Here is a 70,429-nt window from a genome sequence, read left to right on the forward strand (position 1 = left end):
AGCGAGTAGTCTAAGAGCAAGTGTCTGAGGCGCTACGAACAGCTCACGCACCACCTGTGGCTTCTCCATTGACCTATGCCGAAGCACTGAACGGAACCCGACGTCCGCCTGTCGCGAACGGCCACGTTTCTTTGTCGCGAACGCCTACGTCTACGCGCCCCTTTCTCGCACCGACTGAGTCATACCCCCTGCCTTTCTGAATAGCACTCATCTTCTTCACTACAATATATATATATATATATATATATATATATATATATATATATATATATATATATATATATATATATATATATATATATATATATATTGTTACGTTACAACGTAACTGTAATCTTTAGATAATGGCACACAAGGACGTCAAACTGATTCGAACAACGGCAATACGACTTTATCTTTTTTCTCTGCACACGCATCTTCATCCTCTTCTGAACGGCGGCACATACAAGCATGCCAGCATCTACGGAAATCATACTTTCAGAACTTTACTAGTGGCATTACCCCCTTCCCAAAGAATTCGTCCCGATGTCACAACATAATTGCCAGATGAAAAGAAAAGATACGATAAGCAGTACACAAGGGGTGTTCACAATCACTGTAAGTCTACTCAAGGAAGTTTGACCAATAGTCAGGAGGAGGAGGAATAAATGAGGAAGGACATGGAGGTTAGCCAGTTCTCAGACCGGCTGGCTACCCTGTACTGGGGAGTGGGGTAAGGGGGATAAGGGACGAGAGAAAAGAGACGTTGTAAGAAAAGGAGAGAGAAGGTCAGCAGACAATACACGACCCTGGTTACAGTCTGTCTCTAAGACCACTTGCCCGCAGAAAGCGCAACAACGCTCTCAATGCCTTGCGTGCAGAGGACAGTCTCGGCCAGTGTCCTAATACCCTTTCTTCCGACAATTGGTGATTGTCTAGTCTATCTAAAGCTTTTGACAGTTCTTTTCTTGGCACGCTGAAGCAAGGACACTCGCAGAGAAGATGGGAAAAAGTCTCTGCGCGGCCACAGTTGTCACATGTCGGGATGCTGGCCATTCCGATTCAAAACGAATAAGCATTCGTAAAGGCCACTCCAATCCACAGACGGCACAAAAGTGTCTCCTCTGCTCTGGTTATTCCTGATGGAAGACGGAGCTGTAGGTGTGGGTCCAAATTATGAAGGTGGACGTTGGTGAATGTCGGTGAATTCCACTGAGCGAGTGTCAGTTCTCGTGCAAGATCAAAGCCTTGCAGCGGCGTCCGTTCTTGATAATGGTATAGCTACACAAGGGGCATCATCATGAGCAGTTCGGGCTGCTTCATCTGCACGGTCGTTTCCATCAATGCTGCAGTGGCCTGGTATCCATTGATATGCTATGCCATGTTGTTTTTCTATAGCCCGGTGATGAAGCAGTCGTATTTCAGCAATTAGCTGTTCGTTTGGTCTATGATGATATGGCGAGGCAATGCCCTGGAAAGATGCTTTGGAGTCGGAGAATATTGACCATGTCTGTTGCGGTTCTTCAACTAGGAACTCCAGAGCGGCACGAATGGCGGCGAGTTCTGCCGCCGTAGATGATGTCAGATGCTAGGTCCTGAACTTTATCGTGATGGATTTCTCCGGAATTACAACTGCGCCTGTTGAACTTGTTGAAGTGACCGACCCATCCATGTAAATGCGAATGCGTCCACTGTGTTTCTCATGCAGAAACAGTAATGTTGTTTGTTTTAGAGTCCAATTTGACAAGTTTTTCTTCTTTTGCATTCCGGGGATGGTTATCAGGGCTTCCAGTGGATGTAGACACCACAATGGTAACGACGGTCTTGCTGCGTGCGTGAAGTTCGTGGGAATCACCGTGCGATGTGGGGCAATAATAGAGCAGAACGCACAGCGTGGCCTGGAAGTTGCAAGGGAGGCGAGGTGATGCGATTGAATCCGGGTGGCATGTCTTATGTGCGTTCTTAAAGCATCGACACGAATGTAGGTTGTGATAGGGTGTTCAAGAGTGATTGCGACAGTCGCTGCTGAAGATGCGCATCTCGGCAGCCCGAGGCATATTCTCAGTTGTAATGCCGAGGCATATTCTCAGCTTGTAATGACTGGAGGACGTGTACGTTTGTTATGCGGGCCTTGCCAAGCACAGGTAGGCTGTAGCGCTTGAAGCCAAGAAAAAGTGCGGCATACAGTTGAAGCATGGCTCGTACCGATGCACCCCATGATTTTCCCGCAAGAAACCTTAGGACGTGGATGATCATGGTCAGTTTCTTCTTCATGTAAGCGATATGAGGGCTCCAAGACAAGTCACGATCTATTATTACTCCCAGAAAACGGTGAGTCTTTTGATAGCTGATCGTGTGTCCATTCATTCTGATGCGGTATGGCGTCATTGTCTTGCGCGTAAACGCAACCAGTGAGCATTTCTCAGATGAGAGCTCCAGTCCTCGTCCTTGAAGGTAGTTTGACGTCAGTGTAGCCGCTGTCTGAAGCCTGGCTCGTACGTGTAGACACGTGACCCCTGATGCTCAGATGCAGATGTCGTCCACTTATGTCGACAGATGTACGGAGTGGGGCAGGACGTCAACGAGGCCGATGAGCGCAAGGTTGAAGAGTATGGGGCTTTGGACCCCACCTTGAGGTACGCCGCGATAAGTATGATGTTGTCTTCTTGCGCCATCTTCTGTCTGAACGAAGAAGGTTCTGCCCTTCAAATAGCTGTAGATCCATTGGTAAACGCGGCCTCCCAATCCAATGCTGCCCAAGGCGTCCAGTATGGTTTCATGTAGTACATTGTCATATGTAGCCTTAATATCCAAGAAAAGTGCCGCTGATAATCTCTTTAGGCTTTTCTGCTGTTGTACAGATGTGAAAAGATCAACAACATTGTCTATGGAAGACCGTCCACGTCGAAAGCCGGTCAAAGCATCGGGGTATATATTGTTATGTTCCAAGTACCACTCCAGGCGAGTCAGCACTATTCTCCCCATCACCCTTCCAAAACAGCTGGCAAGCGCGACGGGGCGATATGAGGCGATGTCCAGAGGCGATTTGTCCTGTTTAAGCAGGGGCACAAGGCGGCTGCACTTCCACGAAGGAGGAACCAAACCGTGGCTCCACGAGTCATTCTATACAGCTAGAAGGGCACGCCGAGCTGTTCGTTCTAGGTTAGCAAGGGCCATGTAATTGACTCCATCGGGTCCAGGCAATGACGAGCGCTTGCATGCTGCCAATGCTGCCTGAAGCTCCTCTAAAGAAAACATATTGTCCATCCGAGTGTCTCTGGACACCGGCGCGTTTCGTAGGTTACTCATCTTGATCCCGGACCCCTTGTTTGCAACCCTGGCACAGAAGTCCTCAGCTACATCGATTTCACGCCGGCTTTGGTGGAGAGCAAGGCATTTGAACGGACGATGATGTTGTGGCAAGGTTCGTAGGCCGCGGATTATTTTCTATATTTGCGAAAGAGGTTTGTGGGGATCGAGCGACTTGCATAGTGACTTCCATCGTAGCGACTGTAGTGCATTGATTTGACGTTGAATCTTCTTTTGTAGACGTCTCGCTTCCCTAAAGTCGTAGATGTATTTCGTGCGCCTATAACGTCGTTCGGCGCAACGACGGATTGCGCGAAGTCGCTCCAACTCCACCACATATTTGCAAAAATCTGGCAAAGGTCCACAATTAAACGTTGCCTCTTGATAGCGGCCTTCATTATACCTTCTAGGCTTTCAAGGGAACCTTCTTGGTTTCTCTCGCATTGCTTCTCTGTGGATGATCTGTACTTTCACCAGTCTATCCGTGAAGCGGGTGCGATTGGCGACTTGCTTAGCCCCTTGATCTTTATATAGGTGGGGATGTGGTCACTGCCATGCGTTTCATTGTCCACAAACCCCTGTACCTTGGTACTTAGGCTACTTGACACAAAAGTTAGTTCGAGACAGCTACTATACGTCAGACCCCGTAAAAACGTGGTAGTACTGTCATTCAAACAATATAGTTGGTGGTCAGATGCAAAGAAGGACACATTTCTTCCCCGACGGTCCATCATCTGGTTTCCCCACAGGGGGTGATGAGCGTTAATATCACCGGTTATAATCCATGGGCCAGCTGTCGCTGATATAATGGCACTTAATCTTGCTGGGTCGAAGCGGCCTGAAGGCGAAATATATACTGCCACTAGCGTGAAGTTCACGTTCTTACGCTTAGCTGTCAGGCACACGTATTGGTTGCTGTCGTCCGGTGTTACTGGATGTTCAATATATGTGAGTTCACACCTGATGTAAACAATGACCTTACTGGTTTTGTTACGGGTTGCAGATCTGAAAGCCTCGTATTTAGAAAGTCGTATAGCATTGTGAAGACGTTGTTCACAAATTACGACAATTGGAAACTTATTCTTGAAAACATATGGTCGAAAATCTGAAATGCAGGGTTTAAGACCTCGGGCATTCCATTGGAAAATTCATGCCACTTTCACTTGTTTAAAGCGTCCAATATTTGAAGAGCGCTGTGGGCAACCGGAGTCTGAATATTATTCAAGAGTACTCGAATTGTCTTCATAAGGGTCTTAATCACGTCTATTATTTCATCATCATGACTGTCATGACTTACTCGCTCTGAAGTAGCTTTCAGTGGGCGATGCTGCGGCTCTACTGGCGGTGTCACTGATGGCAGCGCTGGCTACGCGTCAAGGTCAATGTTTCTTGCGTCTTTCTGAAGATGCTTGTTGTTGGCACTTGTTGATGCTTGTGGTGGTGAGTGCGTGATATGGTGTAGCGGTGTATCCCTGGCCTTGGCAGAGGATGTCCTAGAATCTTTCCTATGAAGCGAACGCCGATGTCGCACTTTAGCAGCAGCCTCCCTGTGGGTGCAATCGTCTCAGGCCATCTGCCTCAGCACTTGCATCTCCTTCTTCACATTTGGGCACTGCTTTGATAACGCCTCGTGAGGACCTTGGCAATTGCCACATTTGCGATGTTGTGCCTGGCAGGCTTCCGTGTTTTGCGACTCCGAGCACACAGTAGAACTTGTGCAAATAGCACTCACGTGTCCTATTTTACAGCACTTCCGACACTGAAGAGGTTTCGGCACGAAAAGCCGTACTGTGTGTTGAAAGTGACCAACTCTTACTTGAGTTGGGAAGCTGTCACCCTTGAAAACTAGTTTCACGCATCGTGAGTTCCCGAGACAGTTGGCTTGCAAGATTATAGTAGCTTCCATCACTGGTTTGATTAGAGTGGGAAAATCAATATCGCTGATAGAAGTGTCGACGTCGTAGATAACGCCTGCCCTAGAGTCCTTGCCATCTGGTATAAAAGAACGTACGTTGATGTTCCCCAGCACATTCACCCTGGTCAATACGTCGAGAGCAGTACGTTGCGTAACGTCTATCGCCAGAACGTTCTTGCGGCCACTGATTCCCACGTCTGTTATTTGTCCCGGAACGAGCGCCTCAAGTGACATAGACGTTATCTGGCGATTAAGTCGGTTCATGCTGTCAGCGGCATTCAGCGGGACAAACAAAATAGTGTGAACCAGTGGCTCTTTAATATTCATGGTGACCTTACTTTAGGAAAGAGATGTCGTAAGCAACCTCCTCTTCGCCTTGTGTCTTGCCACGGGCACAAAGTCACTCTCGTCGGAGCTCTCATCACTGGCCGTAGAGTATATCAGCGTGTACTCACTGTCGACGTCACTTGGGTGGCCGGAGCGCTTTCTTAGAGTGGCCACAGACCACGCGGAACGTATGGGCGGAGGCCCTGGTGATTCTACGTCCATTTCCGCAGGCAGAAGAGCAGCATCTTCCACAAGCACCAAAGAAAACGAGAAATAATAACAGAGACTGAAACCAGCGTTCCACTCAGGAATAACTTCGTCCTCTTTTCTCCCCCCTTGTAGAGATTGCTCAATGTCGGCCAATAGTTAGCGTTGGTAAAATGGTTTCGACCTCAAACATGGACGACGTGTGGCTGTTGTTAACGGCGGGATTTACGAGCCATGTCCTCGTCAATGACCTCGTAGTTTACTTCGCTGAGACGGCGGAGAACTCTACAGGGCCAAAATAGCGGCGTAACAACTTCTGCGACCGGCCCCTTTGTCGAATGGGAGTCCACAACCATACGCGTTCTTCGGGTTGGTAAGAGACATCGCGACGACGAGCGTTGTACCGCAGCGAGTCGATGCATTGTTGCTTGTGGATTCGTTCGACTGCAAGCTTACGAGCTGTGTCTGCCAGTCTGATAAATTCGTTCGTCTTGACACTAATCTGGCGTCTGTCTCGTAGAAGCATAGCATCCAGAATTGTAGTGACCTCCCTGCCCTGAAGCAACTGGAATGGTGTGAATCCAGTTTCTTGCACAGCGGTGTTGTAAGCGAACGTGACGTAAGGGAAGATGTTATCGCAGTTTTTGTGGTCTTGGTCAACCTACATGGATAACATGTCGGCGATCGTCTTGTTTAGTCGCTCTGTAAGGCCGTTGCTTTGTGGGTGGTATGCAGTAGTTTTTCGATGTACTGTGCCGCTAAGCTGCATGTCGTCTTGTGTCATCCTGGCGGCAAAAGCTGTGCCACGATCAGTTATGACAACTGCTAGTGCTCCATGTCGGAGGACGTTGTTCTTCATAAAAAAGTATGCAGTCTCAATGGTGGTGCCACCTTGTAATGCCTTCGTTTCGCAGTAGCGCATCATGTAATCAGTAGCGACTACAATCCAGCGGTTGCCGTGACGAGACTTGGGAAAAGGTCCGAGTAGATCCATTCCAATTTGTTAGACCGGTTGTGTCGGAGGAGTGACGGGCTTCAAAAAGCCGGCTAGGCGCTGATGTGGTGCTTTACGGCACTGGCACTCGTGACACGTCTTCACGTAACGCTTCACGTCTCGATTGAGCTTAGGCCAGTAATAGTGTTGGCGAATCCGGGCCAAGCTACGTGTGAATCCTAAGTGGCCTGAGGAAGGCTCATCGTGACTGGTGGACAAAATATCGGCTCGTAACGCTGGCGGCACGACGAGCAGGTACTCAGTCGCGTAAGGGTTGAAGTTTCTTTTATAGAGGATATTTCTGCGAACGCAGAACGATGATGGACAGCGGGCGAATGATGGTGGTGGATGCGGCGTATGACCTTCGAGATATTCGATGAATTGGCGAAGCTCAGAATCGTTCTTCTGTTGTTCAGCCAAGTCGGATACACTAACGGCGCAGAGAAAACGGCCGTCGACATCGTGATCACCTGACGCTGTCTTAAGAAGAGCTCGGGAAAGGCAGTCCGCGTCAGTACGCTTCCGGCCAGACTTGTGCACGACTGTGAAATCCAACTCCTGAAGGCGTAAGCTCCACCTGGACAGACGTCCGGAAAGGTCTTTAAGGTTCGCCAACCAGCAGAGCGCATGATGATCGGTAACAACTATGAACAGGCGACCATACAGGTACGGTCTCAACTCAGCTATTGCCCAGACAACAGCTAGGCACTCCTTTTTAGTGGTTGTGTAATTCGCTTCCACAGATGATAAAATCCGGCTCGTATAAGCAATAGGGCGTTTGACGCCGCCTTGCCACTGGACGAGGACTGCACCAAGGCCGATATAACTGGTGTCTGTGTCCATATTCGCCATAGTGTCCGAGTAAGGGCTCAGACTGGAGACGCTGCTGGAGCTCGGAGAAAGGAGGTGTTTGCTTAGGGCCCCACACGAAGGGAACATCATCTTTTGTTTTGTCAGACGAGTGAGGGGTTCAGCAATGTTTGCGAAATCTCGCACAAAGCGTCTGTAATATGCGCAGAGGAATAAAACTGATGCGCATCACGTTTTTTGGCAGGTGGTGGAAAATCTGCGACAGCCAATGTTTTGTCTGGGTCCGGCCGAATACCATCAAGGCTAACAAGGTGGCCGAGGAACTTTGATTCGTTGTAACCAAAATGACATTTTTCTGGTTTCAGTGATAGGCCTGCCGTGCGAATTGCAGCAAACACAGATCTAAGTCGCTGCAAGTGCTGCTCAAACCTTTGGGAGAAGGCAATGACGTCGTCTAAGTAAACAAGACATGCTTCCCACTTGAGTCCGGAGAGCACTGTATCCATCATCCTCTGGAATGTCGCAGGGGCAGAACACAGACCGAAGGGCAGCACCTTGAATTCATACAGACCATCAGGCGTTATGAATGCTGTTTTCTCTCGGCCGCGTTCATCAACTTCGATCTGCCAGTAGGCACTGCGTAAATTCATAGAGCAGAAGTATCGGGCGTGTCGGAGGTGGTCTACTGAGTCGTCGATGCACAGAAGCGGATAAACGTCGTTCTTTGTGACTTTGTTGAGATTGCGGTAATCGACGCAAAATTGGAGAGTGCCGTCCTTCTTTTTTACTAGTACGACGGGGGATGACCATGGATTGTTCGAGGGTTGGATTACGCCATCTTCGAGCATCTGCCTCGCCTGAGAACGTATTGCCTCTTATTCTTTTTGTGATACTCGGTAGGCGTGCTGACATATGGGTCGCTCAGCATGGTCAGTGGTAATGTGGTGATTTACGGTTGGCGTTTGTTTTATCTTGATGTGGACGCGAAACTGTCGCTAAACCTGCGGAGGATACAGCGAATTTGCTCTTTCTGCGCACATGACAGCTTCCGATTGACATCGACAGCATCGGCTACCGCGGTGTCAATTTCAACAGCTGCAGAAATTGGGGCTATCGTCGTACACGCTTCATCGTCTATGGCTTCAAAATGAGCGATAGTTGTTCGCTTGGCCAAATTTTGGTATGCTCCACTAAAATTGGTGACCAACAATTCATTCGTCCTACGCTTAAATTGAGTTATGCCGCGGGCAACGCAGATTTGCTGAGACAAGAGCACCGAAAAGTTGGCTTCAGCGATACCGCTAACCTCATGGTCTATATCACCCTGTGCAGTAACGAACATACTGGTGCATGGCGGAAGTGTGACGGTGTCGTCGACAATGCGAAGCGCAGTCTTCTGCAGATCGGTATATCTGGACTTCGGGCAATAGTCGTCAGCAAACGTTACGAGGCAGTCTCGAAGATTTATAACAGCGCCGTGCTCGCGAAGGAAATCCATGCCAAGGATAACTTTCCGGGAGCATTCGGGAATCACAACGAAAGAAACAACGAACGTCGACTCACAGATTTGCAGCCTTGCGGTGCATCTCCCGATTGGTGTCAAGAAATGACCACCTGCTGTCCGAAGGTTTGGTCCATGCCCCCAAGGAATCATGACTTTCCTGAGTTCAGCCACAAGTTCAGCGCTTTTAACTGAGTAGTCGGCGCCGGTATCGACCAGAGCAGTCACTGAATGGTTGTCGACAAGGACGGCAATGTCAGCAGAAACGGGTTCGTCCGCGATGTGAGGTGTCGGCTGAAAGGAATCGTCGAAGATTGGCGGATGGGTCGGAGGAGGCTGTTTTGGCGACAGCTTAACAGCGGTCCCACCCCCGGAGGCCGCTGATTCTAGTTTCCCTGGCGTGGACTTGGGGACCTAGCGGATCGTCCCGCAGCAACATCGGCGAAAGCAGAGTATTGATTCGCGGACGTTGGGCGTCGAGAAGACGGAGAGCGTTATTGGCGTAGCTGAAGATTCGGAAACGGTAGACTTGCTAAGTATTCTGTGATGGCATGGGGTCGTTTTCCGTTCCTGGGCCGACGAGCATCTGGCCGAAATACAAGTAGGCCCATCTGTCTGTACGAGCACTCCCGCTACAATGACCTGGCTCACCACAGTGGTAGCATAGTGGCCGATTGTCAGAAGCGCGCCACACGCTAGATTTCTGCAAATTAGGTCGCAGATTCTCATACTGTGGCGGGCCCGAGAAGTACTGCGGCATCTGCAGACAAGTCGGTCATTGGTTTTCATAGTGTGGCAGGCCCAAAAAGTGCTTCGGCGTCTGCAGGCTAGTCGGTCGGGGGAAATAGCTGGCTGCCGGTGCAGGAGTGCGTACAGCTTCCGCGTATGTTAGCAGAAGAGCTTCGGTTGGAGGTGGCACTTATGGTCGTACCAGCTGCCGCACCTCTTCACGGATGACGTCTGTCAGAGCAGCCACTTGAGGCTGTGAATGCACTGCGGGAATATTTTGCAGCTCGTCCCGTACAATGCTATTGACGAGCTCAGCAAGGCCTCTCACGCTCGTGACATCGGGTGTTACCACGGGTGCTAATAGACATGCAAGGTTGTCGGACCACTCATGCTACGAAGACCGCTGTCTTAGCATTCGCTCCATTGTCGTCGCTGCACGGAGAAATTCTGCCACGGTAGCTGGTGGATTTCGTAAAAGTCCTGAAAACAGCTGCTCCTTGGCACCCCGCATCAGAATGCGTACCTTTTTGTCTTCCGGCATTGCAGAATCCGCTCGACAGAACAGACGAGACATCTCCTCAACGAACATGGCCACGCTTTCATTGGGTCATTGATTGCGAGAATTGAGGAGACGTTCGGCTTGTTATTTCCGGTCGGTGCTACCATACGTGTTCCGCAGCTGAGTGAAAAACACCGGCCAGGTTGTCAGGGCGGCCTCGTGGTTCTCGAACCAAATACGCGCCAAATCCTCCAGGTAGAAATAGACATACTGCAGTTTCCAGTGCTCGTCCCACTCGTTGGTGACGGCGACTCGATCGTATTGGTCTAGCCAGTCTTCATCGTCTTCGTAGGGCTCCCCATGGAAGGGCTTTGGCGTTCGACAGGCTGGTAGCCATGAAGCTGGCGGAGTCGCGGTCTTTTCAGTCTGGCTTGCAGTTGTCGCATATGCCATGGTTGTGGAGCGTTCCGGAAGAGTGCCGAATCGGGGTGGGTGTTGATGTTGGGGCCAAAATCTTCTTCATGGTAACAGTGCATAGACTATTACCCAGCGCCTCCACTAGTTGTCACGTTACAACGTAACTGTAACCTGTAGATAATGGCACACAAGGACGTCAAACTGATTCGAACAACGGCAATACGACTGTATCGTTTTTCTCTGCATGCGCAGCTTCGTCCTCTTTTGAACAGCGGCACATACAAGCCTGCCAGCATCTATGGAAATAATACTTTCAGAACTTGTGCTAGTGGCAATATATATACATATATATATATATATATATATATATATATATATATATATATATATATATATATATATATATATATATATATATATATATATAGACAGGCATGGTGGTTGAGTGGCCGTAGCGTTGCATATAGTCCAGTAGATGCTCCGTGAGCGGTCACAACGTGGTTTATTTCAACGTTTCGGCCTAGAGTCTGGCCTAGATCAGGATTAAATCCTGATGAAGGCCAGACTCTAGGCCGAAACGTAACGTCGAAATAAACCACGTTGTGACCGCTCACGGAGGATCTACTGGACTATATATATATATATATATATATATATATATATATATATATATATATATATATATATATATATATATATATATATATATTTATATAGATATATATACGCAAAACAGACGTAGTATTCAAACTACGCGCACTAGTTCTTGCGCCCCCCAAGAGACCAGCGGCCCGCTGATGTGACAAGAAAAGGTCGGGACGGCGCGCGCCTCGTCAACGCGCGGAATTTTGACGAGAAAGAAGTCCCTGCTTTCATTGCCCCTGGACCCTATTTCGCCGCAGCAACCACCCATCTGCCGAATCCTCGATTCACGCCGTCCCCAGCCCAGACGAGGATTCGTAAAGCTGATATATGCGAACTCTTGATCGAATTTCGCTTTGTTATCACTGCGGCGAAGCTGGCCATCTTTACCGGATGTGTGAATATCGCCGAACTTGACTTTGGGTTTTCCCACAAAGGCTGCTTGTTCAAGAAATGGGGAACGACCTTTTAAAATCGAGGAGTACTTGTCAACGCGTCAAGATACTCACTCCTCGCAGCAGCATCAGTCTGGGTCGACAGTGACACTGAGGTATCAGTCAACAAGTCCGCGCCCATCTTTAAACTCTTCGAGGCGACTTCCCCAAAGCCCGCTTCGAGAAAACTAGAATCGGTGAAATGTGGAGGTAAGGCCGCTGCCGACGCAAGAAAACAACCGCAAGTGCCGATTTCAAAATGTGATGATGGACACGAGACTACGTGCGGAAACGGTAACGTCGCTTCTGAGTTGTCGGTACTTATAGACGGCTACGAAACGAATACTTTGGTAGACACAGGTGCAGACTATTCCGTCATGAGCAGGGGACATGCCAGAACGCTATAAAAGTGCTGACTTCTTGAATAGGACCGCAAGTGTGAACCGCCGGGGGACACCTTATTGATCCGGCAGGCATGTGTACCTCTAGAGTCAGAATACGCGGCTTCACCTACGTCCCCAGTTTCATTGTCCTATCGTAGTGTTCAAGAGATGTAATTATTGGAATGGACTTTTGGCAGGCCAATTGCGCAGTGATAAACTTGCAGAAAACGTGCGTCTCGTTCTCGACGAAACACGCCATCGCGACAGTTGAGCGTGAAAAACGATTCGATGCGCTCCAGATTGCAGGTGACGATGCAGCTGTACCTCCAAAATCTATTAATGTTATCACCGTTGAAAGCAATGTATACAACGACTACGAAGGAATTGCAGAAAGCAATACTGGACAATTACTCGAGAAAGAGATCTGTGCAGCGAGAGGTATTGTGTGGCTGCGTGATGGGTGTACGGATGTCTTCCTGACAAATTTCCGAAATTAGGTGCAACACCTTGTGAAGGAAAGTGTTGTTGGTCACTTGCACGATTACTTTCCAATGCTGAATTTGAATTCTTCCGAGACGGCACCACTTCACCCTGACGGCATAGATTCTATACTCGCATCTATACACATCGAAGCAGCCCTATCACCGAACCAGAAACAGAAAATCAAGAGCCTTATTCGAGAGTACTCCTCGTGTTTGTCCACGTCATGGATAGTGCAAAGCACACCCATCACCAAACATCGCATCATAATCGATCAATCTGCTAGACCCACTTACCAGCATCCCTACTGAGTGTCACCAAAAGAAAAAGAAGTACTTAGAGGCCAAGTTGAAGAAATGCTTAGAGCTGACGTAATTCAACCATCGGCCAGCCCATGGGCCTCACCTGCAGTGCAGGTAAAGAAAAAGGACCAGACTGCGTGCTTCTGCGTTGACTACCGAAAATTGAACGTCGTCACAAAGCGGGATATCTATCCACTTCCAAGGATCTATGGCACCCTTGACAGACTACGAGATACAAAATTATTTTCCTCTCTAGACCTCTACAGCGGATACTGGCAGATAGAGGTGGACGAACTAGATCGCGAGAAAACTGCTTTCGTCACCCCAGATGGGCTATACGAGTTCAAGGTACTCCCATTTGGCCTGTGTTCCGCACCCGCAACATTTCAGCGGATGACGGACACTGTGCTGTCCGAGTTAAATTGGCAGTCCTGCCTTGTTTATCTCGATGACGTCGTGATCTTTTCGGCCACCTTTGATCAGCATGTGAAATGACTAAGGACTGTGCTAGCAGCGATTAGTTCAGCAGGGCTGATGATAAAACCCCAAAAGTGCCATTTTGGTTACCATGAACTGCCTTTCCTCTGTCATGTGGGTAGCTCTGAAGGCATTCAGCCTGACCCCTAAAAGACAGCAGGAGTAGAAAAGTTTCCTAGACCGACGGATAAAAGGGCTGTGTACAATTTTCAGGACTTTGCGCGTATTACAGAAGATTCATCAAATATTTTTCGAAAATTGCGGAACCACTAACCCGACTGACGAAAGAAGACACGCCTTTCAGCTGGACAAACGAGCACGAAGAAGCGTTCAATGAGCTACGAGAGCGACTCCTAAACCACCCCGTCCTGGCACATTTCCACGAAGAAGCCGAAACCAAGATTCAAACGGACGCAAGCAATTTGGGACTAGGCGCCGTCCTCGTGCAGCGGCAAAACGGAGAGGAACAAGTGGCCACATATGCTAGTCACACTCTTTAGAGAGCTGAAATGAATTATTTGGCGATGGAAAAAATGTCTGTTGGTAATATGGACCATACTAAAATTCTGACCATCCTTATATGGTAGACCATTTGAAGCAGTGAGCGACCATCACTCACTGTGCTGGCTCGCAGGCCTAAAGGACTCTTCTGGGCGACTTGCTAGAAGGAGCCTCAGGTTGCAAGAATACGACATAACAGTCGTATACAAGCTGGGTCGTAAGCACAGCAATGCTGATTGTCTGCCACGGGCACCAGTGGAATATCCACCTGTGGAAGATGGAGACGGCTTTCCGTTTCTTGGAGTCGTCACCTCAGCAGACATGTCTGAATATCAACGTTCTGACGCGGAGTTGCTTCAGCTGATCAAGCATCTGGAAGGGCGACCCGTGCGTGTTCCTCGAGTTTTCGTCCGGGGATTGTCATCGTACCTGATGAGAAATAACGTTTTATACTTGAGAAACTTCGAGCACAGCAGGGAGAAATTCCTACTCGTCGTTCCTTCAGCCTTGCGATCCAAAATTCTGGAAGCCTGCCACGATGATCTAGCAGCAGGACGCCTCAGAGTGAGTAAAACACTGGCTCGAATCCGCACCAAGTACTACTGGCCAAAGTTACTGGATGCTATACAGAATTATGTGAGGACATGTAGAGATTGCCAAAGACGCAAAACGTTTCCATTGAAACCTGCAGGGTTTCTCCTACCAATAGAACCCCCTAAATCTCCATTCGAAAAAGAAGAATGCATCTAGTTGGTCCATTTCCTATGTCATCATTGGGCAACCGATGGATAGTAGTGGCGACAGACTACTTAACCCGGTATGCCATGACAGCCTCTCTCACTAGGGGCACGGCTGTAGAAGTCGCTGAATTTTTCGTCACTAACAGTGTACTGCGACATAATGCCCCAAAGGTGGTTATCACGGATCAAGGGACTGCTTTCACAGCTGATCTCACGCAGTCCATTAGGGCACTTACCCACACATATCATAGAAAAACAACGGCTTACCACCCACAAACGAATGGGCTAACCGAGCGACACAACAGAGCTCTAACTGATATGTTGTCCATTTACGTTAACGTGGAGCATCGTACGTGGGACAAGATACTGCCGCACGCCACTTTCGCTTATAATAACGCTGTGCAGGAGACTACTAAAGTGACGCCATTCCAGCTAGTCTATGGTCGAATAGTTATGACGCCATTAGATGCAATGCTGCCTGTAAGCGACAATACGGAGCACAATCCTGGCATCAGCGAGTTCATCCAGCATGCCGAAGAAGCACGGCAGTTGGCGCGACATCACATAAAACAACAGCAACGCATTGATGCAAACAGTTACAACCTTCGGCGGAGAGGAGTCAACTACGCACCAGGCGACAGAGTTTGGATTTGGACTCCCGTGCGGACGCCTGGCCTCTCCGAAAAGCTTCTGCACCGCTATTTCGGCCCTTACCGAGTCCTTCGTCGCGACAGCTCCTTGAACTACGAGGTGTCACCGGAAGGGCAAGTGAGCTCAAGATGTCGAACGAGCACAGAATTCGTGCATGTGGTCAGAATGAAGCCATACTATGACAGACAATGAACATCGAACAATACACACCCGATCATGAGGAATACCTATTTCTCCAATGAAGACCACGCATTCAGACCATGTCGACTACACTGCTTGTACGCATCGGGACGATGCGTTTTTGGAGGAGGGATAATGAAGCAAGACAGACGTAGTATTCAAACTACGCGCGCTAGTTCATGCACCCCCCCCCCCCCCAGGACACCAGCGGCCCGAGGATGAGATAAGAAAAGGCCGTGACGACAGGCGCCTCCTCAGCACGGGATTTTTACGAGAAAGACGTGGTGCACTGCTCGAGGGTTTCTCGGAGATTGATTGCTTTTGCGGATCACCTGTTAAAAACGCTTCTACAACTTTCCTTTATTTTTCAGACACAAGTTAGCCCCAATAAATAGTTACTCTTTCACCATCTGGATATATATATATATATATATATATATATATAATGAGATATAACAGACAGTAATGCCAAGGAATGTACAGGGGAAGTTATTAACATTAATGGAATGTAAATAAGAAGAAAGAAAAGTGGATGAAAAAATTACCAACTGTAAGCAGGAATCGAACCTACGACCTTCGAATTACGCGTTCGATGCTCTAACCACTGAGCTATTACAGCGGCACTCCCTCCATCCACTTTTTTGGGTTTATCTGTGAATTTTTAGAAGTAGGAGCGACAGTCAGCGCCATCTATAAGCCAAACAACGAGTGTGAAAACACTCTTATGCGCATGTTTGGCGTCACGTAGCACGTGAACTTATTATGAGCGGGCAGCTGATTAATTGTCCCTCTTATACAACCTAAACACACCAAGTCTGACAGTACGAGACCCTCGTTCAATGAAAATAAGGGAAAGAAGTGTATACCTAAGGGCTCGTTTTTCCGTGTTTTTAACACAATAATAATGAGATATAACAGACAGTAATGCCAAGGAATGTACAGGGGAAGTTATTAACATTAATGGAATGTAAATAAGAAGAAAGAAAAGTGGATGAAAAAATTACCAACTGTAAGCAGGAATCGAACCTACGACCTTCGAATTACGCGTTCGATGCTCTAACCACTGAGCTATTACAGCGGCACTCCCTCCATCCACTTTTTTGGGTTTATCTGTGAATTTTTAGAAGTAGGAGCGACAGTCAGCGCCATCTATAAGCCAAACAACGAGTGTGAAAACACTCTTATGCGCATGTTTGGCGTCACGTAGCACGTGAACTTATTATGAGCGGGCAGCTGATTAATTGTCCCTCTTATACAACCTAAACACACCAAGTCTGCCAGTACGAGACCCTCGTTCAATGAAAATAAGGGAAAGAAGTGTATACCTAAGGGCTCGTTTTTCCGTGTTTTTAACACAATAATAATGAGATATAACAGACAGTAATGCCAAGGAATGTACAGGGGAAGTTATTAACATTAATGGAATGTAAATAAGAAGAAAGAAAAGTGGATGAAAAAATTACCAACTGTAAGCAGGAATCGAACCTACGACCTTCGAATTACGCGTTCGATGCTCTAACCACTGAGCTATTACAGCGGCACTCCCTCCATCCACTTTTTTGGGTTTATCTGTGAATTTTTAGAAGTAGGAGCGACAGTCAGCGCCATCTATAAGCCAAACAACGAGTGTGAAAACACTCTTATGCGCATGTTTGGCGTCACGTAGCACGTGAACTTATTATGAGCGGGCAGCTGATTAATTGTCCCTCTTATACAACCTAAACACACCAAGTCTGCCAGTACGAGACCCTCGTTCAATGAAAATAAGGGAAAGAAGTGTATACCTAAGGGCTCGTTTTTCCGTGTTTTTAACACAATAATAATGAGATATAACAGACAGTAATGCCAAGGAATGTACAGGGGAAGTTATTAACATTAATGGAATGTAAATAAGAAGAAAGAAAAGTGGATGAAAAAATTACCAACTGTAAGCAGGAATCGAACCTACGACCTTCGAATTACGCGTTCGATGCTCTAACCACTGAGCTATTACAGCGGCACTCCCTCCATCCACTTTTTTGGGTTTATCTGTGAATTTTTAGAAGTAGGAGCGACAGTCAGCGCCATCTATAAGCCAAACAACGAGTGTGAAAACACTCTTATGCGCATGTTTGGCGTCACGTAGCACGTGAACTTATTATGAGCGGCCAGCTGATTAATTGTCCCTCTTATACAACCTAAACACACCAAGTCTGCCAGTACGAGACCCTCGTTCAATGAAAATAAGGGAAAGAAGTGTATACCTAAGGGCTCGTTTTTCCGTGTTTTTAACACAATAATAATGAGATATAACAGACAGTAATGCCAAGGAATGTACAGGGGAAGTTATTAACATTAATGGAATGTAAATAAGAAGAAAGAAAAGTGGATGAAAAAATTACCAACTGTAAGCAGGAATCGAACCTACGACCTTCGAATTACGCGTTCGATGCTCTAACCACTGAGCTATTACAGCGGCACTCCCTCCATCCACTTTTTTGGGTTTATCTGTGAATTTTTAGAAGTAGGAGCGACAGTCAGCGCCATCTATAAGCCAAACAACGAGTGTGAAAACACTCTTATGCGCATGTTTGGCGTCACGTAGCACGTGAACTTATTATGAGCGGGCAGCTGATTAATTGTCCCTCTTATACAACCTAAACACACCAAGTCTGCCAGTACGAGACCCTCGTTCAATGAAAATAAGGGAAAGAAGTGTATACCTAAGGGCTCGTTTTTCCGTGTTTTTAACACAATAATAATGAGATATAACAGACAGTAATGCCAAGGAATGTACAGGGGAAGTTATTAACATTAATGGAATGTAAATAAGAAGAAAGAAAAGTGGATGAAAAAATTACCAACTGTAAGCAGGAATCGAACCTACGACCTTCGAATTACGCGTTCGATGCTCTAACCACTGAGCTATTACAGCGGCACTCCCTCCATCCACTTTTTTGGGTTTATCTGTGAATTTTTAGAAGTAGGAGCGACAGTCAGCGCCATCTATAAGCCAAACAACGAGTGTGAAAACACTCTTATGCGCATGTTTGGCGTCACGTAGCACGTGAACTTATTATGAGCGGGCAGCTGATTAATTGTCCCTCTTATACAACCTAAACACACCAAGTCTGCCAGTACGAGACCCTCGTTCAATGAAAATAAGGGAAAGAAGTGTATACCTAAGGGCTCGTTTTTCCGTGTTTTTAACACAATAATAATGAGATATAACAGACAGTAATGCCAAGGAATGTACAGGGGAAGTTATTAACATTAATGGAATGTAAATAAGAAGAAAGAAAAGTGGATGAAAAAATTACCAACTGTAAGCAGGAATCGAACCTACGACCTTCGAATTACGCGTTCGATGCTCTAACCACTGAGCTATTACAGCGGCACTCCCTCCATCCACTTTTTTGGGTTTATCTGTGAATTTTTAGAAGTAGGAGCGACAGTCAGCGCCATCTATAAGCCAAACAACGAGTGTGAAAACACTCTTATGCGCATGTTTGGCGTCACGTAGCACGTGAACTTATTATGAGCGGCCAGCTGATTAATTGTCCCTCTTATACAACCTAAACACACCAAGTCTGCCAGTACGAGACCCTCGTTCAATGAAAATAAGGGAAAGAAGTGTATACCTAAGGGCTCGTTTTTCCGTGTTTTTAACACAATAATAATGAGATATAACAGACAGTAATGCCAAGGAATGTACAGGGGAAGTTATTAACATTAATGGAATGTAAATAAGAAGAAAGAAAAGTGGATGAAAAAATTACCAACTGTAAGCAGGAATCGAACCTACGACCTTCGAATTACGCGTTCGATGCTCTAACCACTGAGCTATTACAGCGGCACTCCCTCCATCCACTTTTTTGGGTTTATCTGTGAATTTTTAGAAGTAGGAGCGACAGTCAGCGCCATCTATAAGCCAAACAACGAGTGTGAAAACACTCTTATGCGCATGTTTGGCGTCACGTAGCACGTGAACTTATTATGAGCGGGCAGCTGATTAATTGTCCCTCTTATACAACCTAAACACACCAAGTCTGCCAGTACGAGACCCTCGTTCAATGAAAATAAGGGAAAGAAGTGTATACCTAAGGGCTCGTTTTTCCGTGTTTTTAACACAATAATAATGAGATATAACAGACAGTAATGCCAAGGAATGTACAGGGGAAGTTATTAACATTAATGGAATGTAAATAAGAAGAAAGAAAAGTGGATGAAAAAATTACCAACTGTAAGCAGGAATCGAACCTACGACCTTCGAATTACGCGTTCGATGCTCTAACCACTGAGCTATTACAGCGGCACTCCCTCCATCCACTTTTTTGGGTTTATCTGTGAATTTTTAGAAGTAGGAGCGACAGTCAGCGCCATCTATAAGCCAAACAACGAGTGTGAAAACACTCTTATGCGCATGTTTGGCGTCACGTAGCACGTGAACTTATTATGAGCGGGCAGCTGATTAATTGTCCCTCTTATACAACCTAAACACACCAAGTCTGCCAGTACGAGACCCTCGTTCAATGAAAATAAGGGAAAGAAGTGTATACCTAAGGGCTCGTTTTTCCGTGTTTTTAACACAATAATAATGAGATATAACAGACAGTAATGCCAAGGAATGTACAGGGGAAGTTATTAACATTAATGGAATGTAAATAAGAAGAAAGAAAAGTGGATGAAAAAATTACCAACTGTAAGCAGGAATCGAACCTACGACCTTCGAATTACGCGTTCGATGCTCTAACCACTGAGCTATTACAGCGGCACTCCCTCCATCCACTTTTTTGGGTTTATCTGTGAATTTTTAGAAGTAGGAGCGACAGTCAGCGCCATCTATAAGCCAAACAACGAGTGTGAAAACACTCGTTGTTTGAGCATCGAACGCGTAATTCGAAGGTCGTAGGTTCGATTCCTGCTTACAGTTGGTAATTTTTTCATCCACTTTTCTTTCTTCTTATTTACATTCCATTAATGTTAATAACTTCCCCTGTACATTCCTTGGCATTACTGTCTGTTATATCTCATTATTATTGTGTTAAAAACACGGAAAAACGAGCCCTTAGGTATACACTTCTTTCCCTTATTTTCATTGAACGAGGGTCTCGTACTGGCAGACTTGGTGTGTTTAGGTTGTATAAGAGGGACAATTAATCAGCTGCCCGCTCATAATAAGTTCACGTGCTACGTGACGCCAAACATGCGCATAAGAGTGTTTTCACACTCGTTGTTTGGCTTATAGATGGCGCTGACTGTCGCTCCTACTTCTAAAAATTCACAGATAAACCCAAAAAAGTGGATGGAGGGAGTGCCGCTGTAATAGCTCAGTGGTTAGAGCATCGAACGCGTAATTCGAAGGTCGTAGGTTCGATTCCTGCTTACAGTTGGTAATTTTTTCATCCACTTTTCTTTCTTCTTATTTACATTCCATTAATGTTAATAACTTCCCCTGTACATTCCTTGGCAATACTGTCTGTTATATCTCATTATTATTGTGTTAAAAACACGGAAAAACGAGCCCTTAGGTATACACTTCTTTCCCTTATTTTCATTGAACGAGGGTCTCGTACTGGCAGACTTGGTGTGTTTAGGTTGTATAAGAGGGACAATTAATCAGCTGCCCGCTCATAATAAGTTCACGTGCTACGTGACGCCAAACATGCGCATAAGAGTGTTTTCACACTCGTTGTTTGGCTTATAGATGGCGCTGACTGTCGCTCCTACTTCTAAAAATTCACAGATAAACCCAAAAAAGTGGATGGAGGGAGTGCCGCTGTAATAGCTCAGTGGTTAGAGCATCGAACGCGTAATTCGAAGGTCGTAGGTTCGATTCCTGCTTACAGTTGGTAATTTTTTCATCCACTTTTCTTTCTTCTTATTTACATTCCATTATTGTTAATAACTTCCCCTGTACATTCCTTGGCATTACTGTCTGTTATATCTCATTATTATTGTGTTAAAAACACGGAAAAACGAGCCCTTAGGTATACACTTCTTTCCCTTATTTTCATTGAACGAGGGTCTCGTACTGGCAGACTTGGTGTGTTTAGGTTGTATAAGAGGGACAATTAATCAGCTGCCCGCTCATAATAAGTTCACGTGCTACGTGACGCCAAACATGCGCATAAGAGTGTTTTCACACTCGTTGTTTGGCTTATAGATGGCGCTGACTGTCGCTCCTACTTCTAAAAATTCACAGATAAACCCAAAAAAGTGGATGGAGGGAGTGCCGCTGTAATAGCTCAGTGGTTAGAGCATCGAACGCGTAATTCGAAGGTCGTAGGTTCGATTCCTGCTTACAGTTGGTAATTTTTTCATCCACTTTTCTTTCTTCTTATTTACATTCCATTAATGTTAATAACTTCTCCTGTACATTCCTTGGCATTACTGTCTGTTATATCTCATTATTATTGTGTTAAAAACACGGAAAAACGAGCCCTTAGGTATACACTTCTTTCCCTTATTTTCATTGAACGAGGGTCTCGTACTGGCAGACTTGGTGTGTTTAGGTTGTATAAGAGGGACAATTAATCAGCTGCCCGCTCATAATAAGTTCACGTGCTACGTGACGCCAAACATGCGCATAAGAGTGTTTTCACACTCGTTGTTTGGCTTATAGGTGGCGCTGACTGTCGCTCCTACTTCTAAAAATTCACAGATAAACCCAAAAAAGTGGATGGAGGGAGTGCCGCTGTAATAGCTCAGTGGTTAGAGCATCGAACGCGTAATTCGAAGGTCGTAGGTTCGATTCCTGCTTACAGTTGGTAATTTTTTCATCCACCTTTCTTTCTTCTTATTTACATTCCATTAATGTTAATAACTTCCCCTGTACATTCCTTGGCATTACTGTCTGTTATATCTCATTATTATTGTGTTAAAAACACGGAAAAACGAGCCCTTAGGTATACACTTCTTTCCCTTATTTTCATTGAACGAGGGTCTCGTACTGGCAGACTTGGTGTGTTTAGGTTGTATAAGAGGGACAATTAATCAGCTGGCCGCTCATAATAAGTTCACGTGCTACGTGACGCCAAACATGCGCATAAGAGTGTTTTCACACTCGTTGTTTGGCTTATAGATGGCGCTGACTGTCGCTCCTACTTCTAAAAATTCACAGATAAACCCAAAAAAGTGGATGGAGGGAGTGCCGCTGTAATAGCTCAGTGGTTAGAGCATCGAACGCGTAATTCGAAGGTCGTAGGTTCGATTCCTGCTTACAGTTGGTAATTTTTTCATCCACCTTTCTTTCTTCTTATTTACATTCCATTAATGTTAATAACTTCCCCTGTACATTCCTTGGCATTACTGTCTGTTATATCTCATTATTATTGTGTTAAAAACACGGAAAAACGAGCCCTTAGGTATACACTTCTTTCCCTTATTTTCATTGAACGAGGGTCTCGTACTGGCAGACTTGGTGTGTTTAGGTTGTATAAGAGGGACAATTAATCAGCTGCCCGCTCATAATAAGTTCACGTGCTACGTGACGCCAAACATGCGCATAAGAGTGTTTTCACACTCGTTGTTTGGCTTATAGATGGCGCTGACTGTCGCTCCTACTTCTAAAAATTCACAGATAAACCCAAAAAAGTGGATGGAGGGAGTGCCGCTGTAATAGCTCAGTGGTTAGAGCATCGAAAGCGTAATTCGAAGGTCGTAGGTTCGATTCCTGCTTACAGTTGGTAATTTTTTCATCCACTTTTCTTTCTTCTTATTTACATTCCATTAATGTTAATAACTTCCCCTGTACATTCCTTGGCATTACTGTCTGTTATATCTCATTATTATTGTGTTAAAAACACGGAAAAACGAGCCCTTAGGTATACACTTCTTTCCCTTATTTTCATTGAACGAGGGTCTCGTACTGGCAGACTTGGTGTGTTTAGGTTGTATAAGAGGGACAATTAATCAGCTGCCCGCTCATAATAAGTTCACGTGCTACGTGACGCCAAACATGCGCATAAGAGTGTTTTCACACTCGTTGTTTGGCTTATAGATGGCGCTGACTGTCGCTCCTACTTCTAAAAATTCACAGATAAACCCAAAAAAGTGGATGGAGGGAGTGCCGCTGTAATAGCTCAGTGGTTAGAGCATCGAACGCGTAATTCGAAGGTCGTAGGTTCGATTCCTGCTTACAGTTGGTAATTTTTTCATCCACTTTTCTTTCTTCTTATTTACATTCCATTAATGTTAATAACTTCCCCTGTACATTCCTTGGCATTACTGTCTGTTATATCTCATTATTATTGTGTTAAAAACACGGAAAAACGAGCCCTTAGGTATACACTTCTTTCCCTTATTTTCATTGAACGAGGGTCTCGTACTGGCAGACTTGGTGTGTTTAGGTTGTATAAGAGGGACAATTAATCAGCTGCCCGCTCATAATAAGTTCACGTGCTACGTGACGCCAAACATGCGCATAAGAGTGTTTTCACACTCGTTGTTTGGCTTATAGATGGCGCTGACTGTCGCTCCTACTTCTAAAAATTCACAGATAAACCCAAAAAAGTGGATGGAGGGAGTGCCGCTGTAATAGCTCAGTGGTTAGAGCATCGAACGCGTAATTCGAAGGTCGTAGGTTCGATTCCTGCTTACAGTTGGTAATTTTTTCATCCACTTTTCTTTCTTCTTATTTACATTCCATTAATGTTAATAACTTCCCCTGTACATTCCTTGGCATTACTGTCTGTTATATCTCATTATTATTGTGTTAAAAACACGGAAAAACGAGCCCTTAGGTATACACTTCTTTCCCTTATTTTCATTGAACGAGGGTCTCGTACTGGCAGACTTGGTGTGTTTAGGTTGTATAAGAGGGACAATTAATCAGCTGCCCGCTCATAATAAGTTCACGTGCTACGTGACGCCAAACATGCGCATAAGAGTGTTTTCACACTCGTTGTTTGGCTTATAGATGGCGCTGACTGTCGCTCCTACTTCTAAAAATTCACAGATAAACCCAAAAAAGTGGATGGAGGGAGTGCCGCTGTAATAGCTCAGTGGTTAGAGCATCGAACGCGTAATTCGAAGGTCGTAGGTTCGATTCCTGCTTACAGTTGGTAATTTTTTCATCCACCTTTCTTTCTTCTTATTTACATTCCATTAATGTTAATAACTTCCCCTGTACATTCCTTGGCATTACTGTCTGTTATATCTCATTATTATTGTGTTAAAAACACGGAAAAACGAGCCCTTAGGTATACACTTCTTTCCCTTATTTTCATTGAACGAGGGTCTCGTACTGGCAGACTTGGTGTGTTTAGGTTGTATAAGAGGGACAATTAATCAGCTGCCCGCTCATAATAAGTTCACGTGCTACGTGACGCCAAACATGCGCATAAGAGTGTTTTCACACTCGTTGTTTGGCTTATAGATGGCGCTGACTGTCGCTCCTACTTCTAAAAATTCACAGATAAACCCAAAAAAGTGGATGGAGGGAGTGCCGCTGTAATAGCTCAGTGGTTAGAGCATCGAACGCGTAATTCGAAGGTCGTAGGTTCGATTCCTGCTTACAGTTGGTAATTTTTTCATCCACTTTTCTTTCTTCTTATTTACATTCCATTAATGTTAATAACTTCCCCTGTACATTCCTTGGCATTACTGTCTGTTATATCTCATTATTATTGTGTTAAAAACACGGAAAAACGAGCCCTTAGGTATACACTTCTTTCCCTTATTTTCATTGAACGAGGGTCTCGTACTGGCAGACTTGGTGTGTTTAGGTTGTATAAGAGGGGCAATTAATCAGCTGCCCGCTCATAATAAGTTCACGTGCTACGTGACGCCAAACATGCGCATAAGAGTGTTTTCACACTCGTTGTTTGGCTTATAGATGGCGCTGACTGTCGCTCCTACTTCTAAAAATTCACAGATAAACCCAAAAAAGTGGATGGAGGGAGTGCCGCTGTAATAGCTCAGTGGTTAGAGCATCGAACGCGTAATTCGAAGGTCGTAGGTTCGATTCCTGCTTACAGTTGGTAATTTTTTCATCCACTTTTCTTTCTTCTTATTTACATTCCATTAATGTTAATAACTTCCCCTGTACATACCTTGGCATTACTGTCTGTTATATCTCATTATTATTGTGTTAAAAACACGGAAAAACGAGCCCTTAGGTATACACTTCTTTCCCTTATTTTCATTGAACGAGGGTCTCGTACTGGCAGACTTGGTGTGTTTAGGTTGTATAAGAGGGACAATTAATCAGCTGCCCGCTCATAATAAGTTCACGTGCTACGTGACGCCAAACATGCGCATAAGAGTGTTTTCACACTCGTTGTTTGGCTTATAGATGGCGCTGACTGTCGCTCCTACTTCTAAAAATTCACAGATAAACCCAAAAAAGTGGATGGAGGGAGTGCCGCTGTAATAGCTCAGTGGTTAGAGCATCGAACGCGTAATTCGAAGGTCGTAGGTTCGATTCCTGCTTACAGTTGGTAATTTTTTCATCCACCTTTCTTTCTTCTTATTTACATTCCATTAATGTTAATAACTTCCCCTGTACATTCCTTGGCATTACTGTCTGTTATATCTCATTATTATTGTGTTAAAAACACGGAAAAACGAGCCCTTAGGTATACACTTCTTTCCCTTATTTTCATTGAACGAGGGTCTCGTACTGGCAGACTTGGTGTGTTTAGGTTGTATAAGAGGGACAATTAATCAGCTGGCCGCTCATAATAAGTTCACGTGCTACGTGACGCCAAACATGCGCATAAGAGTGTTTTCACACTCGTTGTTTGGCTTATAGATGGCGCTGACTGTCGCTCCTACTTCTAAAAATTCACAGATAAACCCAAAAAAGTGGATGGAGGGAGTGCCGCTGTAATAGCTCAGTGGTTAGAGCATCGAACGCGTAATTCGAAGGTCGTAGGTTCGATTCCTGCTTACAGTTGGTAATTTTTTCATCCACTTTTCTTTCTTCTTATTTACATTCCATTAATGTTAATAACTTCCCCTGTACATTCCTTGGCATTACTGTCTGTTATATCTCATTATTATTGTGTTAAAAACACGGAAAAACGAGCCCTTAGGTATACACTTCTTTCCCTTATTTTCATTGAACGAGGGTCTCGTACTGGCAGACTTGGTGTGTTTAGGTTGTATAAGAGGGACAATTAATCAGCTGCCCGCTCATAATAAGTTCACGTGCTACGTGACGCCAAACATGCGCATAAGAGTGTTTTCACACTCGTTGTTTGGCTTATAGATGGCGCTGACTGTCGCTCCTACTTCTAAAAATTCACAGATAAACCCAAAAAAGTGGATGGAGGGAGTGCCGCTGTAATAGCTCAGTGGTTAGAGCATCGAACGCGTAATTCGAAGGTCGTAGGTTCGATTCCTGCTTACAGTTGGTAATTTTTTCATCCACTTTTCTTTCTTCTTATTTACATTCCATTAATGTTAATAACTTCCCCTGTACATTCCTTGGCATTACTGTCTGTTATATCTCATTATTATTGTGTTAAAAACACGGAAAAACGAGCCCTTAGGTATACACTTCTTTCCCTTATTTTCATTGAACGAGGGTCTCGTACTGGCAGACTTGGTGTGTTTAGGTTGTATAAGAGGGACAATTAATCAGCTGCCCGCTCATAATAAGTTCACGTGCTACGTGACGCCAAACATGCGCATAAGAGTGTTTTCACACTCGTTGTTTGGCTTATAGATGGCGCTGACTGTCGCTCCTACTTCTAAAAATTCACAGATAAACCCAAAAAAGTGGATGGAGGGAGTGCCGCTGTAATAGCTCAGTGGTTAGAGCATCGAACGCGTAATTCGAAGGTCGTAGGTTCGATTCCTGCTTACAGTTGGTAATTTTTTCATCCACTTTTCTTTCTTCTTATTTACATTCCATTAATGTTAATAACTTCCCCTGTACATTCCTTGGCATTACTGTCTGTTATATCTCATTATTATTGTGTTAAAAACACGGAAAAACGAGCCCTTAGGTATACACTTCTTTCCCTTATTTTCATTGAACGAGGGTCTCGTACTGGCAGACTTGGTGTGTTTAGGTTGTATAAGAGGGACAATTAATCAGCTGCCCGCTCATAATAAGTTCACGTGCTACGTGACGCCAAACATGCGCATAAGAGTGTTTTCACACTCGTTGTTTGGCTTATAGATGGCGCTGACTGTCGCTCCTACTTCTAAAAATTCACAGATAAACCCAAAAAAGTGGATGGAGGGAGTGCCGCTGTAATAGCTCAGTGGTTAGAGCATCGAACGCGTAATTCGAAGGTCGTAGGTTCGATTCCTGCTTACAGTTGGTAATTTTTTCATCCACTTTTCTTTCTTCTTATTTACATTCCATTAATGTTAATAACTTCCCCTGTACATTCCTTGGCATTACTGTCTGTTATATCTCATTATTATTGTGTTAAAAACACGGAAAAACGAGCCCTTAGGTATACACTTCTTTCCCTTATTTTCATTGAACGAGGGTCTCGTACTGGCAGACTTGGTGTGTTTAGGTTGTATAAGAGGGACAATTAATCAGCTGCCCGCTCATAATAAGTTCACGTGCTACGTGACGCCAAACATGCGCATAAGAGTGTTTTCACACTCGTTGTTTGGCTTATAGATGGCGCTGACTGTCGCTCCTACTTCTAAAAATTCACAGATAAACCCAAAAAAGTGGATGGAGGGAGTGCCGCTGTAATAGCTCAGTGGTTAGAGCATCGAACGCGTAATTCGAAGGTCGTAGGTTCGATTCCTGCTTACAGTTGGTAATTTTTTCATCCACTTTTCTTTCTTCTTATTTACATTCCATTAATGTTAATAACTTCCCCTGTACATTCCTTGGCATTACTGTCTGTTATATCTCATTATTATTGTGTTAAAAACACGGAAAAACGAGCCCTTAGGTATACACTTCTTTCCCTTATTTTCATTGAACGAGGGTCTCGTACTGGCAGACTTGGTGTGTTTAGGTTGTATAAGAGGGACAATTAATCAGCTGCCCGCTCATAATAAGTTCACGTGCTACGTGACGCCAAACATGCGCATAAGAGTGTTTTCACACTCGTTGTTTGGCTTATAGATGGCGCTGACTGTCGCTCCTACTTCTAAAAATTCACAGATAAACCCAAAAAAGTGGATGGAGGGAGTGCCGCTGTAATAGCTCAGTGGTTAGAGCATCGAACGCGTAATTCGAAGGTCGTAGGTTCGATTCCTGCTTACAGTTGGTAATTTTTTCATCCACTTTTCTTTCTTCTTATTTACATTCCATTAATGTTAATAACTTCCCCTGTACATTCCTTGGCATTACTGTCTGTTATATCTCATTATTATTGTGTTAAAAACACGGAAAAACGAGCCCTTAGGTATACACTTCTTTTCCTTATATATATATATATATATATATATATATATATATATATATATATATATATATATATATATATATATATATGTAGTCTAGTAGATCCTCCGTGAGCGGTCACAACGTGGTTTATTTCGACGTTTTGGCCTATAGTCTGGCCTTCATCAGGAATAAAAGCACATCTACTTATATATATATATATATATATATATATATACACACACATATATATATATATATATATATATATATATATATATATATACGTATAAAAGTAGATGTGCTTTCACATAACAACTTTTTTATTCAGCCTTGAAAAAGAGAGGGTCTGCACACACACACACATATATATATATATGTATACATATATATATATATATATATATATATATATATATATATATATATATATATATATATATATATATATATATATATATATATATATATATATATATATATATATTGTCGCGGTACCACGCGAACAAAACACATACACGTTGACACAGCGATTCTCAGCAGCCGAACAGCAAGATCACCTTCTTTGTATTTGATCAGCCAGAGCTCCACTACCTGGTGTCTGCCAAATCCCCTTATGGTTGTTTTTGTCTACCAGTACACACGCGTCATTTGCCCCCTCTTAAAGAGCATCGACCCGATGCTAGCAGTAGTGCAGTTTTTTTACGAAATGCCTTGCACAGTCATTGCCTAGCATAAGGCTTCATGCGTGCAACGTGAACTAGTTCAGAATGGTGCTGGCGAAGCCTCGCACTACATGAAATGTCGGGAACGACCTCGTAAGTAACGTCACTCAGTCGTTGCAGTACTAGGTATGGCCCAAAGTATCTCCTTAGCAGCTTTTCGGAGAGTCCTCGTTTCCTTATGACAGTGAGCTCCGTGCGTTGATACGATCCATGATCCGAGAGGAGCTGCAACTCCAGGTCACCTCTTCATCTTATGAGCTCCACGTGACGCCTTCTGCAGGCAGCCTCCACAACATCGTGAGAGAGGAACTAGCGTCCATGACGTGTGAGCAAGTCCCGAGCTCGCATACAGCTCCAAAGTCGACGTACACTCAGGTCGTTGCAGCATCACCTTCTCAGCAATCACCGCAGTATGGGTAAACTTCGCAGCCTTCACTGAATGTCCTTGCCCCAAGGGCAACGCCTCCTTCTTTGCATGTCTGGCGTCCATCTCGACCAATCTGCTATTTTTGCAGAATACGCGGCCACATCTCATGGTTCTGTCATCGACGTCAAGACGAAAGGCGCGGCTATGGTGACTTCGAGAGATATGAGTTTGCCCCTGCTCTACATCATCACCTCCCATACCAATGGCACCAACGCCACTCACCATCTCCACAGCACTTTAATGCAAACTTCCACTCCTCGCGCCGTCGGGCCCCGTCGCTTATGCACTGTTCCTCCTCACCAGTTCGTCCGGTCACCACTGCGTCTGATCATCGCCCGGAAAACTAAACAGTGCAGCTTAAGGAGGGAAAGCTGCACTTTGCGGACTGCATCAAACTCTTCAAGAACGCCCCTCAAATTAACTTTCAGTGTATGTTAAGGGATTATGCACTGAAGCCTTGGTGGACACAAGTGCATCGCTCTCAGTTATTAGTGTCAACTTGTGTTCCGGTTTGCGGAAAATGAAGACACCTTATGATGGTCCTCCCCTTCACTATGCTAATGCGGTTTTTCTTCAACCTTTTGGTATTTGCACAGCACGAGTTTTTTTAGGGCATCCTCCCCCATGTACAGTTCCTCGCTCTGTCATCATGTACTAATGCGCTCATTTTAGAATGGGACTTGCTCTCATCAGGGTGAGTCGTAATATCTTGTCGTCAGAGGGTCATTCGCATGTGCGATGCTGCGCCTTCGTCTGATAACGATGCTAATAGCCAGCACTTCGTCACCGCTGATGACTGTTTTATTCCTCCAGGCAATGAGCATATTCTGACCTTGACAGCAGATAAGATCTTTACTGGTGATGTCTTCCTAGGACCGTGTGGATGCTACGTCCCTGGTGGACTTACCATCGCTCCTAGCCTGGTGCGCATTCTTGATGGCAGAGCATTAGTTACGGTGGTTAACCCTACTTCTTTGCCTGTAGCACTGCTCCAGGGCACCAGTGTGGTTTGCTTCACGGATACCAAATCACTTTCTCTGGTGCCCCTTCATGCAGACCCGCCGTCTTTTTCTACGAGTACTGATGACCAGAATAAATCCCGATCTGACGTCAGCGCAAAAGCAAGAACTTTTGTGTATACTTCGAAAACACAGCGCTTCATTTGATGTCGATTCCAAGCTTTTGGGTCGCGCTTCCGTCGCCGTGGATCGAATTGAAACCGAAGGCTATACAGTTGTACGCCGCTGCCCATATCGAGTGTCGTCCGGAGAGCGGAAAATTATCGAGGACAACGTTGCTGATATGCTCAAACGAGATGCTATCTGGCCTTCGTCTTGCTCGTGGTCGTCACCCGTAGTGCTAGTCCGAAAAAAAGGATGGTTCGGTAGGATTCTGCGTCGATTATCGAGCACTTAATAAGTTCACACGCAAAGGCATGTACCTGATACAACGAATCGTCGACGCACTTGACTCTCCGCAAGGCGCTGAATTTTTCTACAGCCTCTACCTACGGTCTGGTCATTGGCAAATACCTATGAACAAAGCGGACAAAGAAAAAACTACCTTTGCAGCACCAGACGGGCTGTGTGAATTCAACGTCATGCCATTTGGTGTATGTAATGCTACTACGACGTTCGAACGCATGATCGACACAGTTCTAAGCGGCTGTAAGTGGCAAACCTGTCTCTGCTGTCTAGATGACATCGTAATTTTCTCCTCTTTTTTTGTCGGCATCTTGATCGTTTCAACGAAGACGTGTATGTGCAGTGCTGGACTTGAGCTAAACACGAAGAAATACCATTTCGCAAGCAAGAACATCAAGGTGTTGAGCCACCTTTTCAGCGAAGATGGCGTTCGGCCGAAACCTGACAAGCTTGCGGCCGTGATACGCTTCCCTCGGCCAGAAAATCAGAAACACCTACGAAATTTCCTGGGCCTGGCATCCTAATTCCGCCGCTTCGACAGTCATTTTGCTGCCGTCGCATCGCTATGCACAAGCTTCTGACACCTGGATCAACTTTCGTTTGGAACGACGACTTCAAGCGTGCCTTTCAAACCCTCAAGCATGCTTTAACATCCGACGCTGTTCTGTGCCCTTTCGACGAGAACGCACCAACATGTCTGGAAACTGACGCGAGTGGTTTTGGCATTGGTGCAGTACTTCTACAGCGAGATGCTACTTCGAGGGATAAAATTGTTGCATATGCTAGTCATGCTTTTCCGGCTGCTGAATAAAACTATTCCATAATTGAGCAGGCGTGCCTCGCTGCCGTTTGGGCCATATAAAAAATTTGACCGTGTCTTTACGGACGCCACTTCACGGTTATTACTGACCATCATGCCTTGTGCTGGTATTTTTTTCACACTTATTTTTTCAGATTTTGTCAAAAAGAAAAAAAAATAAGTATGAAAAATTTGGCATCTAGGACAGACATAACAATAAAACCCACTGACAAAGGAGCAGCAATTGTAGTCCTGAATACAACAAACTACTTACAAGAAGCATACCGCCAACTAGACGACTCAAAATTTTACTAACGCCTCCCAGGTGATCCGACAGACGAATACAAACGTATCGTATCAACAGAACTAAAGAAACTGTTGGATGCGGAAAAGATAACCAACACTGACCACAAACTAATCCGAGCAGCATACCCCCGTCCAGGTCGCTTCTACATCCTCCCAAAAATGCATAAACCCGGTAATCCAGGTCGACCGATCATATCAGGCATCGGTACAATAACTGAACCCATATCAGGCTACGTGGACAAACTAATAAGCCACATTCCATGCACCCTCGCATCGTGCATAAAAGACACCACGCATTTTCTTCGAGACATTGCAGGTCTGTGTGTGCCGAAAAACTCGTACTTGGTTAATCTTGATGTCTCTTCGTTGTATTCAAATATTCCTCACGATGACGGCATAGCTGCATTACAAAACTTGTACACAGACCATAAACAATCTAACACCCCTGTTTTCTCTGCCATCGCAAATTTGACGTGGATGGTCCTTGAAATAAATAATTCGAATTTAACCGAGAGTATTTTCAACAAATCAGCGGGAACGCTATGGGCACAGAAATGGCACCCAATTACGCCAAAATATTTATGAGAAAGCTAGAATCGAAATTTCTTGCGCAAAGTTCTTTGAATCCACTTTTATACAGAAGATACATAGACGACATCTTTCTTATTTGGACCCAGGGCGAGGATGAACTTCTCAGCTTTATCGACACTTACAACGCTGTACATCTGAACATACACTGCACGCACACCTACTCGCAAGCAACCGCAAACTTTTACTACTAAGTGGTTCTAAGAGAGAAAGGAAGAGAAAAGTGAGCCCCGTAACTGTCTGCTTCAGTGAGCGACACCTCAACAGTAGCTCGCAAGGGATGGGGTTGAGGAGGGATTAAAATGATAGGAATAAAGGTGTAGAGAGAGAGAAAGAGGCGTGAGGTTGTAAGCCAGAGAGCGCGACGACATATCGAGGGGATAGAAGAGATAGGAAAGATGAAAACACGGTCACAGGAGTCCGAGGACGGGGCACCACTTGCGAGAGCTCTTGTCGGTGTCATGAGGCGGCGTAGAGGAAGTCCAGTCGGTCATGGCTACACTGTCGTCGGAGGTCGGCGTCAGGAGATGACGTTGGGCGAGCCCATGCAGTCGGCCAGAGCTACGCTGACGTCGGAGATCGCGAGGGCACAACCGGTCAGCATGGAATCCAGCGAGCGAGTGATGTTACCATAACGATAGAAGAAGACAAGCTATCTACAACCCTATATCGCAAACCAACAGATCGACAACAATACCTCCCTTACCAAAGCGATCACCCGCGCCACTGTGAAGGCAGTATTCCATACAGCCAGGCTCACCGGTTTAAGTGAATCTGCTCAAGAGACGCTGATTTCGAAACGAGCTCACAGAGGTTAAAACTTATGCTCAATAAACAAAAATACCCCCCACATGTAATTGATGACGCCGTTCAAAAATCGAGAAAACTGAAGCGTGATGACTTACTTTTGAAGCGACCATCGCAAGTAGACCCGCAATGAACTACCTCTGCTTAACTTACAGCACAAACTTCCCCAATGAAATAAAAATCCTTAAACGATATTACAACATTCTGGAACAAAGTGAACGTCTGAAACGCGCATTCCCATCCGCTGCTGGCGTCGTTTGCCGACAACCACGCATCTTCAAAGACACACTTGTCCACTCTCAAATCAATACCTCACCCCCTAATAATTCATGCCTACCTTGTTTAAAGTCACGATGTCTTGTATCTAAAGCAATGCGAGAAACCCACAAAGCAACCAGCATGCAATCCAAGTTTTCGATTAAGTAACATACGAGGAAATCTGAAAAGCGATTATAGTAATGTGGTATACCTACTCGAATGCAACGTGTGCAGTATGCAGTACATCGGACCAAAAGAAACACCATTTAAGATTCGCTTCAATAATCACAGAGCCCTAGTGAAATCAGCCCCAAGTCTACCTCTATCAAAACATCTTAATCTTCCCGACCATGCATTCGACAAACTATCGGTAACACTCCTAGAGACGGGATTTAAATCAAACCAAGAACGTGAACAACGAGAGTTACACATTATTCACCGGTTTAGCACCCTCAATAGAGGAATAAATGAGAATCTGGGTACACTTGCAGCAATTAAAGCATTAGAAAACAATAACGGCAATAATGAAAATAATAATTGTTTTCTCGGCACTGCAGCTGCGAAGGGCACTGGACAACTCAAAATATTTCCAAGTGTAACTACTCTTCCTAAGTACAGCTGTCATCTGTTTCTGTTTTTACCTTACTATGCAATCAATTGTGCCAAGCATGACATGCCCAACAGCAACCCTGTGCACAATCGGGAGGCCCTTACTGCACGCGTAATCAAGAAGGGGCAAGAATTTACATTGCACTCGCTTTCCAGCTTCTGCGGCAATACGCGGCGCCCCTCTTTCAACGACGAGATGTCGACGAGGCGCTGAGTAGTAAAAGGCTTAAACTTCTTAAAAAAGCTCTTTTCCTCACACCGGACCGCCTGAGCCAGGCGGCATCATCTGGTTGGGAACAATGCGTTAGAAAAAAGAAGGATACACAGACCGCAAACATCCTAAAGGTGAAAAGGAGAAAAGAGAGAGAGATGAAGGGGTAATAATTAAGGGGAAGGAAGAGCGAAAGGGAGCGCCCGGGGGAGTCCACCTTATATTCTCTTTTCTTTTTCTTTTTTCTCCTTATTTCTTATTTTTCTCTTCCATTTTCTTCCCCTCTGATTTAAGATTGTATAAAGATGAGCACCAACAAACTGTACCCTCATTCCTGATGAAGGTCAGACTCTGGCTTCTGGCTGAAACGTCAAAATAAACCACATTGTGACTGCTCACGGATCTACTGGATTATATATATATATATATATATATATATATATATATATATATATATATATATATATATATATATATATATATATATATATATATATATATATATATATATATATACTGTGCCCCGAAAATGGAAGGAGCGTACAAGCAATTCAGGCTGTACACCGATAGCCCGAGTGAACCGATCCTCAGCAATTTATGTCGTCTTGTCGTCTTTCATAAAGCATGAAGACGTAGAACCCTCCATCGTTAGCGCTGGTTCTCGCGTGCGCTTTGGAATGAAGTTGACTATTCGCGTTCTGTATGTAATAATAACATATATATCGCAAACAATCGTGAAGCTGCCCAAGCAGTTTGGCACAGTGCGCGGAGAGTTGCTCACAGTCTTTCTGGCTGAAATTTGAACAGTTCAAAATTAAGTTTATAAGAAAGCTTAACAATACCCCTCTGAACCAGCGCCACTCCTGTGCCTTATTATAGACATGAAAGAGGAAAAAAACGCATGAAATGCGAAAAAAAACAAAGAAAAAGGTGAGTTATAAGGTTACGGAACGGTTTAAAACACACCAAATTCACGACCTCGGGATAATTCCGGCACCGCTGAGAGTTCGTGATGCCGTCAGAGATCACCTTGTACTCGAGCGCACAGAGATGTCAAAGGACACTGTACGCACCAAGGTGTCATCAAAGAAGCTTCTCGTCAAGTGCTCGTTGGTGTATTGACGTCCAGATTTCCACATGGTGCACGTGTTGGTATGCCTTAAGGCTTAGTCGAAGAACGTAGTGATGGCTGTCGGTCTTTTGCTGGTTTTTCAAGAGCACACCTCGTGGGCAAGTGCTCTGACTTCTTCACCGCGCTGGAGGTAGACAGACTCTCCGAGGCTTTTTCGTCCTGGTAGCATGGCGTCGAGCGTCGTCACTGGGCTCCTTTCATATACTTGCTTGAAAAGTGTCATCTGCATCGTACCTTGAATGGCCGGACTGTATACGTCCCATGTTTTGTGTTTGATATTGAAGTACATGGCCAGCATGACGGCGATGATGTCGTTTAGACCCTTGGTGAGGCCACTAATCTGTCGGCGTAGGCTTGTGGTTCGATCTTTCCTAAGATCGCCCGAGTTTGGTCAGCTGTAAAGGCTGTACCTTTGTTAGTCACGAGGACGCCTGAGGCGCAATGATGAAGGACGATGTTCTCTGTAAAGAACTTGGCTACGTCGGCACCACTTTCTTTGGGCAGAGCGTTTATTTCAGCGTAGAGGGTGAGGTAGTCAGTAGCCACAATGATTCAATTGTTGCCACAAGCCGGCATCGGTAGCGGCAATGGTAGGTCCATTCCGATTTGTTTTAATGGTCGTAGAGGTGGCTCGAGCCGCCGAAGAAAGCCTGCTGATCTGGTTGGTGACGTCTTGCGTCATTGACAGCCGCGGCATGTCTTCACGTAGTGAGCGGTGTCAGTGCCAAGGTGTGGCGAGTAGTATTTTCGCCGTATTCTTGTAGTGTTCTGAAAACACCGAGGTGTGTTGCCGTCGAATTATCACACAGGGCCTGAAAGAATTCAACGAAATTGTGAGAATTTATGGTTCCCAAAAATGAGTCGTCATCCTCATCGTTCTGCGGATTTGGGTCGACGGGGGCAAGAGACGTGCAGTCGACGTCGGAATGTTTATTTGCAGACTAATTAAACCATGGTAGAAAGGAATTCCTGTAGTGTTGGGCTCCACCGCGTTAGGCAACTTGAAGGGCCTTTAAGTTAGTAATAGTATGAGACAGTGAAGGTGACTGTGAAATAATTCCTTTATCGAGTGATACTGGACAAAATTATGCTGAAGGTATCTACAAATGTTGCATGCAGCAGCATATGTTGACCAGTAGCACATGTTTTATGTAACCTGTTGTATACAGTTGCTTCACAATGCTAACAACAACATAGTTATTACCAGTACGAAAAACGGTAAGCTGATAGGTGGCGCTTGTGCTTGTGAGGGTGCTAGCACTGGCTAGTGCTATGGAGACGACGTCAGTGGATGGTGCAGAAGTATACTACTGACGATAACCCGATGTGAAGTCGGCGTCATGGGAGTGCATATGTAATGTTTACAAAACAAATACCCAGAATTGCAGTTATAGGTCATAAATAACCAATATTACGGTGGCATAGGGCCTTTTTCTAAAGGAGCTTTGAGTCTCGACATTATTCAGTCAAGAATACTGTTCCAGATTACCAGCTTTTTTTTCTCCAACGCCTCATTTTTCGCAGAGACTGCCCGGTTCAAAGCCACCAACTCATCCTGTTTAGCCTTAATGTCATCAAAAACATCACTTGGGTGCAGAAAACTTTCCGTTAGAGTCGCGCATTGATCAAATCCGTGTTGATTTAGCTTGCTAGTGCACTTATAAACAAGGTACACATTCAAGCCTACCATCGAACAGACTTTCGAGCGCGTCAATTCGCTTAGCAAGCTCGGTATTAGTAGGCATAGCTGCAGTATACAATGCAAGAATTCGGCAAAAGCAGCAGCCACGGCTACAAAAATGAATAGGAAAAGGCAAATTGAATATCACAAAGCTGCAGAAGGAATGCTAGCGTTTCCACCTATATATATATGCTAGCGTTTCCACCTGTATATGCTAGCGTTTCCACCTATATATATCCACCTATACGGCATTTCCGATAATCACATGGTGGCTATGGGACGTTAAATCCCACATAAAATCAATTAATCAATCAACCGTGTCTTTGTTCATGACAGCATTCGTTTTTAGAGACGATAGTCTTTTTTGGCAACCTTCGACGCCAAAACTTTGGTCTGTTCGTCTGTCTGTACATTTGTCTATTTGTCCGCGCTGACAATAACCTAAACGGCGCCCAACGATACGTCAAACGGCCAACCCAAGTAGCAGCACCCAACAATATTGCTCAAGTTTCAGCGTTCAGACTTGTGTGATTGTCAATTCAAAAACAATTATAGCGCATATCTGAGGCACCATAACAACACGTCGATATTCTCTATGTGTGGCTTTACACTTGAGAAGGCACACATAAGTAATTCTAAAGACCATAGCGTTTATCACGCTGCGCTGACATTGCAAAGCGATGCTCAAGAAGGCAAGTGTTTCCAACGCTTTGCTAAGACGACACGGAGGTGGCACCTGCCCATCGCTTTGCGTTCTACACTTTATCGCCTCTGAGACAGGCGCGCATCTTTCTCTGTGGGCACGCACGCCTTCCTTCGTTTTCGAAGATAACTGCCAGATGGCGCTCGCGTCTAACGTTCCTCGATGCACTCGTTCGCCTTCCTTGCACGGATTGATACTCTGTAATGCACCGCTTCCAGAATACAATTCAGCAATTTTCTTGCACAGAACATCAAATAAACGTGTTTTTTTCACTCACTCCACACGCAAGACAACCGTCTTTCGACAAACATTGCAGTAAAACATGCAGATACGGGGCCAATTTTTTGTTCTTTTTTCCAGCCGGCTGGCCCACTGTCTTTACTCTTATGCGGAAGGCACACAATACACATGCACGATGAAAGGTCATGGCACTTGGGTGCGTGTTTCACATCTTTAACATATAGTTACCGACTAGTCCGAGAAGATGCCTATTGAAGGTGTTAACGCGGCTCGCGTGGACGGTAGTTTTCGACTGCGAGTATCTCCAGCTGCTAATGTAGCTTTAAAAATAAAAAGTAGAGAATAGAAAGCTGAGACTTTGACACTTCTGATAAGAAATTTTTTATATTTCTTCCATGTCATTGGAGTACTGCACATTTTGACATAACAAACTGTGTATACACACGTTGGGCTATAGGCGGCTTGCGGAAAGAGCATCGTAATGGCAAACGCCGTAGCAGACGATGCTGTTGTCTCCACTATCCAGGCGGCAAAGGGGGGTGCGTACATCGAGGAACCCTACGCTGCATAAAATATGGACGCCATCTGGTTGTAATGTAGAAAAACAAAACTTTTTTTAGAACGCAGAAGAAGTGGTAGGTACCAACACCATGTTTTTTTAGCGAATAGCAGGAAATATCCGTTTTTTGTCGTTACTAGCATCGCATTGTAGCGCAGCGTAATAAACACTGCGATATTTAAAACTAAGTATCCACCCATTTTCAAACTAAAGACACACGCTATCTGATAGTTTTCGCGTATTGATGTTGCGCCCAGTATGCACCATATTAGTTTTTTGATCATCTCATGGCTGCGTTCGTACTACACTGCAAAAAATGTTTTCCCTTGATTACGTAAAAAGGCGTAGGTAACATGCTGCCAGCCACTTCCGTAAAAAATAATAATACACCAGGAATCACGTAGAGCACATGGAACGTACAGCCCGTTAAACTTTCACACAGATCTCCGCAATGAAGAAATGAAGTAACGGCTGCTACACGTTAAAGAACCCCAGGTGGTCTAAATTTCCGGAGCCCTCCACTACGGCGTCTCTCATAATCATATAGTGGTTTTGGGACGTTAAACCCCACATATCAATCAAGTAACGGCTGCTATGGAACAACATTTGCTCCGTAGGGCCATTTCCCATACATTATTTATAATACTATCGCTACATGTCCGTAAATAACAAACGAGTCTCTATTAGATTCAACATAAGTCATACGTAATCAGCTGATCTTTCTTCTGCAAGGACAAGGTAATTCAAAATTTCCCAGGCCACTATTCCAACGAATCCTGTGGCAGTGTCACCTGGAAACTTTTGAGAGCACCTGCACATGCTAAAAAATTTACGAAGTTAATTCAAATGTTTAAAAACCAACAAGGAGGGTATTTCCATTCACTTGAATCAAATTTTATTTTCCCATGATCATAGAACGAAATACAGCACAGACATGCTACAAATTGTGTGAACAAAAATTGTCAAAAAATTTACTTTATTTGGCGGCTTTGTATCTAGAATTTAAAATATGAAGAAGAAATAGCATGACTTCCAGATACCCAAAACACCTGTGTTGTTTCCCTATTGTAACAGAATTGTGCAGACTTCTTTTCTGAAAAAGAGGAAAAACATTTTGTGAACACAACTATACCAGGTGAGTGCAGAGCAAGAAAACAGTGCAAGCACAAATAATATTTTCATTTCAAGACTCCTAATAGGTCGTGTTAGAGGCACTGGCTTGCAGCACAGAAATAAATTATCACACATAAGAAATAAAATACGTATCATACAAAATGAAATGGCTGAAAGCACAAGCAACTTCATAAACACACCAAAATATTGGCTAACAATATTTGTTGAGGTAAAAGAAGCAAAGGAGGTATTCAATGTATTAAATAATACAACGATTTGAGTTATACCATGCGAAATCACCCAGCATTTTTTTGATCATCACGAGTATGGCGGAAAAAATTTTCACGTTTCTTGAAGTCGGAAACTTGTGCTGGTCATTTAATTCCATTGCCAAAAATTTTGCTCCCTAGTTATGAGGGTCTCTAGTATGGCGCCGACTGAGCTAAGTGTCGTGAAACAACAACTTTTTTTTCCAAAAGTCGTTTTGAAATGCACTCAATAAATGGCATTTCCAGCTAGGTAATGATGTGATCCAACAAAAAATAATGACTTATGTAAATCAATTCTTCGAGACCTTTTCCCACAAGCAATAATGAATAAGGTAGCCAGGTTTGGGATTTTTTCTAGTAACATGACAAATTCCAAGGACACAAGTAGAACATGTGCTGGTGACCTTCTTGACATGCTACAAATTAAAAATATTTTACGCACTGAAGTTTAGCAGATAGTCTAAAAAATTGTGAATTTCACATTTTGGGGAAAAGCTCTGAATTCAGCATCAAAAATGTTGTCTTCGTGGTCGGTCAAAAAACATGCACGACATTTCATTTTGAAGCTCTATGTACTACCTCAATATAGGTGAAGTTACTAAGTGGTATTATTTTTTTAACTCGAGAAGTACTTTTTAGAAATTATGTATCTCTACCAGCTTGACCCCTACTTAACTCAAGTGGCATGAAGCCCTCGCAAGGGCCATCTTCAACAGACTTCCACAGACCTGGGGTACACACAGCAAGGTTGATGCGGAGCGGAGCAATTGAAATTGGAAAGGGGCTATCATCTGCATTCAAATTGCCAACAAGGTGCGCTACAATGAATGTCACTAGAGTGCGGAGACCAGCAGCCTAGCGAAAAGGTATTTTTTGTTCGAGAGTGGTGTGTGAGGGGAAGGCGACTTTGGTCATACTTTATGTACATTCTTGTGTGTTTGTATGTGTGCATGTGGGTATGTACATGCAGAACTAAGAAAATCACAACATATCTACGAAGTGAATCAAGATGTGTGGGGCGAAGCTTCAGAGGGTTTAATGGTAACCGTGAATCCGCCTGTCTGTCTGTCTGTTTGTCTGTCTGTCTGTCTGTCACTCACACTAGCACCTTCTGCTGAGACATTGATAAAATGGGCGGTCACGAACCAATCACAGTAGAAGGACCATCCACTGCTTTAGAATAAAAATAGCTGGACTGTGCTGGGGGGGGGGGAGAGTTAAGCAGCTCCTCCTGCCTTCCTGGCTACATCACCGGTGATGACTCCCAGATGAGTCATCAAGCCGTTAAAAATATGAAGTACACAATTATTCCTTACACACAACATAAACGAGACTATTGCCTTGGCTACTTGTTCTTAAGGTTTTTTCGCTTCTGTATTTCTATGGCAGCATTTGGGTCTCAGGGAGCAGGGTGCCGTCTTGAAAGCCAGAAAAATAAGAAATGGTTGTTTTACGATAGCGTTTAGCAGTGTACTGCATCAATGCTACAAGGATGCTATAAGACATATGTACTAAATATGACTAAACATTTTTATAAAGTGCATAAAACACACCTACTGCATTTGCAGAACTCCCCAGAAAAGCAGGATGTCTGACTTTATATCTATAAAGCTACATGGCTCACGTGGAAGTCACCACACTGAACCCAGTCCTTGTAGCACCCCTCCGTTGGCAGTGGAATGCAGATGATAACCCTATTACCATTTCAATTGCTCTGTAGAGGGCACCTCATTCGCTCTCTGTATTCCAGGTCAGTGGTATTCTGCTGAAGATTGCCCTTGCGAGTGTGTCATGTCGCTTGAGTTACGCAGGTGAAACGTTGGTGCAGATATATTATTAAAATATTTTTGAAATTAAAAAAATGATGCCCTCTAGTGATTCCATCTATAATTAGCTTGTCCATAGAGCTTCAAAATGAAATTTTGTGCATATTTATAGTGCGACCACCAAGGCAAGTTTTGATGCTGAATACAGAGGTTTTTCAAACAAAGTGACATTCACAATTTTTCAGAGTATCTGCTATAACATTACTGCCTGAATTATATTTAATTTGTATCATATTGGCAGGCCACCAGCACATATTATATTTGAGTCCTTAGAACTTACCATGTTTCCCGAAAAAAAAAACCCAAATGTGGCAACTTTATTCAATAGTGCTCGTGTGAAAAGCCCTCAAAGAATTGATATACATAATTAAATGAATATTTTAAAGTAGATAGCTTCATTATCTTGCCAGAAATGTCTTTTATTGAATGCACTCCAAACACTTATTTTAAAAAATCGTTCGACATTTTGAGTTCATGAGTTTGAGTTTATGAGTTTATTCAACCACGTGACCAGTACACGAAAATACACTATACGTGGTTTGGTGCGAAGGGAGAAAAAGCTGCATTTCACAGCTTGACTGGCTCCTTTCCCCCCAAAAAATCTAAACTACAAATTTTCAAAAATACAAGAAACAGGCAGCGGGAAGCGACAATACAAAAAGAAACACGCATGTGGCCCATGACAGTAAATAATAGAATGACAACTCTGAAATACATACAAAAATATTCATAACAAAGCAATGTATGAAAGAATAAAAACTGAATAACCATTAAAGAAATCACCCAACATTCATTTACAACACAATCAGCACATCCGACTTAACATTTCTGTTTTAGACAATATACGCAGATTACCAATTGTTAGTTTCCATTTGTTCATTACACTTGGAAGGCGGTAACGTACTGTTTCAAGTCCATTGTTTGTGCGAGGACAAGGTACGTGCCAAGTCTCCGTACACCGAGTAACGCGACTGGCAGGATTTGGTTGCAAGGTGACCAAGGTGCGTAAAAAGATACTTCCTCTGCGTATTTCTGATTGAAAAGCTGATAGAAGCTGGTATTCGTAATAACAGGTAATTCTTAAAATTCCATAGTTTGCAAATATTGAAGCAGTGTGTGCGTTATAGCATAACCTTCAATGCACCGCAAGGCATTTTTTTTGTAACACGATCAGGTTCTTCAAAGATGCTTTAGAGCCTGTAGACCAGACCAGACGATAATAGTGTAAATGTGAAGAAAAAAGGGCATTGTACACTAATATTTTTTGTTTCACAGGTAGTATGTTCTGGCATTGACGCAACACACCAAAAACTTTACAAACTTTGTGACTAATGTGTTCGGCATGGTAATTTCATGTCATGTGTTCGTGAAAATGGACACCGAGAGTTTTAACTGTTTGACAAAGTTTAATTTCAACGTTATTAAGTATTAGTTTGTGAGACGTTTCAAATGACCGGGCTTTCGTACGAAACAGTACAGCCTTGCTTTTAGAGCAATTATTGTGTAGAAAATTGCCACAGTCCAGGCTTATATTTTATTTAGTATTTCATTAGCAGAAACAATGAGGTGACCAGCTGTTTCCCCAGAAAAAATGTACTGGTACCGTCCGCGTAGATTACATATTCTACATAGCTGTCAATACGTACTATATCGTTCATAAAAATATTAAATATTAGGGGTCCCAAAATGCTACTTTGAGGTATACCATTCTTAACGTTCATGGATGATGATTGCTCTCGATTGATTGATACACATTGCTTCCTATTAGATAAGTAGCTTCTTAATAAAGCTAAAACGGTACCACGAACTCCGTGTAACAGTCAAGTTTTTCTAGCACATTATCATGGTTAATTGTATCGAAAGCTTTCGAGAAATCTAGAAATATTCCTAGGGTAAGTTTTTTTGCTTCTGTATTTCTTAGAATCAATTCCTTTTGGTATAGTAGGGCACTTTCGGTTGAGAGGCCTGACTGAAAACCGAACTGTGATGGCGTGATAACGTTGTGGTTATTAAACAAATTAGATAACCGAATGAAAATAAGTTTGTCACACCTCTTAGAAAAAACTGGTAAAATCTAAATTGTCCTGTAGTTTCGTAAATTGCTTTTGTCTCCACCCTTATATATAACCGTTACTTTAGCAGTTTTCATTCTCTGAGGAAACAGCCCAGTGGTGAACACGACATTATAATATGTACTAAGAAGGTGCATATGATATCTAAAATGTATATAATAGGCTCTAATTTTAAGCCATCTATGTCCTCGCTTTTACTCAATTTGAAATGAAACCTTATCTTCAAATAGGTACAAACATTATTATGGCAGTAGTTATAGAAATCAACATAATTATCTATTTAACCAGTGCCAATAGCCGGTTGGGTCGAATGGGCGAATTGAGCCCCTTCCTACAAATAGTCCATAGCCTGTTTAAAATTTAGGAAAAGTGGCCACTGGTAGTCACCGCAGAGCGATGCATTCTGCTATATTTACCTGGTGAAATTGAAACCGAGGCACCAAATAGTACATCTACCATTCACTTCGACAATTTCCTCCATGGGGACACCGTTTATCTTGCATCGTGGGAGAAGATTAAGTGAGCATTGATAAGCGGGCACAAAGAAAAGTGTCTAAATTGACGGTTGATAATGGCTAGAGAAACAGTGTCGTCATTGAGGGCGTTGTCGAAACGAATGGTAGATGTACTGCCTGAAATTAGGCAGATTGCATCACTCCACGGTGATTATCAGTGGCTGCTTTTCCAAAATTTTAAAGTGGCTATAGACTTTTCGTAGAAAGGACTTGAATTCGCCCACTTGATTCGACCAGCTACTACCACTGGTAAAAAAGGTAGTTGCCCTAATTATTATAATCACTGGAACAATTATTGTTTGTGCCTATCTGAAGATTACTTTTGTCACAAGAAAAACAATGCCACAACAAGCATGTAAGTACCTCCTTTCTCCCTTTTTAAAGAATATTGAACACAGTTCTTGAAACACCCTGTATTTCATACACATGCAGACAATGCGAGGTAAAAACTAATGAAGAAGAATGAGCAAGAAGAAATAACGAGCTCATAACGAGACAGCCCTGTAGCCAGGAATGTTTTCTGAAGGAAAGGGGCACATGTTAATGGCCATGAAAAATGATTTTCTTCATTACTTATGCTAAGTAGGACAACCCACAACATGCGAATTCGGGGGGCAATAACTCCTGGGGCACCCATCTGGCTACAGGCCTTCACTGAGCACACTTGCTTGGAATACAGCAGATGTCACATAAGCAGAACGAAAGTTGTCATTATTAACGGATGTAAACAGAGGTCTGCACAAAAGGAAGTCTTCAACCTAAGTAGGCACATTCAGAGGAATGTTTTGCTGTGTTAGTAAAATATGTAGCGACAAACCTATAAAGAGCTGTAGAAAATTATGGAAACAATGCATGAATGAGAGTCCATGTCAAGTAACAAATGTATGCAGCCAAAAGGGCAGCAAGTATAGTGTCACATGACAAGACTTACGAAAGCCACACTCATATTTGAAAATAATGTTACGAGCTTCCAGCTAGAGGCCTTGTCTTGCAGAAGGAAAGCTGCTACTCATTACAGAATAAACTTTTAAATTGTTATACAAGTTGGCGATGATGGGTCTGATCTTACTAGTTGAAAAGTGGGCTGAGCATTCGATCTCAAAATCAAGGTATAGTTGCTGACTTTTTATACAAATTCGTTCATGGCACCGCCACTCATTCCACTGAAGTAATGTAGAATAACGAACAAAAATTTAGACAAGAGTGGCGATGTGGGCTTGTTGGTGAAACATTTGAAAGAATATTATGTAGTGCGAGGCAAAAAAACGAACACAGTCCTCTCAGTCTATTTTTTCCTGTGTTCGTTTTTTCACCTCGTGCTACATAAATTTCTGTCGAAAATTTAGATGCACCAGTGAGCGCTATCATGACTTTTTGTGCTCTAGCTGACTAATTTGGTATGCTGTCAAACACAGTACCAATGTGCCAGCGATGTTTACAATACTCTTGCTAGGTTGCCAGCACTAAATGTTTGCCCTTACTAGGGCTCGAGGTTGCCAGGGTAAAATTCAACACATAAATTACAACTGCGGGTCTAGAAGGTCACCTTTTGAAGGCTATGTTTTGAATGTGCGATGTTGAAAGTAAATTTCAAACTAGATAATGACAACAAACTAAACATCATCTATATGGTACAAGTTTGTTTCACACTCATTAATGTGGAAGAACATAAACAATGAGTATAAAATCTTGAGTGTAGTGCTATAGCCTCATGCAATGAAGATATGGGTGTGCTTTTGAGCTGCTTGATCACCTGTCACTGTTCCATGCTGCTGGACTGAATTCAGAACCATCCAAAATCAGCAGTGGAGGTTGCAGTGAAAGTGATGGCGCTTGATAACTTGCTGGTGGTGCGGTGGCACAAAATCCTGCAACATCAGGTCACCAAGGTGCTTGTGGCATGAACAGTCATAGTAGCGCTACCGTGAGAGGCGACTGGTGGCCCAAGAACAATAAAAGCAGCACCTGAAAGAGAATAAATACTATGACATTGTAACTGCTGTGTCATGACCCCGTGACATGAATAATGTGCCATGCTTGTCTAACACGATGTCAAACCTTTTTCATCAGTCAGGTGTGCATACCTGCACACTACTGTCTGTGGGATGTGGGTATGACACACATGTGATTCACTGCCTATGTTAACTCAGAAAGAGCAAGAATGCACTTTGGAAATCTCTGAGTAAGCATTAAGGAGGCAGTACAACAGTACATCTGTTGCCAATAATAGCAGCTTCACAACGAGTGAAATATTTCACTGAAAAGATACAGTAAAATCAAATGCGGCTGCACTTGAACCTTGGAGTTCGAGGGGATGTACATCGCCACACTAGTGATTGTACATGCTCCAGAAAAGACTAATCAGGTATCATATTGAAGCAATGTCAAATGTGTTTGCAATTTTGGCTATCCTTGTTTAAAACAATGTATTAAATAATATATATGTACTCATATATGACTCAACAAGCTACAATGAAGCGCTGTTTTACATGGCAGAAATTATGATATGCCCATCATGGCACTGTGGCATGCGCCTGGTTTTGATAAACCTGAAGTCTGAGCTCTTAAAAGTACAGATGTGAGTGTAGGCATAATATTGTACCATCAGCTACTCCTGTGGCATCAGTGCGATTGACATATCTGGCAAGCCCTTCATATGCTGGCAGCTTCTAAGTTTACAAAAAATATATATCAAGTTAGTAACAATTGACTCAAGGAGTAAAAAAATGCAGCCAAGACCGCTTGCCATTGAATCTTTCACATGAAATCGATCTCCACTAATCATGACATTCCCTGCATTGTATTTGGATTTAGTATACAAGAATGTTTAAAAACCACACTTTTTAAAGTTATTTCTGTGCCCTCTGCTGCACTGTGAATAATAATTATATTCCAGGTATTCCACTAACAAAACTAAAAAAACAGCATGTTTACAATGAGTGTGTTAAATCAAATATAAGTAACAAAATATAAAAGTAAGTGTATATGGGCTTCAACATTGTCTTGACACCCGAGCCAATTACTTGCCCTGTAATATTTCAGTTCTCTCTGAAAAGAATAAGAGTTTTTCAATTTGGTACACTAAAGTTGGCACTATTGCAACCCATCATGTAAACCATTTTGCTATTTATAAGATGTAATGACCAAAGCACATAGACTAGAGGGTGTGCAAAAAAGGCATACCTTTTGTGAATGTAAAAGCTTCTGTTGAAATAAATTGTAAGGTTTGTTTCGAATTGAAAAAAAACAATTGATTTTACTTCAGTCTCAATATTAGGGTATCAACTCTGTTTCCAAGTGAAAAATGATTTGATTCTATTTCATTACCAACATTAAGGTGTCAACTATGTTACTTTTAGGGTGGAAGTGGCACTGAAGATATTAAGTAGCTCTCACCCTGCAAACTTCAAACAGAAGTGAAGAGAAAGAACACAACTTTTTAATAAAGCTTCACCTTAAAAGAATAAACTACCTTCATGATAAGTGCCCCGCTATGGTTTAAATGTTGTTTTTGCTTTTCCAATCTTTAACCAGCAATCATAAACTGAGGATAACAGCAGCCATATAATCTGCAGAGGCTTTAATAAACACCAGCAGTTAGCACTGTCTTTGCATTAATTTTTTTTCATCCATGCATCTAAACTTTGCTGCAAATACTCTAAGGCAGGTAGCACCGCATTGTCACGCAGGCATTATCACTTTATTACAGTTTTATTGGTTCATGAGAAAATCATTTTTTTCCTCATTTCAATAGATCCTTTTCTTAATTGTGGTAATATTGCCACTTCCAAATCTTATCGCACATGTAATAAGTTCTTGCATGCATCGGTGTCACTTACCAGTGTTGCATAGGCACACTATTCGGACTGTCAGAAGATAGCTGCATGTGGTTAAATGTACCCTAGTGTGGTTTGGATCTCGCGTTTACGCATGCAGGCTAGTACTAGATAGCAAACTATTAAAGTAAGCACGGACGAAATGGATATGTTGTCTAAATGTTCCTCTTGCCTGTGCAGCTAGCACTCACCACAAGTACGCAATGCTTCAAGGTTTAAACACGGGCAAGCACAGAGTCCAGCAACCACATCAAAAAAGCTTTCATCTCTTAAAATGTCACGCTCAAAATGTAAAGAAGACTAACACTGTCAACCGGAGATTTCCGTAAATGCTGTATTTTCTACTCTCAGTACGTACTCCGTCCCAGAAAAAAGCATGCATGATACAAGCCGCGCGAAACCGACATCGACAAAGGAGCACTGCGTTTATGGCCTCGACTTTACTCGAAGCGGCTTAATCTGAGATATTGCTAGGTACTACACGACACAGGTCATTATTGGCACGAGCTGTAACCCAAATGGTGAGTAAATGAGAAGCGAGGCACTCACCTCCAAGATGCAGACCAGATAAAAAAGCAATGCCAGCCGGGTCCCGTTCCATGTGTGCGCCTTGGCCACAGCCCGACTACCCTCCTCAAAGGAGGGTAGTCGGGCTAGTGACTAGAGTAGTGACAGCCGACGGACGAGTGACGATGGCGGTACGCCTGCCGCGGTCGGATGGTTCCTCTTTCTGCGATGCCCGCCTAAACCGCCGTTTGGGAACAAGTACAGTGTCGTAGAATAAAAGCTGTGCAGAACACGTCGCGGCGATGAATGCAATGATGGTATGCGACGGCCATATTAGTATAAATTTCTGGAGGTCATCCGTATTTCACGTGACAACTTTCGTCAATTTTTTCGTTGACGGAAGAGACACTTGTTTTTGCACTATTCAGTCAAACATTATTGGCAAACGTGTGCTGTATCCATAATATTAGCGAAGTGGTGAAGTCTGTGATTCTTAAACTTGTGCTGTATCCTTGATGTTGGCGAAGGGGGGGAGTGTGTTTATTTTTTGGACATTATGTCCGTTTTTCTGTCCGTGAAAGCGCGCAATTTTTTGCAGCGTAGTCGACATTGTGCAAGATTTGTGGGCGTTCAGCAAGGGGTTAAACTTTCGCTCTAATGGCTGAATCAATTGACAGACAGACAAACAGACAGAGCAAAATTTTTCGTAGAAGTATCCTAAGGAAGGGTATTGTTTTCAAAATAGCTAGGAAAGAATGCGCGTGGTTCGAGTTGTCAGCTGTCTTCTCCGCGCCGCCCGACCGATGGTGGTAGCCAAGCTCTGGAGTTTTATTGCCACAGCAATAGACCTCTCTCTGTTTGTAAACAGTGTGACGTCACTGCAGGCACCCCGCCCACCATACCCTCTCTCGGAGCAGGTGCTGGTTTGCAAGAAAGTTCCGCCGATGGCATATTTCTGCATAGCAGAGCTGCTTGTCTGCATTTCTTCGACAGAAATTTCTACATTGCTATGTCTAAAGTCACAGCTTTTGAAAGAAAGGGGTCGCAAAAGGGTCGCTGTTCATAGTGTGGAAATTTGCTCGTCGTAGATGGATGGATGGAGAAACTATATTTAGTGTATTTAGAGATGCGACTAGCACGCAGTGGGATTCACCCACGTAGAGGGCAGCCATTAAAAAAAATCTGATCTTTTTCGAAAGCGAATGTTTTTAATGTACACGGTGAGTGGCACTTTGAGAAATACTTAGATGGCATGGGTGTAAACTTATTCAATTTCCATCGTGGCATGTGCAATGCAGTTTTAAACGAGGTACAGCATTGGCGGCAGCGTGGTTTTGATCTACTGTGCACGACGTCACGGATAATTTTTACTGATTGCGTAAATGTCTGATCGGAGATGAATAAAAAAGAAGCACTTCTCGCTGTACGTCAGGGTGAGGTGAACATATCCTCTTGAAAATTACAGTGAAAGTGCTGCGTTTGACACCTATAACGTGTTTTCATACCCGTATTGCTCCTTTAGGCCTGACACACAAACTTCAAGTGCATTGTGACTTATAATGATCGGGCGGAAAAAGTACAAAGTAGATAAGAAATGAAAATTTTCGCTGTTTATATTAACACGTATCAGGTATCCGGTAATATGAGTTATAGCCATAGTGAAGTGTATATGCAGATTCAGCAACGTCGCACATTCTTATAGCTCATGAGTAGTCGTACATATCAGCCGGAGATCATGCACTTTTATTTTTCTGCACACCACGAATACGCTGAGATGTACCCACGTGCAGATGATCACGTCAAACGCATTTTTACCTTGACTAAATTGTGAGATCGTAAAGTTCCATCAACTGCCGGTTACTGCAACCAGCCCACAACGAATACCAGTGTTTTCGCAAACAGGACGCATCGAGTTAGTCACACTGCACACACCACGCACAATATTATCAGCTTCACTGTCCATAAAGGTGAACCAATATTGTCGATGCCTTTCGACGCACACTACACGCCACAGTCAACACTGCACGTTTTTGAAAACGATGTCACTGTTCCTCGCACAGGCCGCCGCGTGTGTTCACTTCTCCGAAATAAACAGTCAGCCAGCCTGACAAATATTTAATCACGCATTTTTACCACACATGTAGATGTTCTCTGACACATACCGCAGCTAATTTTGCCACTGTGAAATGAAGATTAAGCTTTAAAAAAAAACTTTCCCTAAGCCAACGAAAGCTGGCTCAAGCACCGAGCAGCTGCACCCCACTCAGCTACCAGTAGAGGTGTGCGCCGAGGCGGTTTTGACCGGCGGCGGCGTGGGGGTCGTCCAGAGTCGGCGGCGGCGGCGTTGTCGGCGCACGCCGGTTTTTTCATCGGCGGCGGCGTGCGGCAAATTTTCGTCGGCGGCGGCGGCGTCGGCGGCGCAGAAACCGAAACTGAAAATTCAAAAGGCTCTTCCACCACAGGTTACTGAATAAGTGGAAATTCAGGAATTTTAATCCAAATAGCATAAATGACACTACACAGATGTGTCGACATCCCGATGAATGCAAAGCGTTTCGTAAAATAGTTTTTATTTCGCTTTCATGAAAAAATAACGCGTATTTCAATCTATGTCCATGTTCTACGGTAAATGTGCAGCACTTTGCTTTTTTTAATTTAAGATGCATCAGTTTGTTGTTGTTGTTGTTGGCAACGTCATACTTCATGAAACCTTTTTTCATTGAACAATGAGCAAGCAGTGACGCACGTCACTCATTTCGCTTTTTCCGGATCTGATCTTACTTTGACAATGTACGCTGCACAAAAGAAGAAGCACCTCTGCTTCGAGTTTTCTTATTACGATTGCATGAAACCGCTTTTTTGAGTATCTGACATTCTTTGAATGTAACTTTCCTTCAAACGAATCAAAATACCTACTTTTAACAATGTGAGAATCTTTTATGCAGCGGTATAGGATGCGGAAGGAGACAAATCTGCGCATTTATTCAACTAGTTCTCAGCGCGGTGTTCAATGAATGAAGTGTAGACATGGGCGTGGGCGAGGCGGGTGGTGCAAAAAGGACACTTGAACCCTTCAAGCTCCACCAGCAGTTGCTACCCACTCTAGCGACACCAACACGACCTACTCCCTCAGTCGTGATGCATGTTGAAATAAGGCTTTGCATCCCCCCAAGACAAAAGCCTGTCGATGGTTATATATGCAAATGAGAGCAAATGCAATATTTGCTCAGATAGACAGCCCATACTGGTCACGAGCTGGGCGTCCGTTGACCACGCCTGCAGAGAACGTTGACTCCCCGACCCCTTTGTGTTTGGTTAGGGCAGGGGGACACCCCTTCCAAGTGGGCCCCATTAAAATTTCTCTTTAAAAACGTCACAAATAAGAATGCTTGATAAGTATGTCTAAAACATTCAACTTTTCAATGCTTTTTTGTAGCGTGTTCACGTGCTCAATACCCATAAGATGTGTAAGAAATCGAAATAGCAACTGCCACTCTCAACTTGTTCCGGAAAAGACACAATAGAACAATGCAATTACGAGTGCTGGGAACCTTTGTTCTTTTGTATATTTGATTTCTAGGCATGATTTGAATTCTTATATAAACAAAAATATAACCTGCAACATATTAAAAAAAGGCTGCTATTGCAAGATGTGTGTTGCAAGACGTGATTTTTCTAGACTTAGGTCTCTGCAAGGCACATCTGGTGTCACAAACTTGTAAGTGTCCCCCCCCTTTTCCCCACGACATCTACCGATTCCCCCCCTCTAATAAAAAGGCACCAATGTGGGCCTCCGTAGGCCTCCGTGATTGCCCACTGGCGCGCGGCGGGCCATTCCGGTGGCTAGATCCAACAGTGGCGATTTCGACTTGCTTTATTGGAGGTGCTGAAGGATCAAGAAAAGGCCGATATTTGTAAATTTCTTGAGAGTTCAGTGATAGTTTCTTCATGAATACTGTGGATTATTGGACCTCACTTTGTGTATAATGCTCCAATGAAAAAAAAATGGTTTCATCCTGTGTCACTGCAGAGTCAGAAGCCATCACATGTGCAGGCATCATTAAGCTTCTATATGACATTGCTAAGGTTCAGTACATTTGTAGAAATAATTCTCGTTAATTGAACATTTTGAGTATAATCCTTGCTTGGGTTAGTATGTGTGAAACATAAATTTGAGATTTAAAATTATCATTGTGGGTTTCTGCAGCAAAGACACATTGATTAAAACTGATGACTCCGGAGCTACGGCAGAGGTAACATTCGTTCTGTTTTTTTTTGTTACGGTAACGGTAATGCGTTACCTTTTTTATGTATCTATATAACGTGGAGCCGTGAAACGTTCCCCTTTTTTCTTATTTGAGTAACTAGTGAGGTATTTAGTTACTTTTTACTGTAACGGATACATCACTAAATAGACTTACAGGAGTGATGTCGGCCCACACCGTTAGTTGTTGCGGTCTACAGGCTGGCTGTAAACATCACATGGAGATATATTCCTTTCATCCAGAAGGGTTGATAATTAGGGATATGCATATCATCCCACCGAAGCGTGCACTTCGTTTCGCTAAAGTTTACAGTCAACGTCAGTGTGGTCGTCACGCGGTATGTTTTAGGTAGAAACTTAGCCTTCTCAAAATACCCAAAGACGTCGATCCACCGTGCAACGCGTGGCCACCCGATGACGGTTCTGGATGAAAATGGCATCCACAGTGAAACATGTTGCATCTGCTGAAATTTTATCACAACATTATTATACTGCCACGCTCGCTTGTATTTTTATGTCACAGTCTTGCGCAAAGGCACTGCCGTAGTGGTTCAGTAGCTAAGGTACTCGGCTGCTGACCCGCAGGTCGCGGGATCAAGTCCCACCTGCGGCTGCTTTATTTTCGATAGAAGCGAAAATGCTGTAGGCCTATGTGCTGCGATTTGGGTGCATGTTAAAGAAACCCAGGTTGTCAAAATTTCCGGAGGCATCTCTCATAATCACGTGGTGGTTTTGAAACGTTAAACAACACATATTAATCAGTTGCCTTGCGCAAAGGACGCTTGGCTGTCTGCGAACACTCTAGATTATTTTAGAATTTTCTGATAAGCTTGAGACACCTACGATATGGATGCTACGTGTATAAATGGCGACGTACCTTCGCGCAGATCATATTACCAACGACCAATGCTCTGATTACCGCTATCTGTGTAAAGCACGAATTTCGAGCACTTTGCACTTTCCTATGCACATGTTCACTCAATAAAAAGTGTCGTCTTGAGCAACCCACGTACCATCTTCTTTGACGTCGCAACCACGCGGCAATACCGTAAGTGAAATGAGAACGCTGAAATGATTGATACAAAACAGTGAGATGGGGCGTAAGTGCATGGCCAAGTTTTGTTTAAGATGCGTATACCACAAGCTATTGTCTTCTATAGAACCAATTTGATGCGGATTTGTTAAAATACTGTGAAGTTGAATGTCAAGAAAGGAATAACATGAACTTAGAGAGAGACAGTGGACACGAAAAGTGATAGGTATCGACGTAAAGTTTGATCGGTCATTCCCCGCAAAACGTCCTAAACGTTTTGTCGACTATCTCAGGTGTATTCGAAAAAAAAAAGTCAGGCTGATTTACTCCATTGAAATCAGTCTATCGCGAAAATTCTTTCAAGAGAAAAATATTTTTGGTGACCTATATGTGACCGAAATTTCAGCTATAGGCTGGGCCCTATATTGAGTTTTAAGACAAAAGCCTATTTACTGAGAGAGTCTATGTATAGGCTCTATTTATTTTGCCTACCTATGGTTTCGAATATTTAAAACCTCCCACTGTGGCGTGCCTTGGTGTCGTATTGACGTTCTGGCTTGTAAAGCCGAAAACTTTATTTTTCAAATTATAAACTGTTCATATCTTCCCCCCCCTCCCCTCCCCGGCACTCGTTCTAGGGTTGGTCCTTTGATAAACACCAGTCACATATCTTTAAAGAAATGCTTGGATATCAACTATTCATAACTCTCATTTAAAGATGTGGAAATGAAATGACGTCACTAAATTACCGATGAGGTGAAATATTAACTCTAAAAGCACAGTAAACGTGACTAAAAAGCTAATTCAATGCTAAAACAATGTAACCTTAGCTAATAATGTCACCACACTTCTAAAACCTCATGAAATGTATATTGCATACCTGCAAGGTGCAGTTATTCGAGTGCTTTTTGCAGGGAAATTTAGCCATAGAGTTAATCTCGTTCATGGCAGTGCTATTTCTAAATTTGACGTTTGAATATCTAACGAGGCTTACGAGTTTCTTTCGGTGAAATCCGCGTTTTTCTTTTTTTTGGCGATGTAATTGAGCATTTTATGCATTGTGCTGGCACGAAGTTTATTGTAGATGATGCGTTTATAGAGTACACCGTTCAACGACTGTGGTGAAATAGAAACAGCAATTTATGTTCATTCATGCTACACAACTCTCGTGATATGCTCCCAGAGAACAGAAAAACGCATAACGAAGTACATTACTAACGAACGGAAGAATTAAATATTTCTTGGTCTTTTCATGTTGTTTCTGTAGTCCAATCTACAAACGTTCGTATTAAACGAGCATGACGGTACGAAGGCATGAAATTGGGTTCTGCAGCATGTTGTGACACATGTGCCACTCCAGGTCACCTTTATTACATGACATCGGAATCCACACTGAGCTTGATCTATGATTATGTACCTAATCAACGGAGAATAAGAGCTAAGCTCCGGATTCATTATTAATGTGGCTTCAAAGACGAGAAAACAGCATGATTCGCGAGCAATCGAGCGCCCGTTCTCTCTCTCTATTTCGTTGAACTGCTTGTGCCCTGAGATGCCACTTCAATTTCTTTTTGAATAAATGTGGCGATCTAGAAAGTTGTGAGCGCCAAACAAGGCGCTAACAAGAATGAGAGAGACAGGACGGGTGCTTGTGAACGTCGCGTAGAGGCATTAGTTAGTGCTCGAAATTTCCCGATAGCAATGCACCATCTGGCAGGATTTCAAGTTTTGTTAAAATGTAGCGATGACACAGATCATGGGTTTTGTCATGTCATTTGCTACCAATTAAACAGTGGCTGCGTAATTTAGGTTATCATGAAAATTGTCGCGGCCATATTTCAAGAAGGAAGGAGGCAGAAACGCACCGTTCATGCCATACGTGATCCTTCATCACTCGTGGAAATCAATTTATTCAAGCTGTAACGTGATTGAAGAATTCTGTTACTTCTCAGCAATCAGAGAGGCTTTTAATTCTCCAGTCTCTTTATGAGATATTGCTGCCATCTTTTTACAACAGGCTTGCAGTTCTGTTGCACCGACATAGCGACACCCATGTTTTTGATGATTTTTTCATTCCCATTCAAAACCTTTTCTATTCATAGTCATTTTTGAAGCGCATAAGAACTGAATTCCTGTCGTTCGTCACCCGTCACTGCGTTCGTCCAGTACACACTGCAAGAGGCTTGATGGCAAAGTCGTTTTCTATGTTCAAGTTCCTTGTACCCAACCTTTCGCGCTTTTTGTGCACTTCAAGGAATTCAGAAAGACTACAATACAACCCAACGAGCTGTACACCGTGCTGTCGGGACTGGTATGCATGACGCAAATATGTTGCGAGTGGTCTCGCAGTGTTCTGCCATTGTGATTCGTTCCCTGTTCCGTGAGCTCAAGTTTGGTCGACATGTGGCGTCGTTGCGGCGCCATTGGTGTTGTGTTTCCCGTGTCTTTTCTTATACACAGTGTTCTACGAAGAAATGACTCTGTGTAGCCGCTGGTGCCGAGGTCGCGAATTACGTTTTTGCTTCTTTCCTTCCGCAGCTGTGGTGACAATTGGTGGTTAGGTTATCGGTTATTTCTTTACTTATTTTAGCTTTCTCGTTTAGGTAGTTTTCTGTATTCTTGCCCAAGAAAGGTGATCCAGATTTTTTTTTTCGTGGGAATGACCATAGGTATCTGCGTACATGGTTGCAGCTCCACATTTCCAAGTTGTACGACTCGGACTGCCCTGCCGATGGCCCCTATTTTCTTTCTGCTCTAGCAGCCATGACCGTCACGTTCTTCCAAACCTTCTCTTCCTACCTACTTCTAAACTATTTTCTCCACTCTCCCCTTTCCCTTCAAGGGACTGAGACGTGGTCTCGCAAGGAAAGATAGTGTCTTTTTCTTTTTTTTTTCAACCACACATTCATCCATTCAGGGGAAGCTTGCATGCAGTAACTGGTTTAGAAAGCAGGTAAAGCTCGCGGAAAGTCACCTCACCTACCCTGATTTGTTCCGGGTCAATGCTCTCGAGGTGCGCCAAAAGAGGCGACAACACGAAAGTCATACTTCGAATTCTTTAGGGCTGTTGGCTCCCCTCGTCAAAAACTCTTTGGACACGCCTGACTGACTGACGGCCTAGGAAGAGCTGTCGGAAATCGAGGCAGCTTGATTTGTTCGACGTGCCACGAGACGCGCTGAATAATTAGCCGAGAGGTTGGGATTCGTCGTCAGGTATGTTTCGCACACTCTGTGGTGCTTTCAAGTCTTTCACTCTCCCAAGCCCTAGCCTGCCTAGCGCTGCAGGCCCTATTCTGCACTGTGCTGTGTTGTGCGTATTATTGCATTATGACCTACGTTGTGTTTCTCTCTCGCCGTGTGACGAACTTAACGTGCATCCTTTCTATTTTCTGGGTAGAAAAGAAGGCAGTGTTTGACTTTCTCTCTATTTCTCCTTCTCTTTTTTTATCTTTATTCGCTGGGCTGTGCTCCCTGCTGGGCTGCAGAAATTATGCGCCTTCTTCTAACCACTACCCCCACCATTTGGGGGACGGAGATGAAGACGACAATTTATTTGGACTGCCCTGATGAGCCAAGATCTCCTAGGAGACAAGACAAGACAAGACAAGACTGCCCTGGACTGAATGGACATGCAGTCTGTCCATTTACAGTGATCTGCAAGGCGGCTTTCCTGTAAGGTTTATTTTCTAGCCAAAAACTATCGTTCACAGACTGCTTTTCTCTCTCATTGTGTCTTTACCTCTTCGAATTCCAGCGAATGCATGTGAGTACAACAAAATGTCACCTCTCCAAATTCCAGCAAAGGCACGCGAGCACAAGATCTCAAAAAGGTGAATGGCAAAAACAAAATGAGCGAGAAAAGCAGTCTGTGAACGAGAGTTTATGGTTGGAAAACTAACCTTACCGAAAAGCTGCCTTGCGGATTATTGCAAACTGTCTATTGTTTTCTCCTGCAGAGAATTTTAGAAAGATCACGGCTTAAAACACGAGCACCGAGACGCTCTGAACCAGCTCTCAGAAGCTCTCATCAAGCTTCCATGACGCTACCTTTAGTGTGTAAATAGTGAACATAAACGTTGCTCTTATCAGCCCCGGCTACTCTGCTTGACTTCTACCTGAGACTTGGCTAGCTCCTTCGAACACATCACGAGCAAGCAAAAGGGCACGGAGTTGTAAATATGAAAATGTACAACATCACATCGCTTTTATTACGTGACATATTCGTTCTCCGCCGCATTCGCCCGATCGTGTCCACATATAACTTTCCCGTTTTATAGCGATGACACACCGTTGATTGCGGTCACGCCATTGAATGTCATTTAAACAGCGGTTACATTATTTATTTGCAAATTACATCTTCATAAAGTATGGTGAAGTAATTTATTATTTGGCCACCTGAGGCGCTTTCTAACTTGATTTGTTTTTTTATCAAGACTTGAATATAATGTTAAATTTTATTTGGTTGACTCTGAGCATTACCTTCGCAACAGAAGTACATCTGTCAGCGACAATCAATCTTAACCTCTCCCAGTGCCAGTAGGTCCGTTCAAGTTACGTGATGAAAACCAGTTTGCTGAACTATGTCATATATGACATGTGGCTCAAATGTCGGTCTCTGCATTTTTGATGAATCCAGCCGTCTTTAGTAAATTGTCTAATGGCAAGTTTTTTAAAATTTTGTTTTGTTCTTTTTAAAACTGGTGGTCTCAGACAAGCTTATTACGCCTCTTTTCACCACTGGATAGCCGTTGTTACGCGCGGCGCCTGGGCCGACGGGGGAGGGCCGCGTTCTTTGTTCATCAAACAAGTCACCGAAGGGCTGCCAGCCTGCTGTCCGCCGTGTACTGTCCATCTTAGCCGGGAAGTGAGGTGGCATTCCGACACCATAAGACGTTCGACGAGACGACCACAATGGTTTCTTGGTGTCACAGGTGCAGTGTGGTGGCCACGCCCTAATCAAAGACCTTGACTTGAGCGAGTGTGAGCGGCACCGTCAGAAATGGTGTGTGTGTCTCGTGATTCAACAGCGCATTCTGGACCGATTCCCTGATTAAGTCAAAACGTACACTTTATAGTGAGCCACCCAGCTCATTCGCAAGAAACCTCTCGCCCTGTCTGTACAGAATGTAATAAATACTCTGTCAAGTTTGCCATCTTACTCCTGAGTGCACATGCATTTTCTTTTCTGTCTCTCTACACGCCCTTTCTTGCCCCTATTTCTCAACCCTCAGTGCTAGGCAGCAAACCGGATGCCAAGATATGGTTAATCCCGCAGCCTTCCTTTCTCTCTCTTGCCATCTTACTGCCTTGGCATCTTCATCCCGGGTATCCAATGTCTTAAAAGCCGGTACAAACAGACAAGTTAATAAAACAGATGGTGAATGTTTTCTGCAGCATGCTCAGACGCTGCATATAAGTGGTCATCCTCGAAAATTATCAACTTTAACACCACGGACCGGTGCTGATATACCCTGAGTAGGTTCGAGCATGTATTATGCCTCGACGCTTTTAATCTTCATTAAACTTCTCCCTTTCAATTTCATCCTTCGGGGTTTTGTGTAGTTCTTCATTTAACGCCTAACCTCCATGTCCTTCCTCATTTATTCCTCCTCCTCCCTTCATCTAACGCGCTGCATTCGTGCTGCATTGCTACCACTTCATTTTTTCTTTATGTACGCCCTGTTTCGGGCACAATTATAGGCTGCCATCTTGGACTGATAACGATGCCGTTTTCCATCCGTATGAATATTTGAATTGGGCTATGGCGAACTCGCACGCATCAAAACGCTGGGCCATTACATTCAACGTCGTATCACCATAATCATAGCTAATTACGACACAAAAAACAGATAAGTTGCTTCTAAGCCTAAGATGGCAGTGTCTATGCTTTACTGTAGCTGTTACATTTATTTTTTGTCAATTTGTCCAATATGTCAGTTCATGCAGCGGCCGTCGAACTCGTTCCGCTGTTCATAGTGGTACTCTCGGTCTCTGAAGCTGGATGAAGATAACTAAGAAGCCTGGTTTTTACTGGCTACATAAAATGTGAAACGAAGCTATAAATCACGATGAAAAAGAAGACAAATCTGGGAAAAGTCAGTACTGGCGCATAAATGGCGCGCCGATTGCGCCGATGAAAAACGTCGGTGGCGGCGGCGGTGGCGCGCCGATCAGTTCGCGTCGGCGGCGGCGGCGCGGCGAAAACTATCGGCGGCGGCGCGCCGACCAGTCGGCGCACACCTCTAGCTACCAGGGGGAGTGTTTTGCCAACCACCACCTTACACGGGCACCGGTGACGTCACGCTGTGACGTACCTCGGTAGAGGTCTATTATATGGAAAGTCTTGGCTGTTTTTTTTTACCGTTGCGAACGCTGCCGTCAAGCGTCGTATATGTATACGTATATAATTATAGAAAAACTAAAAAAACAGTCACAGCTTTGCCGCAAAGGCGAAGCAATGAACGCGATAGCAACACACGAAAGCCTTCCTGTATAGAATCCGGAAAGCTGGCAGTCCTACCTGCTCATGTGAAGAAGCTCAAGAAAACGTGGAGCACATTCTTCTGCACTGTAAAAATCAAGACGTACTTCGAAATAACCTTTTTCAAAAACTTAATTCTTTGGATAAGCGACCTCCATGAATCGCAAAAATCTTGGGTCCATGGCCAAAAGGAAAGCTAAAAGCCACTGCAGCGCGTGCAGTCGTTCAATTTCTGGAGGAATCAGAATTTGCTGAAAAGTACTAAACAAAAAATGTACTTCGTCGCTGTTAACTGGTATGTTTCAAAACAGTAGTTTCTTGTTTCACTACGATATTATTGGGAAAATCTTTCTGAAAACAGTTCAATATATAAGCGACAAGATCACTTTAGACAATTTATTGAACTTTCATGTTTTGTGTGAACACTTCAATTGGCGTCATTACTTGTGTTTTTACAAACTCTGTGTGGTGTTGACACATTTCTATGTAGTGTGGACACATTTATGTGTGGTGTTGATACTCAGTATTGAAAGACGTGGACTCATTGCGTAAGCGTTGTTCTATGTACATATCTATAGCCTTGTTTGCTACAAAATATGCAATGTCGACTTTTGTGCAAGAGGAGTAGCCAGCGCCACCCATTGGCACCAACCTCTTCTTATATACATTATTTAAAAACAGTTTGAAAGGTCACACACAGAATGGAAAGCAGATCGAAACGTGTCCCGTGTTTCTCACACACAAATTATGCACGAAACGGGCTCACAGGTACGGATACACGCCGATAAGCGTCTCATTTGTTACTTCGCTGAGTCGGAGAAGCACGCGCTTTTCGCAAACGGAGACTGCAATGGTTGCAGTGACCTTTGTGCACCCAATAACTACAGCAGAATTTTTACACGTAAAGCCCGAGGCCACCAAGGCGTACGAACCTCCCGTTCTTGCCACCGCGAGATAAGAGCTTGCGAGGGAGCGTCGCTCCCCTTTTCTAAGCCGGGCAAATTACACGTAGGAGATTAAAGTGGGCGCCGCTGCGCGATTTGGCGACATGCGCTCATTGCGCCATCGTTCTGGTAATGCTGAAAACACAGCAGCGGTAAGTGGTAGATATAAATAGCTTGCCGTTTTAACGGTGCGTAGCGTTCTCAAGGGTGGCTCAGTGGTTAGCGCCTCGCTATCACAGCGCGGACGTCCCACACTCGATTCCGCGCACCGGAGTGCTTTTCACATGCGGAACATGTTATACTAGTGGCTAGTCATGTGCCGTCGCCGTCTGCAGCCTCCCCTCCGCCTTCACCAGCCATCAGTACATCCCTTCCTCCTCTCAACACAGCGCGCGCTGCGTTTGCTTCTCCCCTCCGCACGCCGTGCGACCTTTAGTTTTACATGCGCCAGCTGTATGCTAACGCGCGCATGCGCACGCCGGGGCCGGCGCTCGCTATTAATAACCGAGTGTCGGGGCGCGCATGACGTCATGACGATGTACCTCACGCCCAACCTATCGCGTGCCAACGTGGAGAAGTACGTCGATGAAGCCGTGGAAGAATACCTGAAACAACGACCGCAACGACGACCCTTCGTGATAGTTGGCGACTTCAACGTCGATATCATCAAGGACGATTGGGTGGTCGACTACATGGAGTCTCGGCACTCGCTGAAACGAGCAACGCACGATGTCAAACATCATCCAACCATGGTTCGCGGGAAGTGCATTGACCACGTCTTTGCAAATTTTGACCTTCGACCGCTGCAACCAGACCCACTCACCATTCACTTTACGAACCATAATGCCATCTTGCTCAAAATACCCAAAGCGTCTCATCAATAAACATCGTCTTTTGCAGCATACGTGCGTGCGTGTTCACTCATGTTCACTCGTGCTCACTCATAACACACACGCATGTCGCAAATTACAAGCCACATTTATCGCAGTTGAACATATATGCTCCGCATGCTAACCAGTGTTCCCATTCGGTGAACTGTGGTCATTTTTTAACTCTTTTCTTTCTTGCGTTTTCGTATATATAGATGCGTATACGTGTACGGTGCATGGCATCGACGCCGACGGCAGAAGCAAAATTTAGCCGAGAATGTCCATATAATTGCTATCGCAATAAAAGCAACTCGCGCTCTGCACCCAGCTCGTCGCGATGCGCCAACGCGCGCTTATCTCCCACGCGTACTTTGCCCTATACGCATGGGGGCGCGAGGGGTTAGGTGCTTGTGCGCTCGCGCTTGTCCTTCGCTGGAGAGAATTGCGTGCCTTGACCTGTCACCGGAATGATGTAGTTAGTTGTCTGGGCCACAAAGGTCAACTTCGATCACTGAGCCGGCCCCGTTTGCGAAAAGAGCGCGCTTTTCAAACATAGCGAAGTAACAACTGGGACCATCGTTAGTTCACACTCATATCTCTACCTGTGATGACGTCTCGTGCGTCGTTTTCGTTTTATCAGTGTGCTAAGCGTCGACTTGTAAACGTTGTTAGCTAGCTTTCGACCTGTGTGTGTTGTTTTTGTACATGACTTGTGCGTGAGTGGCGCACTGCACCTTTCGTTCTGATAGCCGTTCTCAGTGTTACATGTCAAGTTATTGCTATCGCATTCATTTCTTCACCCTTGTGGCGAAATTGTTACTTTTTATTTTGTCTATTGTTATTTTTGTGAGTTCCCAGGCGCTGGCTTCGGGGTGATACGTAAGAAGGCGCTTGCGCTACAAGTGAAATCTTCAGCATGTCTCGGAAACTCGAGTTCTAGTGATGGCCGTAGAGGGCGAAACAATCGACCGCGGTGATACGCGTATAGTGGAGCTGCTCACAGCTCCCTATTCGTCCACCGCCCTCTTCCATAGCAGCCACTGCGGGGATATATTGCTGGGATACTTTCACCCTGCAAAACTAGAATATATTTTATTCCCTGTTTCGCGATCACTCTTCCAGTTGTATTATAGTTCATTTACGACCCGCCGCGGTGGTCTAGTGACTGTGGTACACTGGGCTGCTGACCCGCAGGTCGCGAGATCTAATCGCGGCAGCGGCGGCTGCATTTCCGATGGAGGCAGAAATGTTGTAGGCCCGTGTGCTCAGATTTGAGTGCACGCTAAATAACCCCTGGTGGCCGAAACTTCCGGATGTCACACCTGTCCCGTTTATTAGGGAGGCGATCGCCGGGCTAATTCCAAGAGCCGAAGTATCGGCCCCCCGAACTGCACCACGACAGCGTGGACAATTTAGAAGTGGTCCTTATTGGTGCGCCAGCGGACGCCGGCTGTGGCCCAAAGAACAAGACAGAGCCGAGAGTTGATAAACAAACAAAATTATATGCTCATTAACGGCAGATCAAAAACAATACACACGTATGCACACTCCACAATAGTTACATACAATACGTCACCAAACAGACAATGTACTACACAGTACAATCAACCACACTTGAAACAACGGACACAGACAACAATACGCACTACAATGCAGTCGCATGCATTGAACAACCAAGACACTTAAAGACTAAAGAGATATAAAACCTATTCAGTCCAAAGTCCTTGGAACAAAAGTCTGAATGATACTCTTCCGAGAATCACTCACTCAAAGTCCAGCGTTGTTGTCGTTCCGCAGCTCTCGAAGTTCTCTTCCAGGAAACCTCCCGTCTTCAATTGGCCACTCTTCAAACTTCAACTTCTTCGCCGGAAATCCGTCGGCTTCACACACGCAGCTGTTGCCCGCGTCTTCGCTCGATAGCGGTAAACCCACGCTCTTGCCTGTAGCTCGAGCCGTCCCTACGGACCACAAACTTCGCCGACTACACGGCGGACTCTCTACGCGCTCCGGCGCTAACGTTCCGTCTTCTCCTGTTCTGTCACTACGGGCAGAACCTTCGCCGACTCCACGGCGGAATCCCTACGCGCTCCGGCGCTAACTTTCCGTCTTCTCCTGATTTCTCGTCTCGGCTGCTCGGTTAAATACCTTGCGCGCGACTTTCCAGATGTTTCTCGTCATTTCGTCGGCGCGATACGCAGCGAAGGCTGGGGAGAGGCACGAGACTGTTCGACTGCCCTCTCCCGAGGATGATTCACTCGGTCTGACCCCGCCTCCTTCGTTCGAGAAAAATCGCGGTCTTGCTGGGCCGCCGATGTGGGGTGAGGAGGATCGTCTGCGAAGCCGTGCTTCTGCGGGGAGAGCGCGCGCCCGGGAGCCCTGGATGTTTGCTTTCTTTTTTTTCTTTTTCTTTTTACCTCGCGGCGTTTCTGCCGCCCGTTGTCGCAAGGATTTGGCGGCGCGCTCTTGTTTAGCGCTCGTTCTGTGACACCGGAACCCTCCACTACGGCGTTTCTTATATTCATATGGTGGTTTTGGGAAGTTATACCCCACATATCAGTCAATCAACCTGGTGGCACTGGGAATCAAACCCTCTACTTCCCCCAAATGTGGCCAACTACTCGGCCGTTCCCTACCGGTGTCCCTCTCTCACCGCCGTTTTCGTCTAGGCCCCATCTGCGCATGCGTTTACAGCTTCATATCGACCACGTGGACGGTTTGTTCCAGCCGGTGTTCACATTGCATTCAAATACTTACAAACATTACACGCATACTGCGACCGCCGATATGCCGCCGCGTCCTAAAGTGTATAATGGGCAACAAATGCGCGACGATGCGTCAATGTCCAAGCGTGGTCGAGCTCTCACGCGGGCAAGTTCACATGTACGGCCGTGACCGCCGCAGGTAACTGCGGCCATATTAAGAGTGCGTGCTCTCTTCGACCATGCCGTTGTCACGGCAACACCGGAACTGTTTTTAAAACGCGAATGTCGAGTAACAACTGCTCATACCGACCAAAACTCGATCGGCCAGTTACTCTCAGCTTGATATAATATTTGTGGTGCAGCTCAGACAAGGAAAGAAAAGTAGGAGACAGAATAGGGCACCGGTCTAGCAACTAGTGTTTTCTATTGAAAATCCGCCCTTCATATATTCATTCTTGACCACGTGACATTTTGATGGCATTGACGAATTTAAGAACATCTTTTTCTCTGATAACATCAACGACGGTAAGCACACACAATTCTCCCCTTCGATAATTATGGTCTTTGCTTCAATGATTCGCGAGTTCACTTAACTTTATGCCGGCTTATTACGATACACCTTAAATACATAGGTGAACAACCACAGTCGTTCAATTGTGTAGACTTTTTCTTTCCTTGTCATCCCACCGCGGTGGTCTAGTGGCTAAGGTGCTCGGCTGCTGACCCATAGGTCGCGGGGTCAAATCCCGGCTGTGAAAGCGGCATTTCCAATGGAGGCGGGAATGTTGTAGGCCCATGTGCTGAGATTCGGGTGCCCGTAAAAGAACCCCAGGTGGTCAAAATGTCCGGAGCACTCTACTACGGCGTCTCTCATAATCATATGGTGGTTTAGGGACGTTACACCCCACATATAAATCAATCTTTTCTTGTCTAAGTTGTGCCACAAATATTATAATAAGCTATGAATTTCCACATCACCCAAGAAAGAGCACTCTAGAGAAATAAAAAAAGGCGCCATCACAAGCGGTCATCGTTTTTTTATACTGTGCACCTTCGTTAGAGGGCGGTACAGATAAATCAACTCAATTTCGATTCATTACATAATCTGAACGAATGAGGACAGAAACCTGACAGTGGCACACATGCAGTGCTGAAAATGGCAGGCAACCGTTCTTAAACTATGCTGAGCTTTTTCTTGTTACTTTTTCTTTAATATTTATCACGATATTTTCGTTCTTATTTTCCCGTATTATTTATTATTATCTTTATGTCACTTTTTTTGAGCCATTCTATGCGAGATAGATCTACGTTTTTGGGCAAATTGCAAATCTGTGGGGAGATTGTGGGCAGACCAGGTGCGTGGATTATCCTAGCTCCCTTTGTGGCACGAAACACATATCAAACAACGAAAAACAATAATAAATTATCACATTATTCAGCTCATGTGCAGATATTGTAGCTCTCTTCTTGAGAGCGCAATCGACTGACTGCTCACACATCCTCTTCCAGCCCCATCTGTTCATTAAGCTTCTAAAATTAAGCGTGTTACCTTACGCCCACTCCTACATGAGATGGTGGTATCCTGAAAGCATGCAGCATGCAGAGACAAGAATATACCTTGTTTTCCTTGTCGTCACGCTCCCGCAGCCTGTCATTTATACACCTTCTTATACGCCTATATAAATGTTTCAACAATTTAAGTGAATCCGGCATACAACTCCCACACAGCAATCCACATAGCTTTGTGTGTTGTTTTTCGCATTTAGGTTTTGCCACACCATTTGCATTGCATTAGTTTTTCGGCAGAGACTTCCTAGTTTGTTGGGAGCCCAAAAACCACGTTGATGTTTGTTTGCTATGCCATTTTCTTTAGGTTGTGAGAGAAGCTATTAATGTAGCGGGCTACAGCGATATTCCTGCCACTGACTTTGCTGTGGGCGTGTCTCTATTTTACTTTCTTGTGTCCCATTTTTTGCGCAGCGCCTCCTTTATTTCATTCAATGCCAGTGCAAGCGTTCTCTCTACGGCGGGAGCTCTCGGTATGCCTTTAGTTCAGAGAGTGGTCGTGATGCGACGCTACATATTACGTGGGGCTCCTTGCGTCACACGTGCGTCCTAGCAGCTTCCCATGAAGATGCCATGGACAGATTTCACTCTTCAAAATTACTTGTCTGTCACAATTGCTTGCTTTTTCGTGCTCCTTCTGTGTGGCTCGGTCCGGCTGCGGCGGCTGCATTTCTCATGGAGGAGGAAATGTTGTAGGCCCATTTGCTCAGATTTGGATGAACGTTAAAAAACCCCAGGTGGACGAAACTTCTGGAGCCCTTCCCTTCTCCGTGTCTCATAATCATATGGTGGTTTTGGGACGTTAAACCCCACATATCATCATCATTTTGTGTGGCTTGAAGTAATGCCACCGCCACCTCACAGCACTCGTGATGCAGCAGCGTCACAGGGATGCGTCCCCTTGGTTGCCCACATAGCGCCACGATCGGAGACGCGCTATCTAATTGATTGATTGATTTATTGATATGTGGGGTTTAACGTGCCAAAACCACCATACGATTGTGAGAGACGCCGTGGTGAAGGGCTCCGAAAATTTCGACGACGTGGGGTTCTTTAACGTGCACCCAATCTGAGGAAATGGGCCTACAACATTTCTGCCTCTATCGGAAATGCAGCTGCCGCAGCCGGGATTTGAACCCGCGACCTGCGGGTCAGCAGCCGAGTACCTTAGCCACTAGGCCACCACTGCGGAGTGATGCGCTATTTAGAAACACCGTATGTTTTACTGAGCCAGCGGGACAGCCAACATTATGAGCACGAGGAATGCAAGGCGCCGCCCCACGAATCGACACACAACTGAACAAGAGTTACTTAATAATTGTTTCCATCGGTAAGCACTACATTATGTGTCATACCTCATAAATATGATCATCATCATCATCATTATCATCATCAAGAGCCTAACTACGTTCACTGCAGGGCAAAGGCTTGCCTCTCCCATGTTCCGCCAGTAAACTCAGTCCTCTGCTTGCTGCTGCAATTTTATACCCACAAACTTCTTAATCTCATCTGCCCATCTAACTTTCCGTCTCCCCTTAACCCGTTTGCCTTTTCTGGGAATCCAGTAAGTTACCCTTAATGACCAGCGGTTATCCTGTTTGCACGCTACATGCCCGGCCCATGTCCATTTTCTCTTTTTGATTTCAACTATTATATCCTTAGAACCGGTTTGTTTTCTGATCCACTCTGCTCTCTTCTTGTCTCTTAAGGTCACACCAACCATTTTCTTTTCCATTACTAGCTGCGTGGTCCTCAATTTAAGCTGAATTCTCTTGTAAGTCTCCAGATCTCCGCTCCGTAGCTAAGTACCAGCAAGATGCAGCTGCTATATACCTTTCTCTTGAGGGATAGTGGCAATCTACCTGTCATGATTTTATAGTGCTTGCCAAATGTGCTCCACCCCATTCTTATTCTTTTAGTTACTTCAATTTTGTGGTTCGGCTTCACAGTTATTACCTGTACTAAGTAAACATAGGCTTTCACAAACTCAAATGCACTATTATCTATCTCAAAGCAGTGCTCTTTTCCGGGGTTTTTGTACATTACTTTCGTTTTTTGCAGATTAATTTTAAGACCTAATTTTTTGCTATCCTTGTCTAACTCCGTAATCATGAGTTGCAATTCGTCCCCTGAGTTACTCAGCAATTCAATGTCATCGGCCAAGCTCAGGTTACTAAGTTACTCTCCATTAACTCTTACGTCTAACTGTTCCCATTGTAGGCCTCTGAAAACCTCCTGTAAGCATGCGGTAAATAGCATTGGGGAGATTGTATCTCTTGGCTTAACACCCTTCTTGATTGGTATTCGGTTGCTTTCTTTATGAAGCACTATGGTAGCAGTTGATCCCCCGTATATTTCTTCTAGGATGTTTATATATGCTTCGTCGACGCCCTGATTCCGCAGTGTCTGCATGACTGCTGATAGTTCTCTTAAATCAAACGCCTTCTCGTAATCTATGAAGGCTATGTATAGTTGTTGGCTGTATTCTGAGCATTTCTCTATTACCTGATTGATAGTATGAATGTGGTCGATTGTTCAGTAGCTTGTTCCTTTGATTGATTGAATTGTAATGTTGCCCTAACTCTAGTAGCAATTACCTTTGTAAATAGCTTGTATACGACGGAGAGCAAGGTGATCGGCCTGTAATTCTTCAAGTCCTTGTCATCTCCTTTCTTATGTATCAAGATGATGTTAGCATTCTCCCAAGATTGTGGTACTCTTTCCGTCTAGAGGCACCTTGTAAACAGGGTGGCTAGTTTTTCTAACAAAATCTGTAACCTCCATCATTAAGCAGATCTGATGTTACCTGATCCTCACCAGCAGCTTTGCCTCTTTGCATGCTCTTCAAGGCTTTTCTGACTTCTATCATTACTGCTGGGGTGTCATCTGGGTTACTGCTAGTTCTTATAGCATTATGGTCGTGGTTGTCTTGGCTACTATACAGATCTCTGTAAAACTCATGCGCTATTTTAACTATTCTATCCATATTGGTAGTTATTTTCCTTTCTTGTCCCTTAGGGCATACATCTGATTTTTGCTTATCCCAAGTTCGCTCTTCACTGCTTTGACGCTTCCTCCGTTTTTCAGAGCGTGTTCAATGCTCTCCATGTTATACCTTCACGTCTCACATAACCGCAAAAAACACAGGAAGGCTAGACGATGGGCGAAAGCACGAAATGGTTAGAGGAGAGGGTG

General features: G+C 44.2%; 27 non-coding genes across 27 annotated transcripts; 17 read left to right on the forward strand and 10 right to left on the reverse strand.

The window, feature by feature from the left end:
* Nucleotides 1–16,023: 16,023 nt before the first annotated feature.
* Nucleotides 16,024–16,096, reverse strand: TRNAT-CGU (transfer RNA threonine (anticodon CGU)). The gene has a single exon. It is a non-coding gene; the product is annotated as a tRNA-Thr (tRNA).
* Nucleotides 16,097–16,482: 386 nt separating this feature from the next.
* TRNAT-CGU (transfer RNA threonine (anticodon CGU)) lies at nucleotides 16,483–16,555 on the reverse strand. The gene has a single exon. It is a non-coding gene; the product is annotated as a tRNA-Thr (tRNA).
* Nucleotides 16,556–16,941: 386 nt separating this feature from the next.
* Nucleotides 16,942–17,014, reverse strand: TRNAT-CGU (transfer RNA threonine (anticodon CGU)). The gene has a single exon. It is a non-coding gene; the product is annotated as a tRNA-Thr (tRNA).
* A 386-nt stretch (nucleotides 17,015–17,400) lies between these two features.
* Nucleotides 17,401–17,473, reverse strand: TRNAT-CGU (transfer RNA threonine (anticodon CGU)). Its single transcript has one exon. It is a non-coding gene; the product is annotated as a tRNA-Thr (tRNA).
* Nucleotides 17,474–17,859: 386 nt separating this feature from the next.
* On the reverse strand, nucleotides 17,860–17,932 carry TRNAT-CGU (transfer RNA threonine (anticodon CGU)). The gene has a single exon. It is a non-coding gene; the product is annotated as a tRNA-Thr (tRNA).
* Nucleotides 17,933–18,318: 386 nt separating this feature from the next.
* On the reverse strand, nucleotides 18,319–18,391 carry TRNAT-CGU (transfer RNA threonine (anticodon CGU)). The gene has a single exon. It is a non-coding gene; the product is annotated as a tRNA-Thr (tRNA).
* Nucleotides 18,392–18,777: 386 nt separating this feature from the next.
* TRNAT-CGU (transfer RNA threonine (anticodon CGU)) lies at nucleotides 18,778–18,850 on the reverse strand. The gene has a single exon. It is a non-coding gene; the product is annotated as a tRNA-Thr (tRNA).
* A 386-nt stretch (nucleotides 18,851–19,236) lies between these two features.
* TRNAT-CGU (transfer RNA threonine (anticodon CGU)) lies at nucleotides 19,237–19,309 on the reverse strand. The gene has a single exon. It is a non-coding gene; the product is annotated as a tRNA-Thr (tRNA).
* A 386-nt stretch (nucleotides 19,310–19,695) lies between these two features.
* Nucleotides 19,696–19,768, reverse strand: TRNAT-CGU (transfer RNA threonine (anticodon CGU)). Its single transcript has one exon. It is a non-coding gene; the product is annotated as a tRNA-Thr (tRNA).
* A 386-nt stretch (nucleotides 19,769–20,154) lies between these two features.
* TRNAT-CGU (transfer RNA threonine (anticodon CGU)) lies at nucleotides 20,155–20,227 on the reverse strand. The gene has a single exon. It is a non-coding gene; the product is annotated as a tRNA-Thr (tRNA).
* A 548-nt stretch (nucleotides 20,228–20,775) lies between these two features.
* Nucleotides 20,776–20,848, forward strand: TRNAT-CGU (transfer RNA threonine (anticodon CGU)). Its single transcript has one exon. It is a non-coding gene; the product is annotated as a tRNA-Thr (tRNA).
* Nucleotides 20,849–21,234: 386 nt separating this feature from the next.
* Nucleotides 21,235–21,307, forward strand: TRNAT-CGU (transfer RNA threonine (anticodon CGU)). The gene has a single exon. It is a non-coding gene; the product is annotated as a tRNA-Thr (tRNA).
* Nucleotides 21,308–21,693: 386 nt separating this feature from the next.
* On the forward strand, nucleotides 21,694–21,766 carry TRNAT-CGU (transfer RNA threonine (anticodon CGU)). Its single transcript has one exon. It is a non-coding gene; the product is annotated as a tRNA-Thr (tRNA).
* Nucleotides 21,767–22,152: 386 nt separating this feature from the next.
* On the forward strand, nucleotides 22,153–22,225 carry TRNAT-CGU (transfer RNA threonine (anticodon CGU)). Its single transcript has one exon. It is a non-coding gene; the product is annotated as a tRNA-Thr (tRNA).
* A 386-nt stretch (nucleotides 22,226–22,611) lies between these two features.
* On the forward strand, nucleotides 22,612–22,684 carry TRNAT-CGU (transfer RNA threonine (anticodon CGU)). The gene has a single exon. It is a non-coding gene; the product is annotated as a tRNA-Thr (tRNA).
* Nucleotides 22,685–23,529: 845 nt separating this feature from the next.
* TRNAT-CGU (transfer RNA threonine (anticodon CGU)) lies at nucleotides 23,530–23,602 on the forward strand. Its single transcript has one exon. It is a non-coding gene; the product is annotated as a tRNA-Thr (tRNA).
* A 386-nt stretch (nucleotides 23,603–23,988) lies between these two features.
* TRNAT-CGU (transfer RNA threonine (anticodon CGU)) lies at nucleotides 23,989–24,061 on the forward strand. The gene has a single exon. It is a non-coding gene; the product is annotated as a tRNA-Thr (tRNA).
* Nucleotides 24,062–24,447: 386 nt separating this feature from the next.
* Nucleotides 24,448–24,520, forward strand: TRNAT-CGU (transfer RNA threonine (anticodon CGU)). The gene has a single exon. It is a non-coding gene; the product is annotated as a tRNA-Thr (tRNA).
* Nucleotides 24,521–24,906: 386 nt separating this feature from the next.
* On the forward strand, nucleotides 24,907–24,979 carry TRNAT-CGU (transfer RNA threonine (anticodon CGU)). The gene has a single exon. It is a non-coding gene; the product is annotated as a tRNA-Thr (tRNA).
* A 386-nt stretch (nucleotides 24,980–25,365) lies between these two features.
* Nucleotides 25,366–25,438, forward strand: TRNAT-CGU (transfer RNA threonine (anticodon CGU)). Its single transcript has one exon. It is a non-coding gene; the product is annotated as a tRNA-Thr (tRNA).
* Nucleotides 25,439–25,824: 386 nt separating this feature from the next.
* TRNAT-CGU (transfer RNA threonine (anticodon CGU)) lies at nucleotides 25,825–25,897 on the forward strand. Its single transcript has one exon. It is a non-coding gene; the product is annotated as a tRNA-Thr (tRNA).
* Nucleotides 25,898–26,283: 386 nt separating this feature from the next.
* TRNAT-CGU (transfer RNA threonine (anticodon CGU)) lies at nucleotides 26,284–26,356 on the forward strand. Its single transcript has one exon. It is a non-coding gene; the product is annotated as a tRNA-Thr (tRNA).
* A 386-nt stretch (nucleotides 26,357–26,742) lies between these two features.
* TRNAT-CGU (transfer RNA threonine (anticodon CGU)) lies at nucleotides 26,743–26,815 on the forward strand. Its single transcript has one exon. It is a non-coding gene; the product is annotated as a tRNA-Thr (tRNA).
* Nucleotides 26,816–27,201: 386 nt separating this feature from the next.
* Nucleotides 27,202–27,274, forward strand: TRNAT-CGU (transfer RNA threonine (anticodon CGU)). Its single transcript has one exon. It is a non-coding gene; the product is annotated as a tRNA-Thr (tRNA).
* Nucleotides 27,275–27,660: 386 nt separating this feature from the next.
* On the forward strand, nucleotides 27,661–27,733 carry TRNAT-CGU (transfer RNA threonine (anticodon CGU)). Its single transcript has one exon. It is a non-coding gene; the product is annotated as a tRNA-Thr (tRNA).
* Nucleotides 27,734–28,119: 386 nt separating this feature from the next.
* On the forward strand, nucleotides 28,120–28,192 carry TRNAT-CGU (transfer RNA threonine (anticodon CGU)). The gene has a single exon. It is a non-coding gene; the product is annotated as a tRNA-Thr (tRNA).
* Nucleotides 28,193–28,578: 386 nt separating this feature from the next.
* Nucleotides 28,579–28,651, forward strand: TRNAT-CGU (transfer RNA threonine (anticodon CGU)). Its single transcript has one exon. It is a non-coding gene; the product is annotated as a tRNA-Thr (tRNA).
* Nucleotides 28,652–70,429: the final 41,778 nt, after the last annotated feature.

Source organism: Rhipicephalus microplus, chromosome X, assembly GCF_043290135.1.
Source record: "Rhipicephalus microplus isolate Deutch F79 chromosome X, USDA_Rmic, whole genome shotgun sequence".
In the NCBI taxonomy this organism is placed as follows: domain Eukaryota; kingdom Metazoa; phylum Arthropoda; class Arachnida; order Ixodida; family Ixodidae; genus Rhipicephalus; species Rhipicephalus microplus.